Genomic DNA, 72,089 nt, shown 5'->3' with positions numbered 1-72,089 from the left:
GGCCTATAAATTTTTCCTTATTGGTCCATTTTATAATTGTGGAGCGTTATATTAGTTTGATAACCTTTTATCAATGTAAGTTGCTAAGAATTATATTATTGCATTATGTAGTTTTTAAAAATTATTATCAATTGAGGCATATGTATGAATTAATTAATTTTTTATCACTTGTAATTCTTTAGACGCGAATTTTTTTTTATATCAGCAATCGAAAATATTTTATAATGTAATAAATAGATTTTGTATTAAAAAATTTTATTTTTAGAAATGTCTTGTGTTGTTTTAATTATTTATATGCCAGTTTATTTTGTATGCATAATATAATAAATGAGAAAATTAAAATTCAGAAAAATTGTTCAGAGTTAATAAATTTTAAAAAAGTATAATATATTAATATAAAACCTGGCCGAAGGAAAGCGCGTCGAAGGCCGCAAATTGGGGAGCATGGGAGGCGAAGCCCCCCATAAATTTTTTTTTATTTGAGCCCCCTGAGATTGAGTCTAGCGACACCCCTTGCTTTAATCCGGTGTTACTGGAGTTTTGCCAAAATCATCTAACATCTGTTCTTAAAAGTGTTAATTTTGGCAATACTAATGTAAAAAATAAAAATAGTTAAATTAAATCAAAATTCCATTATTACAAAATAGTTTTGGATCATTTTTATATATTATTACTAACTCAAAATGTATTTATTCAACAAATAATCCAATTATAATATCATTATTCAAGAAAGTTTTGGGTCATTCTTATATCTATATCTGTATTATAATTTTCCGATGTCCTCACTACGTCATCGCTACGTCATGTCATCGCTACGTCATGTCATCGGTACGTATTATTTTTATTTTTTATTGATTTTATTTTTTTTATAGAAAATATTTTTAGACATGAAGCCCAATAAAATACAACTCAAAATAAAGTTAGCCTTATATATATATTTATATTTTATACTCTTTTATATTATAGAATACATCTATTTTAGCTTCTGATAATGTCCCAACTATTTCTAGGGAGTTGAACCTAATATTGACTCCTCTTCCATTGCATTTATATTCTTTATATTATTCTTTGTTTTTATTTTAGATAACAAGCCCTGTCTTACCCATATTTAATGATTGTACAGGTGGTATATTGACTCCTCATCAAGTTCAATGCATTTATTTTTTTTATTTATTCTTTTGTTTCTATTTTAGATAACAAACCATGTCCTAACCTCAGTTAATGATTGTACAGGTGGTGATTCCGTCATTAATAAAAGAAAAAGATGGCAGATCAATCAAAAAAAGAAACACACTAGGGATAGCGAGGACCTACAAAATAGAACATTCTCTTATTTATCTAGTATAATTTTTCTCAAAATTATATTGGGATTTTTTAATGTTAAATGTTAGTCTTATGTTATTATTTTTATAAAGTTATATATTTTACCTTTAGAATAATTGGTAAATTAGAGATTTCCTCTTCATTAATTATAAATTTTGGGCTTGGTTTCAAATATTATGGAAGGTGGGTTAGAGAAATTCTTTTTAAATATTAAGATCTTGGATGCTTTTTTCTTGAACCTATATTGGGATTTTTTAATGTTAAATGTTAGTCTTGGATGCTTGGATATTTTTTCCATGTTAAATGTTAGTCTTATGTTATTCTTTTTATAAAGTAATATATTTTACCTGTTGACTAATTGGTAAATCAGATATTTCCTCTTCATTAATTATAAATTTAATATCTCTGGGCTTGATTATAAAATTATTAGGGAAGGTGGGCTTGAGAAAATCTTTTTAAATATTAAGATCTTGGATGCTTGGATATTTTATCCAGTTTAACCTATATTGGGATTTATATTATTAAATGTTCGTCTTGGATGCTTGGATATTTTTTCCAGATATTGTAGGGTAGAACCTATATAAGATTTTTTAATGTTATATGTTAGTCTTATGTTATAAATTTAATATCTCAGGGCTTGATTTCAAAATTATTAGGGAAGGTGGGCTTGAGAAAATCTTTTTAAATATTAATATCTTGGATGCTTGGATATTTTATCCAGATATTGTAGGCTTGAACCTATATTGGGATTTTTTAATGTTAAGGTTAGTCTTGGATGCTTGGATATTTTTTTCAGATATTGTAGGCTTGAACCTATATTGGGATTTTTTAATGTTAAATGTTAGTCTTATTTAATATCTCTGGGATAGGTTTCAAAATTATTAGGGAAGGTGGGTTAGAGAAATTCTTTTTAAATATTAAGATCTTGGATGCTTTTTTCTTGAACTTATATTGGGATTTTTTAATGTTAAATGTTAGTCTTGGATGCTTGGATATTTTTTCCATGTTAAATGTTAGTCTTATGCTATTCTTTTTATAAAGTTTTGCGTTCTTCTTTTACCAGTAGCCCAGGGCCTCAGCTTTATCAGGACGCAATGGGTGTTGTACACTGCTTTGGTAATCCGTCATTATTCATTACTTTCACCTACAACCCTAAATGGGATGATATTATACATTAATTTTTCCTTCTGCAGACGACTGAAAGGATTTGCTCTTAATTTTACCAGACACACAGAGTAATAATTATTCCTCATCATTTTTTTTAAAAATTACCTAAATTTATATGGCAAGAAAAACAAATTTCTTAAAAAATATATAAATAAATTGCATATAAGTTTCATTAGTATTGAATGGCATTTTTGTAATTGAAATAAATAGCATTTTTTTTGTACTTAACAAAAGATATAGATAGCCCTTATCAAATTTTTTGATAAAAGGAGTTAACCCACTAATTGGTTCCGAGATTTCCCCTTCATGTGTTGATAAATTATTTAGAAATTTAACTATCTCCGGGTTTGGGAAATAGTTTTGAAACTTAATATGGGATGGACTGGGCTTGAAAAATATTCCTCAAGATTAATATTTGCTTGCACCTGACTTATACACATTATTATGGGCCGGGCTAGGATAAAATTTAAAATTATTATGGGTTGAGCTAGGCTTGAGAAATATTTTTATAAATTATAAGGTCTTGAACGCGTGGAAATTTTTTCCAAATATTATGAGCTTGGACCTGGCTTGAAATTTTTTAATGTTAAATGTTAGGCTTATGTAACCAGTAATATATTTACAAAGAATTTTGGTATTGGGTACAAGCTCATTTAAATATATTTTAACTCAAATAATAGTTTCCACTCTTAGTCCTAATGGGTTGGACTCAATGACATTGCTTGGACTTGACATAAATGGGGAGGGGGGGGTTTAAAAATTATATAAATTGGATATGATTTTTAAATAAAAGGTAACATCTTTCTTAAAAAAACGAATAAAATTCTCATTCTCCGTCATTTTTGACGGGCTATCTACTAGTATGTAATTATTAACTCAAGATGAATTTATTAAGAATAAGAAAATATCCACTTATAACATCATTAACCAAGAAAATCTAATATTAGAATAATCTTGAAACAATGAAACCTATGAAATTATATCAAAATCTGAATCTATCATTATATAAATATTTAGTAAGAAAAATGAAATTTACTTAGTAATTAAAATGAAATTTATTAATACTGCGTGTTAGAGGACTGCACGGGCTGTCCGTAGCCCGACCCGAGCCTCGGGTTCGGGTTGGGTTGTAAGAGCTGTCCGACCCGACCCGAAAAATAAATTATAATATTAATATCCTAAATTGTCATTATAATTCGTAATATTAATTATAAATCATATCATTTTTTATTTATCACATTTTATCCTTAAAATGTCAATCATAAAAACATGTCATGTCATTATCAATTATTATTTAATAATTTTATACATTATCAACTATATTTGACATAAATGATGCTTTTATTGTATTTTTATATAATCGCTATAATTTTTAAATTCGTTTGTATATTAATCTTTTTATAATATTTTTTACAAATTAAATAAAATACAACTTAATATATAACTTAAATAGATTATGGCTGTCAAATAAACTTTTATTTAAGGTGGCGATGAATAAATACACATAAATTTTTTTTGGTTATTATAACATTTAAACTCAAATTGCAAAATTTTATTCGGGCTCGGGTCGGGCTCGGGTTGCGAAAAAATTACTTTGTAGTCCTCTACTGCGTGTATAATTTATGAGGAGCAATAACTAAATTTATTATCATACTATTAATGCTAAGGCTTGATATGGGCTAGGGTTAGTGTTTGCATATAGTCGTTTATATATCAATGGAAGATAATCTTATAGAAATTTAATATCTTACAATAATTTTCTCGTATCTAGCTTCCAAACATCTATGAGATATAATTTTATGATTTGAACTAGTCGTTTATATTCTCTTCTTCAAGAATTATTGATTTGGTAAGGGCTACAATTTTTTTCTTATTAGTCAATTCTATAAAACATTACCTAAAATAGTAACAAATATATATTAGTTTAATGTCCTTTTGTAAATGTAGATAGCTAAGAATTAATTGTTCAGAAATAACAAATTTTAATTAAAAAAGTATAATAGATTAAAAACCTGGCCGAAGGCCGTGCAGCGGGCCGACGCCCCTATAAAAAATTTAGCTGAGCCCCTTGTGATTGTAAAGGCTAATCACACCTGGAGGGGTGTTAAAATTTGATATGTTAAATGGATACCATCCATTATCTAGCTCATTATGATGTTTTAAATCAGAGAAACTATCAGAATTTGTATTATTCCTGCATAATTTTGATAACAATAGAATTTAACTATAACTAAAAAATATGATAGAAATATTTATGCGTTAATTTTTAAGATAAAATAGATTTTATAAAAGAGTAATTTGGATTTGTAACATAAATTCATATTGCAAATTTTTTTTATTTTTTTTAAACTATAAATACATATTTATGAAAAAAGTTTAATGGACTAATTTAGGCAGTAGACAAAATTATCGTGACTATTTTATAGTCATTTTTTGATAATCTGAATACATAAATATATACAAGCTGAAAGATATTATAATAATTAAATATATTAAATAGCTCCATAAAACCATTAATAAGCTTAGAGTAAGAAACAATATAGAATTTTTAAACTTATTTATAGATTGGTTTACCAAGCTAATTGTGAAATGTATTAATCAATTAATAAATATTGGCGAAAAAGAATATTATGCTTTTATTTTTGTTTAGGTGTATGCTATTTTTCTTTATTGGTTTTTTGCAAATAATTTTATTCATAATTTCGTCTATTTATTGAAGTAATAACCTCAACTAAGAAGTACTACAGAATAATATATATTAAATAACTAATGCCTTCATTTAATATTTAAACATGAAGTTTGTCAAAAAAAAATTTATCCTTAAATTCAGCTACTATACAAATTGAAAAGAAGCATAAACGAAGTAATTAAAAATGTCATAAAATTTATCATAAGCCCTTCCAATCATTCGGTCAACTTCACGAAATTCTTAAATTGACAGAGAAATTTTATATGTAGACTAATATTATTACTTGAATCGATGTCGCTATGTGTATTATATACACCAAACGTGAGAATACGATAAAATTTAAATTATTAAATGGAGTTAAGGTTTATCTATTTAAGAGATATTATTATTCTGACTTGCATTTTGAATGTTATGTTATGTATTATGAATAAATCGAAAGAATCAATATAACAATTTATTAAATTGATAACCAATTTCGTACATTTAAAATAATGTTAATAAATTATTTTTTTTAAGTTAAATCCTATAAAAATATATTCTAGCTACATATAGGCTAAGGAAACCCTATTATTATATATATAAGTTTATTATAATATTATAAGCCATGGTTATTTCATTAATATTATGTATTAAAAATATTCTCAATATAAATCTCGCTATGAGATTAATGAAAGCAGGTAAATTCTAAGCCCAATGTGAAAATTAAAAATAATTATAAAAATAATTAAAATGGTGTTTAAATACTAATTTGGTAATCCGGAAGTTTACAAATAATGTTATAAATTATACAAAGTCTGAGACAGTCCCAATACAACCGCCCTGAGTTTAATTGAATTAGATGCTGAGCTCTAGCTTGGAAAATTTTTTTATTTACATTTTTAATTTAATTTAAAATATGGAAAGAATTCATAACTCAGATATAATTTTATCAACGTTTAAGTTTTTTTTTTTTTTTTTTTTACCTTTAAAGGATTTTATTAAATTTTTACGTGATAAGCATTTTTACGTATGTTTCACAATATATATATAAAAAACACTATAATATATACTTTTAAAAAAAAAGAACGGAGATGGTGTGACACAGGGAAACAAAAATGAAAAAGGGACGTAAGCGTTATCTATGATAGCTCTTTGGCTAGAAGGCTATCGTTGAAACTGATATAATTAGCTTTGTGAATCGCTATGGATAATCGTTGACGAAGAAAAAAACCCTCTCGAGGTTCTTCTGAGAGTTTGCTGATTTGTGATCCTAATTTTTTGAAAAATGCTAAGGCGAGTTTGCCGAAGGTGCCAAGAGTGGTTGATATGATTGGGATGAAGCAATGATCGTTTATTATTTCTGTGTATTTAGAAATTTTAAGTTGTTCCTTCTGGTCAAGGATGTTGATGGCGTGGTTGGATGGGGCTAAGGGGTCAATACAGGAATAGTCCCATATCAAAAGTTGGCCTCTCCTCCATGGGATTTGAGAGATCCCATCAGGACGTTTACCGTCAGATCTAAAAAGACCCTGTGGTTCTAACGTGGAAGGAATTTAGGCGGATTTCAGAGCATGTTGGATGATTGTATTACATTGCTTGTGTCTGATGAATCGTCCATTGCAGGAGCGACAATGTAAACTATGTCTACCCTTCGAGTCAACTGGCGAGTTGCACCCTGAGCAGATGTGGGGGTGAGTGATGGAACAATTTAGACGAATGCCGATGGCATGGGTAAATTCATTGTTGGATAGTTGAAGCTAAAGATTGGTAGATGGGATGGCCTCAAGAAACTCATGTCCCGTACCATTGAGCAAGGAAGAGAATAGGGTGCGGTCGGTAGATTGCATGCTAGATAAGAGAGTTTCAACGCAGCGAGCAACCACTGGTGCATCCCAGTCTTTCTGTTTATGGGTTGTGGGGGGATGAGAATCAGCATTGATCCTTGTTTTCCAAATATCCATAGCCACGATTAAGGAAAGGTCTTCTTTAGAATTATGGGCGGTGGTTATTGGCTTTGTCAAGAGACTACTCGATATGAAAGTAGTTGTTGCTAAGTCAATTGGAGATCTGATGTCGAGACCACCAAATTTGGTTGGAAGAGTTGCTTGGGCCCAAGCAATTTCGTTGAATCTGATATTTACTATTTTTTCGGTTAAGTCCTTTATTCCTTTTCGTAAGTTTGGAGAGGAATAGGATATTTAAAAATTGGTGTTGACCGAAGTGCGTAAAGAATCCTTGGTATAAAAAAGAAATTTTTTAGCAAAAAAAAGGACTTGTGTGATGGAAGAAGTGTAAAGATGTCCTCCAGTTTAAGGAGTATGTCAAGTGAGGAATGAAGAAAGGTGCTTATTGCCTCGTGTCCTCCAACAGGCGATCCTAGATGTGTTAATTCAACGCTTGATGTGAATTTGAAATCGTGAGTGTTGGGAGCATTAGAATTTAAAAGTGAGAATTCAGATTTGCTCTGGTTAAGCGAAAGTCCAATGGCTGTGCCCATTTCTTTAATTATGGTGACTGCTTTGGCAATTTCACTACTGGGACCACTCAAGATTTCATCATCAATATACCAAGCGTGGAGCGATAGAGTACATGAAGAGTTTATTGATTTTATCATGTCATTGATTCCAAGACTAAAGAGAAGGGATCCGAGAGGGTCACCTTGTTGGATACCCTCGACAGAAAGTATCTTTTCTTTGTTGAATTGTAAGATTGTTGGTGATTGGTAGCAAGAGAAAAGAAATTTGGTATAAGCTGGAAAATGGAAGCAAGTTGAATGTAGGAACGTGTTGCACGAAAGAGTGTTGTAGGCGTTAGAGAAGTCAATTTTTACTAGGGATTCGTTTTTTGGGTTATTTTCAAGGTGAATTCTTGTTAAGTGCACAGCAGCTTCACACCCACCAGGTATCCCTACACCAAGTTGATAGGGGCTTAGAATGTGTGCGGCATCGTGTTTGATTCTAGATGCGATTAATTTAGCGACCAATCTACGGTAAGTTGAATCAATGGCGATGGGCCGAATGTCCTTGTTTGGTTTTTGGAGTGCGATGAGTCTGGCACCGAATAGTAAGGGGGTAATAAAGCTGGGTACGTCTCCATTTAGGATTTTGTTGACTAAGTTTGTGATTTTAGTGAGAATTGAAACCTGTGTACAGATCACAGGAGAGGTAATGTCCTGTAAAAAAATTGGTCTAATCCCATCTAGACCATGAGCCGAATCCCGATGAAAAGATAGGATTGCTTTCCTTACTTCTTCCTGTGTGAAATCTGCTGCACAATGGGAGAAGGGTTGGGGCAATAATGTTGTTGTGGGATGCTTTGATCGAAGCTTAATTAAGGTTTCTAAATTAGATTCCGCCAGAGTGTCATTGGTTGAAATGAGTTTGAGGGCCCCATTGATATTTAGACTGTCAAATTTTCTTCGAAATCAATGAGGCTTTTTTTTGAAGTGGGGTTATTTTTTTTTTGTTTATGGGATATCTGAAGATTTGGGATTCATGAAGATGAGTGTTGATGTTTAAACAGGCATCTTTTATTTATTGAGTTAATGATTTTTGGAGTGATATGTCAGGTATTTTGAAAGTATTGTACCCAAAGTTTAAAAATTTTAACCATTCTTCTTCTTTGTTAAAATTTTGCAAAAGAGAAGATATGCAGTTGCTGAGAGATTTAGCTACTTATATTCTCGCTCCTTTGGGTATTCTCGTTATGATACTTGGTTTTGTGGAGTTAAGAAAAATATCTGAGAATGAGGCACCAATTACTTGGTTTAAGGGAGAATCTATGAGAGGGGGGGGAAGCGAGTAAGTGATCTGAGAAAGAGGCGTGTGTTTTGAATGCGGACACCTGTTAGAGATTGGTCCATGAACAAAAAATTCTCCATCATTTGTTAAATGTATTGGTTTCATGCATGATGGGCAGATTCTGCGTTCGTGGGGAATGGCCATAGGTATAAAAAATAAAAAAAATGCTGCCAATAATAAAGCAAAAGCACCTGTGAGAGGTCTGTTGATTGATGTGCAAAAATAGCGAAGGAATGATGAATATGTATGTCAGAAAAATCGAGCAACGAGCGAGAAAGATGCTCAATATGTGAGGTTTCAAATAAAAAAAGGATTAATTATTAAAATTTTTTTAAATTTTCTAGAATTTTATAATATATAACTTTTTAAAATTATAACTTTCTTCAAGATTCGTTATGCCACGCTCTCTTAAAATTTTATGTAACGAGTTGAACTAATAGGTGTTTAATACTAAAAATAATTACTACACGTTAAATATGATGATGAATGTAGTCTAGCTTGAATATTTAATATACGGGTAGGAAATAAATAATCATAAATGAACCTTTTCAGAATAACTTTACCCCAGTAATAAGAATTAAACGACTATCTGTCCATAGGAGGACGCTATTGGAATCGTCCTTGTTACAATTTTACATAAGAAATGCGGTTCTTTGTCCATAGAAGGACGCCATTTGATTCATCTTCCGAATAAGAACAAATAAATACAGTTTATTTGCCAATAGGAGGACGTAATTTGATTCGTCTTATTTACCAATCGAATAAGATTTATCATTTTTTGGAAACAGATTTATATAAACTAATAATTTCCTATATGATTTTATATTTTAATGGATAATATCACAGCATGGCGTTATCCCTCTAAAAAAACGATTTCTAATAATTTAATGAATAATATTATACCACGATTACTTTAATAATTATACTAATATATTAGCACTAAAAAGATATATTTTCCTCCGAATTTAGCAAATATTGAATAATCTCCTCTTAGAATTTATTTTATTACAAAAGAAAATTATATTTGATGATATATTAATTCCAAATTTTGGAATATTAATTGTTTAATTTTATTTTGATAATATATATATTCCCAATTTTTGTTATTTATTATTTTATATTGATATTATAATAATTCCAAATTTTGTGGTATTTACTATTAATTTTACTATTATCCACTATTTTTATATTTAGAATTTGGGATAATAATATATACATTTGGATATCAATATAATTTATTCTTCAAATAATTTTGATAAGGATATCGAGAAAATAATTATTATATTTTGAAATTATCAGATGAATTTAATTTATTCCCAATATTTTTAAATTACTTTGTAGCAGAGATAATATAGATCACCCCCAAAAAATTGATCCCAGTCATGACACCCTTTTTATGTTTATATAAAGAGGATAATAAAACCGCTTGTAGACCTTATCGAAGTGAAATATGAATTCCTCTATTTAATCTTACTTCATTAAAATATTAAAAAATACCAATTAATTTTCAATTATATTCTTTTTCTCTTCCTTATATTCTTTTAAAATAGTAAAACATTAAAATTTACGAGTGATCATTACAATTTTTAAATATAATGATAATAATTAATCAGCTCTTTCGAGATTAAACAAAATATGAATACATATAAAAAATATGTAAAAAGATTGTAAATTCAACAATAATTATGGGAAAACGACCTTAAATGTCAATTACCTAAAATTGAAGTATTACAATATATATAATAAAAAATAATAATGTTGATATGAATAATAAAATAAAGGTTTATAATCTGAATCAAAAAGATATTAAGTTAATCTTTATAAAATAAAATAAAATTTAACATAAGGTATAAGGCTAAATAGAATGTCAAATGAATATCTGAATATATTATCATATTAAAAAGATAAATAAATGTATCCTGAATTTAATTAAAATCTATTTATAAAATTTAATATTAGTCTGTTTTAACAGGAATAAACAATAAAAAAGTTTCTAAAAGAGAAAAAAAAAATCAGATAATATAATTATTTAATTTATTTAACAAAAATATAAATATATATAAAAAAAAATTATCTGTATTTTTGCCAAAAAAATGAAGAAAAATTACAATATTTTAGTTAGAGAGATATGAGTTACATATTAAAAGTTTTAACAAATTACTGAGTGAAAAATATAAAAGGATCATGTATTTTAAAAATAAGATTCATTGTATACTGGTCAAATCTGATAATATCGTATAATTTGCTATATATATATTTTCCTCAAGATAAATGTATATTTAAAATAAATAATTTATATTATTTAGAGTGAAATATATGTTGAGCAACCTATCAGATATTAAGAAATTATTCTAAATTACGTTACCCGTTTAATTATTCATATTTTTAAATTCCTAATTAATGTAGACGAGTTAAAATATTTCATTTGGCATTATTTGGACACTTTAAGCATAAGTCCCTTCTTTTAGAGGAATGATAATTTTATTGTAGTAAAAATATTTTGACTTCCGGCAAATGTTTATGGATCGTTTAAAACGATATACTACAATTTACTAAACATTTTATTAGTTAAATTTTTAAAATTAACTACTCTCCTTGTACAGAAATAGCTAAAATATTCCATTTTTATTCAAATTCTAATATAATAGACATAAGTATTTTTTTTATATATGATATTGTATTTATAAATTAGATTTAATTAATTTAATAGACAGGAACAAATCCCATAGACAGGAACAAAATATTCACAATAAATGCAGAATTTTGGAGAGGCAGCATAGAAATTGTTAAATAATAGGGATTATACCTTTCGGTCAAAATTTATATCAACATTTTTTTATATATCATTTTAATGTGACATTTTTTTAAATTTAATTTGTATTTAAATTAAATCGGTGAAAATTTTATATTAACATTTTTTTTTATATTATTTTAATGTTACATTTTTTTAAAATTTGTATTTGACATAATTGGTAATTTTTTTATTGTTAAAAAAAAGATATAAAAATAAAAATGGTTTTTAGTTAATAAAAAATAAAAATGTAATTTATATAAAAATAAATATATACATCATGACATTATTACTTAATGAAAGATTCTATACAATTCTTACATGGTGGCCAAGACGAGTCTCGAACTGACGACCTTCGCGTTATTAGCACGACGACTCATTAAAGAATGAAAATTCAATGGCATTCAGCGCATTATTGAGAAAGTGAGAGTTGCTTCGAATTCCAAAGATGTCAGGAAAGCGGTCAGGAGCGTTATGACTATAGAAGATATTTACAATCTAGGTCTAGAGGAAGACACCACTGAGCCAAGTGACATCAAGGGCTTGATGAAATTGTTTCACTTGGATGAATCACTTGAAGTTAATCACATGAGCAGAGTCAAAAATAATTACGTAATAACAAAATCCATTCAGGACTCTCATGCACATGGTAAATCTCTTATCAAGCAACCCCAGTTCATCAACGACAATCAATGCAAATGATAAAACCAACTTAATAAACAATAAACTTATTTTATATATATTTTTAATGATTCTATTATAAATATGTCATAATTATATTCTTAAGGTTTAAATAATTTTTATATTTTTAAAAGATATGGTAGGAATTGTTAGTTGAGTAATAGTTTGTTGAGAAATATTTGTTAGGTTAATTTATTCCAATGTTTAAAATATAACAATTGAATGACTATATAATCTTAAACTATATTTTTCATATTACAAGAAGATAATGAATATAAGTTGAGAAATATATGTTCAGTTTATTTGAAACAATGATTTAAATAAAAAAATATTTAAATAAAAAAATATTTAAATAAAAAAATATTTAAATAAAAAAATATTTAAATAAAAAAATATTTAAATAAAAAAATATTTAAATAAAAAAATATTTAAATAAAAAAATATTTAAATAAATTAAATTTAATATACTTTATTTTTTATATTATCAAAAGATAGTGTAGGGATTACAACTTGATAAATATTTTTTAGGCATATTTATATCAATGATTTAAATATAAAAACATTTAAATGACAAATTAATAATTATAATTCATATTATAAAAAGATAATGAAGGAATTGCTAGTTGAGATAAATTTACTTTTTATTTAAAAAAACATTCAAATATCTTAAATTTAATTCTTAATGCAATTAATTTTTCATAATAGGAAAAGATTATGTAGGAATTTCAAGTTGAGAAATATTATCTAGGTTTAGTTGAACATTCAAGTAAATTAAATTTAACTCTCAATGATGAATAAGTTTTTCTATTATGAAAGGATAATATAGGAATTTTAAATCGATAAATATTTTTTTGTTTATAAACAACTTATATTTAAATTTAAATATAAGGATTGTAAGTTAGAAAATATTTTACATGTTTATATAAACAAAAACATACAAATGATAGAAATTTAGTTCATATTATAATGGGAATTGTAAGTTCAGAAATATTTAAATAATTTTAATTTAATCCTTTATATTATAATCTTCCATACTCATTGCATTATGAAAAGGTAATGTAGGATTTATAATTCCATTGAACAAATGTTTGATAGTATAGTTAGATATGAAAATTTAATATTTTATTTAAATTTATTTATCATTCTTTTTTGTTAAAATATAATAGGTAATTTATAATATAAGCAATTTTTATTTGTTCCATCATTTTTATTATTTTATTAATTTAAAATATATTAAAATATATGATCAATAATTTTACAAGCCAATATTGATTCATTTGCATTAATATAATATTGCCTAATTTATTATAACGCGAACGTTAAATAAAATCACATTAACTTACCGAAGATCGGACGCTTTCAAATCAGATGTTTTGACGTAAACATATGTTAAAATCGGCGTCTCCAGCTGAGTGGTAAAAAAATAATGAAACTTTGATTAAGAATTCACAATTCAGCAATGAACAGTCAAGCGATGGAATTAAGTAGCAGTTTAATCATTCCCCCTCATAGGAATCTTTATCCTAAACCTTATGATAGTATGAATTTACTTTACATTATTATGCTATTACATGGTATTGGAATGCTTATTCCATGGAATGTGTTCATCAACGCAAATTCGGTAAATAAATATTTGGGAAATATCACTCTTTTTAGTATTTTGTAGATTATAAATTAAACCCAAATGTAACAGGCACTCATGAATACAAGGAAAATTTTATTAGTTATTTAGGAGTAATATCTCAATTACCAAATGTTATTTTAATGGCATTAAATTTGTTTGTTCAATTTGGATCCTCTACAAAGAATATAAACCCTAAAGCTTACCAAACTCAACCCAGAATACCCATTTCAATCATTATTAATGTTATGATGTGCATAGTCACAGTTATATTAGCCATTTTGGACACATCAACTTGGCCAAAAGCTTTTTTCATATTAACCATGATAACAGCTGCTATCACAAATAGTGCTGCAGGCATATATCAAAGTTCAATTTTTGGTTTAGCAGGGAGTTTACCAATGAAATATACAAATGGTGTAATTATAGGAAATAATGTTTGTGGAACCCTATTTGCTGTAGTATATATACTAGCAATATATGCATCTCCAAATCTAAGATTATCAGCTATATGGTACTTTATATCAGCTCAATTTGTACTTCTGGCTTGCTTTGATTCTTATTTTGCTCTACCTCTTTTAGTAAATTATATATAAATACATTTTTATTACTTTAACAGGTAGTATAATTTGTTTTTTTACAAGATGTTTTTTCATTTCATCATAGGTATAGTGGCTTCCCTCCACTTTTTTGGTAATTGGTTTCCTTCCTTTTATAAATATTATTTTAAGCTGATAAAAAAAAATCCCCTATACTTATCACACCCCCTCCCCATAATGTCACTACAATAATAATTCAAAGGAAAGAGTAAAGCTTAAATATTTTATATTATAATGACAATAGCTTTTAGAATTTAAAAATATTTATCTTAAAAAGTGGAAAAAAAATCATAATTATTTTAAAAAAATCTACCTGGCCAAAGGCCTGCAATAAGTGAACCTAAAGCCCCTACAAAAAAAAAATTCAAATCAAAACTAACCCCCCTACCCTTGACAATATGTCTTCACACCCAACACCTTATAATTTCAAAGAAACTTTCCATCATCTAATCTCACTAGGGTTAGAGTCCTGACTATTATATTTTATCAACAATTTCATTTAAGTTACAAGTTTATTACAATTTTTAAAATTAACTTTTTTCACATGAATATTATAATTTGTTTACTTAATATATTTATTCTATAAAATTATTAATTTTATTGGTACTTTTTAAATAAACTATTAAAAATAAATCCTAATTAAAGATGTTTAATTATTTTTACTATAAAATATTTAAAACTTATTAAATATCAACTTTTTAGGGTTGTTAAAAATAACTAATTATTCCCCCTACCTATCTTCTGCCACTGTTAAATTACTATTTAAAATATAAAGATATAAAATATAGTGTGGTTGAATTTGTAAAATTTGGGTTAAACCAATTCATTTTTTTTGAATTTTTATTTGCCAATTTGAATCTAGAAAATAAATCTGATTTTGAATTGATTTATAATTTTATATCTTATTTATTTTGCACAGGCATAAGTGACAAACCTAGCTCACTTTATAATCAAAGTTTTTTCTATTTAATAATGTAAATCGCTTCTTTTATAGTGCCACTGGAAATTTATATAATTTTAATAAACGTTGATTAAAAAAAAATGGGATTTAAACTCCTCTTCTTATATCGATAGGACTAAAAAACTATGGGAAAAATTACTTTGACTAAACTCTTAAGGTCAACAAATAATGTCGGAATCTAAAAACATTTTCAGCTGACATTATTCAATAAAAAATTAAGAAAAAATAATAAATTATTTAAAAAATAAAATTACTAATAATATTTATTGAAATTGACTCAGTATTAAGTTTATGCCTATATGCGAATATCAGAGACCTGCAGAGGTATAATTTGCATGGCCCGACACAGATTTAAAAAAAACCCATTGGCTTGACTCGGATTTCATGTTTTCAAGCCTGGCCCGATTTTTCTAAAAAAAAATTTTTTGGCAGTCTGGATTTTTAAAAATATATTAAATTAATTTTTTATTTTTATAGTTAATAATGGTGATTTAAATTATTCGGTTTTAAAATATATGACTTGGCCCAGGTATTTTTTTAAAAAATTTTTAAGCTCGACCTTAAAAATTTTTTTTTAGGCCTGGTCTAGATATTTATAAAAAAATCAAAACAGCTTGGCCTTGTACCCGGGCTGGACCGGCCTGGAGGTTCCTGACTCATATAATATGGCATGTACCTAATGAAAGCTGATTATATTGATGACTGTTAAATACTACTATTTCTCATATACAGTGGTGTAGCCGAAATCTATCCATGGGGAGGGGGGGGGTCAGGCCGACTTCCGGGCAGCTCCCCCTTATAGAAAATTATATCTATTTTTCTATGATCATTATAATATCCGTTAAAATTAGCTGAACAATTGGAAGCACTAATTCTAAAATATGCCATTGTTTTGTGCATTATTATGTTTGACATTAACCAGTATAGTTGCCAATATAAAGAAAAAAATTATTAGTAACGAAATTTTAGCCAACCCTACTATTAGAACGGTGATGAATGCATTTATTCTGGAAATTTTATCAATGGCTTGTGCTTAATTGAAAATTAATTTACTCCGTTTGGTTAGTAAGAAAAAATAAAAATTGGCATCATGCTAGAATGGGAATAAAAAAAAGTTTATATCTAGCATGAGCCATTTAATTCTTGACTAGTATTATTCCTTAATCAAATATCAGAACCACAAAAAGAAACAAGTTATAAACATAATAAAAACTATTACATCATGCTTTAAGTGTGAAGTGAGGCAAGTTTCTGAAAACACTAATTCTAAAACTTATACCAAACCATTAAGTAGGACTTTATTTGTACATTTTATTGTTATATTTTGTTTGTTAGAGGAGGGGGAAAAATTATTGGTAAAAAATTGTCATAATTAGCACCATGCCAGAACGGAGTTATATAGAAGTTATAACTTACTAGTTTACATTAATAATTAGTTCCTTACATATTTATTATTTGATCAATATCGCCATAAAATAGTAATCGAATTACTACTCAAATACAAACTATGATATCAAGTCTTAAGGGTAAAGGCAGCCAAAAATCTGGAAGCATTATATCTGATATTTATGTCAATAATTAGTGCATATTTGATAATTTTTTTAATTCAATGTGTTTGGAGATAGTATAAAGAAAAACATTATTGGCAAAATAAATAAAAATGCCAAGATTGACATTATGCTGGTAGGATAATTATTAAAACAATGAACAATATCATGCCGGTTGATACTTATTTAATTAAATGATTTTCCTTTATTTAAAAATGGATTTAAAATTATAAAAATAAATTTTAAAAAATATATAATTACTTCAATAATACAAATTATATTTTAAATTTGTAAATATATGTTAACATTTATGGGAACTTTGGGGTTGAAACTGTAATTGTTGAGATGATCGATTCATATTTGTCGAATTATTTTATTTAGTGTTCGAGATATATTTAGAATATTTATAACCTTTATTTTACTTGAAGTTTTTAAATTTATTATTTTTTATGTAACATTAAACGATTTTAATGTTAGTTATATTGTATAGAATCTATTAATAACTTTTACTTGAATGATTTTTTTATTATATATTTAGTAATAAGTAAACTCAATAAAAATTTGCAAAGTTCTGTCGAAATAAGAATGTAACATTTATATGATATATATATATATATACTTAATGAATTTTCAAAATAGAATAAATAAAATTTTATCATACAAAATCGGCTTGTATATCATAAGTGACGGAACGAGGAGGGTCGTTGAGTGTTTGGAACAAGGAAGTCGCAAATGGTGCCTCCGCTAACAAGTTATCAGAAAAGGGAGAAAGTTGACGGATTTAATGCGATGAATCCACAAATGGAAAGAGATAGGGGTGAACGTGGCTCGATATCTTCGAGTTTGCATTTAAGTAATGCTTGTAAGAATTATGATCAAAACGGAGATTACGGACCTCTTCAGTAAGAGATTTGTCCGAAGTTTCAAATGATTTTAATGAATCGGGGAATTTGAAAATTGAGGTGAAGAGAATAAAGAATTTTAGGAATGTAGTAAAAGTTTTTGAGAAGAAAAAAAGCTTAACAAGAAAGGAGATGCTTGGAGATGTGTTTAAAATGAAGTAAACTAGATAATAGGTTAATGAAGAAATGATTGATGAACTCCAAACAACCAACTGGAGAGTCGAAATGAGTGAGGGACGAGAGTTCGGTTGTGTGGAAGTTATGGGTGATTGGAACGAAACAATTAAATGTGCAGATCTCGGTTTTCTGCTCATAGTCCAATTATTTTGGAGTATGTTTGGATGCAGTGGCCCCTACACTTTCTGAGCGAATGAAGCAGAATACTTCCTGAAAAGTACCCCCTTGAAAAGTACCCCCCCCCCCTCGAAAAAATTATAATTATTTTATGACACCCATAAATTTCAAAAATATTTTTTTTATAAATTTTTAATATATATAAATAAAATGCAAAAAATATATACTTTATAAATATTATTTTTAAATTAGTAATTTAGATAAATTAGGGAAAGAGAAAGCGAAAGAATTTATAATTTCATCAATATTTAATTGTTTAAATAAATTTTTTTCCATTGATAATATGGTTAAATTATTGAGAAATTAATGTTTTAATTAATTTTTTTACTCATGACTCTTTCGGCAGTACATGAGGTTGTAGGAATGGTTAATAAATTTAAATTAGGGAAAGCAGAAAAATTTTAAAGTAGACGACAATGTAAAATAAATGAATAGTTTTTCCAATCTGAATCGTAAGTCCCTGATTTATCATCATCATCAGAAGAAGCTAAATAATGTATTGGTAAAAATATTTTAATTAAATAAATTTACAATTATCAGAATCTGACAAATCTTTAGATTCTTGAACCTCTAGGTTATGAGTAATAATTACATTCCCTATTTTGGCCATCTTATAAATATTTCTAAACTTCAACATTTCTTCGAAAATTTGACTTGAATTTAAATTGTAAAATTCAGAGATATCCTCGATATCTTCGATTTTTCTGCCACATTATTTGGCGTAAAAAATGATGTTTGATGTAAAAACTATCATCATTAAATCTTTCGTTAAACTCCATAATAATTAAATCGAGTGCAGCATAAAACACACCTATTTTAAAGCTAAAAAAAATTTCTATATTTGATGATGAAAGTATATATACCTTCTCTGCTTTTTGGATTGTAATGTTTGAAGTTTAGAACTTTTAAAATCAAAAGGTAGATTTCTCTTCTTCATAAAATCTTGTGCCTTTGAAAAAACATCCAAAAATTCAGTGTTATTATCTATTAGATTAAAAAATAATTAAGACAATAATTTATATTATACTTCTCAAATTAATCAAGCAATCTTTTGCCAATTGAATTTGATTTATTGCAAACCCTATATCCTTCGAAATGGTTTGCAATTCTGTACAAGCCAAACTTGTTATCAACAATATTTTATCCAAAACACAAAGTGATAAGATAAAATCAAAATTTTCTATTCTAAAGACTATAGCACTATCCATAGTGGAAGTGGCAGGATCTTCAGAATCCTTTAAATTTGTTAAGGCTGCCCTCAAGGCATCATAAAGTAGAAAAAAATTTACAATAGCTTTATATGACGATAGCCAGCTTCTAAATAAAAAAACATTTTAAATATAAATAAATAAGGTACTATTACCGAGTGGTATTCTTGATGCGTAGAAATCGTTGCGATTTTTTCAGATCATTACACTGAAATTTTTTGAGTGCCTCATATCTTTTTACACCATTAAAATAGATATAAATCTCATCTAGTATTCCTAGAACATTTGAAGTTCTTTAATTGATTGGCATAATTGAACAATGATTAAATTTAATCAATGACAATAACACCAAATAAAAGCTGCCTTTGGCGCCTCTGCTCTAATCAAGGCCTGCACACCATTGATTCTTCCACTCATGTTTGAGGCGCCATCATAACTTTGCCCAACTAGGAATTCAAGGGGTAAATTCATCGAGCCAAGTTTGGACATTATATTATGCTTAATATCGAGACCTGTGGTATTTCCCGTACAATATTGTCAATCAGTCTTTCAACAGCTTCGGCGTCTCACTATTTTCAACATATCTTAGTCAACGCTATTGCTTCTGATTTCGAAACATCATATGTGCCATCAACTATGATTGAAAAGCACCTGTTAAATTCAATCTCATTTTGAATTTTTTTATAACCATATTTTTCATGGTTTAATGAGAATATTTATGTTCTATGTTAATAGATTTGCATATGATTTCGTTTTTAATCCCTTATTGTTTTTCTCCCAGTACAGGTTCAGAATCTGCAATGAGTTTAATAAGGCCCGTCATATTGCCTTCTTGTAGCCTGTTCCCCAGAAGGCTTGGTTACGAGATATTAAATAACCTAGACATCTTATTAATATTCTTATGATAGAACGGTTATTATTTACACATTCTTTCTGGGGTATTATAAATTGTAATATCGAATTTTTGTTGTGAAAGCTTTATAATCGGCCATCATATTTGTCTGTGTTCATGGACAATAATATCACTATTAAATTTTATGATCATTAAAAGAGTCAGATATTATATTTTTTTCTAACACATTTTATTATTTTTGGTTAATATTTTTAGGCATATTTTGAAATTGGAAAAATAATTTATGGCAAGAAATCTCGGATAACAACCTAATTTACTAAACATCGATCTAAAATTTCCGTCAATACATATTAAATTAATAAATAAGTGGGGGGGGGGGTCTTATTATTACATACATAAACCAGAAATCAATTGGTTATGGATGGATGTAGCAAAACAATAAAAAAAAAATTTTTAAATATTAAAATAAAATTTTTTTTAAAAAAAGTAATTTTAAAATTTTAAAAAAAAAAGTACCCCCACTCAAATTTACTGAAGCAGTTGCTTCGGACCCCCCCCCCCCCCTCCCCCCGTTGTAGGGGCCACTGTTTGGATGATGGTCAATGTCTATACCGAAAAAATAAATAATATAAAATTTTCAAATTTAAAGTCATATCAATCAAAAATAAAAATAAATAAATATTATATATTCAACTGCTATATACAATCATAATTAGTTACAAAAAAATTGGATTTAAAAAAAATGACGAAAGTACATAGGTGGAGTATATTTTACTACATAGGTGGCGTATATTTTACTCAAAGCTCAATAAATTGCGACTATCTGAAAAACTATCAAATCAATAATCATGAAATTTCCTTCTTGCAAAATGTTAAACTACTGTAAAAATTAGGTCAGAATATCTTCTAAATTTTGTATTATAAAAGTCGTGGGGTCGTATTAACCCATCTTTGTAGTAAAGGGTTAATTAACGATTCCTTTTCACAGAGAAAAACTTCTGAACCTAAGGATTTTTTTTTGGGGGAGTTGAACCTGGAATTGAATCCCGCTATGGCAGAAATCAGAACATGTAAATTTCTTTATAAAAAGAGCGATTCGCAACATTACATTTGTATAAATATATAAATAACGCATAAATTAAATTATCGATATTTTATGAGGAATTAAAATATAATGTCAATTTTCATTAATATATTAAAAATAGGATTTAGATTTTAAAAAACATGTGATATTTAAGTTTATTTTAAAAAAAAATCAAAATATTAAAAAAAAAACTTAACAAAGATCCTCATTGCCGGAAAACAGGAACAAACTAAATATTTTTAATTTTCCATTTAAAATATTTGCTCGTGACAATATTAAGGAACAAGTTTTAGTGGTCTAATCGTATTTCCAATTTCTTGCGATCGTGACAATTGAATAATTAGAGGAAAATTAAAGATTAAATTTTGGCTTATTGGAAGAGAAAAGAAAACAATATTTTCTTATGGCAAAATTAATATTAAATAATGTTTTATCAGCTGTATGTATAATGTATATTATGCCTATTCAAAAACAAATCGAATAGTGCATTAGGATTCGTTTAAAGAATCGAATATTTGTATTCGATTCGAATAACTGGAAATATTCGAATCCTCTTAAATAATAAATCATATTAAAAAAAAATATTTATTTCTATATCATAATTAGCAGATATTGATTTAAAATATTCTACTTAAAGCCTGTAATCTAATATTGTGGTTATTATTTCATCATCGTCAGTTAAATTATAATGACCCAATAATTTATCATTATGTTGTTTTAAACCCATTGCTAAAGGATTTATGGAAATCAGGTTTTCCTTTTTTTAGGTGCTCAAGATTAGAATATAATAAGGAATAACCAAATTATACGTGGGATAATTCTCCCTTATTTGTAGTTTTATGTAAGAGCAATAGGATAGCTTTAATTTATATAAGATTCTCTCTAGTTTTGTTAAACGGCTCGATTTTTAAAAACGGAGCCAAAAGTATTCAGCAAACCTGGAAATTTTGCTCATAGATGGCAGAAAGGTTTGGACATCTATTAACAAAATTTTGAGGCTGGCATCATATTTTTTGGTAAAAATATTGGGCTAGTCGTTTTTATAAATCGAGCCGTTTAATAACACTAATCTTCTCATTCTTCCTACATGTTAACAAAATATTTTATTATTCCATAATTATAAAATTTTGATTACCTCTGATATTTGTTTTTCTTAAATAATTTGAATATGTTATTATTTCTTTTACTAATTTAATAGGCTTTAACAATAAGCCTCTTTCAATTATTATACGTAGGTGCTATTCCACCTTATTTCACAATCTAATTTTAGTTTTGTTAATATATCACGTTTAAATTAATTTTTTACCGTAAAGTAACCTTTTACTTTGTCGATTTAACTTTTTTTTATTTAAAATTATTTAATACTTAATTTTATGTCTTAGGGATACATTATTATCATTCGATTTAGTGTTTTTAAAAACGGCTAGCTCAATATTTTATCTAGAATAATATTACGCAAATCGGGCAGATTTTGCTCATAGATGACACAAAGGTCTAGACATCAATTAGCGAAATTTTAAGGCTTAGGCAATATTTTTCTGGCTAAAATATTGAATTAGGCGTTTTTAAAAATCGGCTTAACTAATATTTGATTGCTTTTTATATCCCGAAGATTTAATTTAATTTAATAATGATTCTAACGGCATTATATATAGTGGGGATAACAACGATAAAAAAGGAAGAAACAAAATGTAATATTTTGATATAAAATGATGTACGATATATTTCTTGTGATAATAAAAAAATTCTAATATCGCTTATTACATCAAGTTTCAAAACATTTAGTGGAGGGTTTAGAGAACCACATATATTTTAAAATGAATTTAGCGTCTTGGGAAAATAATGAATCATTCTGATAACGTTTGATTCAGTTTAAAAATAGAAGTAGTCTTGTTAAACGGCTCGTTTTGAGCCGTTTAACAACACTAAATAGAAGGATCCAAAATTTTTAGAATTTCTTTGGAAATTAAATTTATTTCATTGGCAAATAATCGGGTGTACCCTATTTTTATTAATAGATATTTTAAGGTAAATTTCAATAAAGGTTTTTGTTGTAGTTTTGTATTATTTTGTACATATATATTATAAAATGTCAATCAAAAAGAATATATTTTATTTAGTCATTTTATCGAGAATTGATATTCAAACACTTGGTATTTTTTTGTTTACTTTTTTACTTTTGACTTTTGATAAATATATTTTAGGAGATGAATTTTTATGGTTTTATAAAAAATACAAAAAAAACTTTTATGAGATGAAAATTATTTAATTTGATGTTTGACTTTGAAAGACTATTGGAAATTTTGTGATTTGAATAGAAATAAAGAAATATAAATTATATAAAGAAATATAAAAGTTTTATCATTAGTTGCATTATGCAATATTATTGCAAAATTTTTATTCTCTAAATTTAAATTTTTAATCAATTTTAAATTTTTAATTATCTTAATAAATGCTAAATATATTTTCTCCTGAAAGTAATTTAAAATTTTCATCAATAAAAAAGCTGTTAGCCCTAAAAAAGGAAGCTTTGTTAGGCTGGTTTGAAAAATTTTTGAATTTTATTGCAAATTTATTATACGGAATAATAGGGTGATTCTCTATAAATAACATTAGTAAGTTATCTTTAAAATTAAATTTTTTAGATAATGAAATTGATGATTTAGGCCTTAAAGAAATGTCAATTCTATTACAAATCATTTTACTGAGATGTGAACGGGACCTAATGTAATGATTAATAAAAGGGGATGTTGTTTTGCCTTTACATTTTATAATGCTCTTGCATTGATTGCAAGCAGCCTTTTCACTATCTGATTTGATTTGATATATTGATCTCATATAATGGCTCTTTTTTGCGAAGAAATTTTGTCAACTTCAATATCAAGCATAATTATTTCATCAGAAATATTCTCCCCTATCATAATTAATCTGCCAAGAAATCTATTATAGTTTTATACCTTTGCCTTTGATTTGTATAATTTTTTATTCAAAAAAATTTACTTGTCATGAGATTCAAAAAAAATACCGGTAAATAAAAAGTTTAAATATTCCTTCAATTTCCACTTCAGAGATTTTTAAATCTATGCTAGTCTTTCTTATAATTACATCACCTGTCAGATTAGCAGGTTATAATAGAGATGACTTAGATTTAAAAACAATTTATTAAATATTCCGAATAATTTGAATTATTCATTTTTACTGTAAAGAAGGTAATATTATAATTGAAAGATATATTTGTTATTTTCATTTTTTTCTTGAAAATAATTGTTAACATTTGTAATAAATATTCATTATTTCAATTCATAAGTATTTTTTAAGCGTGGTATTTTAACAAAATGATTCCCGAAAATCGATATATTTTTATTTAGCAATCTAAATAGATTTCTAATTTTTTAAAATGAGAAATTTCAATTTTATGGAAAAAAATTTGGTATAAAAATTTAAAGCAAATATTAACGCGATCCTACTGATTGCAGGGGTGAGGGAATGACATATTTAGGTTAGAATTCTGGTTTTGTCTATTTTATTGAACCCTGTCACCCATATTCATGGCTGGGATAGTTTAATATTTTTAGGGTTTATGCTAGAGGTCGGCGCAGCCGAATCTCGTAAAGCCCCCATAAATAATTTATGTCTTTCCTCATAAAAAAATAATCAAAATCTTTTCCAATCCACTAACCGAATCGGGCCTCGCCAACTTTTAGTATAATTCCATCAAGGTGTCCACTAAAATAAAATATCTTTTATTTCTCGCTATATTTTTATATTTTTTTTGATAATCTTACACTCTCTCATTTTGTATTCAATTTAAAACAAAACAAAAAAAATCTCATCAATAATATAAGAAATTTTATAGATACCATCTACGTACTTTGGTAAAGTCCGAGCAAACTGATGGAGATGTACAGGATACCAGCAGAAAATACAAATTGAACGATTATTATTCGGTATTCACAAAGGTTTGATTTATATATTATTATAATAGTATTATTAATAATTTTTTTCATGTAACGATTTATAGTTGTATCTTTTTTAAATATCTTTTTCTAAAAAGAACGTTATTACAGAGGGTGACAGTTACTAAGGGTCAAACGGGCCTTATATCAAAAAATATTTCCATAAAAAGTGATCGTCTGAATTTAGATTGAATTTAGAAACCACGGTATCTAGTTCTTTTGTCGACCAAATCTGTCCTGCCCAAACTCTTTTTTTAGGATTGTGAAAACCACCTTAATTGGCCTAGTAACGACGGCGAATAGAACGATTTATAATATAAATGTTATAATAGTAAACCCGTTTATAATGATTTTTTTCTGGGACCACAGATTAAAGATTATTAAAAACAGAGGAAACATTGTTAAAAAATAGAAATATATTGGATCTAGATTCTCCACCGGTATAGATAATAATTTAAATCAGCTGAAGAGAAGAGAAGAGCCCATCCGGTCATAAGTTTTTGACATAAATCATTTTTGACTATTGCTCTTTTTAACCCAAACTTTTTGAGAATATAGATTCATGAGAATTATTTTACATTTAAATGATTATAAAATAATATTGTTCGCTTTAATAATAAAACATTCTAAAGTTTTTTTCAAACCTCTAAGACATCCCCCATTTATCTATAAACACATTTTCCTAGTGCACTAAAAAAATATTTCAACTGGTGAGCTGGAAGGTAGTGTTATATTAGGATATATATAATATTATATCTTTGATTTTTTTTTGCTCTCTTTATTAATATTTGGAAACCTTATTTATCCTCGCAAAAAATATTTCCTAAAAATAAAACAGATATGGATACAATGTTTTGGAGTATTTTTTTGCGTCTTTGTCACCTTCACCATATATCCGACCCTTCTAGTAAAGATTGAAAAAAAAGACCCAAATTTTTTCATATCAGGTTTATCAAGTTTTTGTTCTCTCTTAATTATTATAAAATGAAGACATATCGAGGTCAAGATTTTAGAACGCGTTCTTTTTATTATTATAATTTTTTTTTATAATACTATTAGTTCTTCTTGGAATTAAATAATTTGAATTAATTGCATATTTATAAAAATTTTGTGATTTAATCTTATTTGATCATCTTGTGGTGTAGTCACACCAATCTTTTTTTATTTAAAAAATTAGGTCTTTTGTCAAATTAAAATTTCCAGTTTTGATAATTTTTGAATGAGCTTTTGAAATACCTTTTAAATTTCAAAAAAAATATCCGATTTTTTAACCTACATCTTGTGTTTAAATTGAGTGGCTTCCTATTTCATGGCACGATAACTTAGTAATTAAGATCTATGATATTGAAGAATTTTTCTTTTAAAAAACTACCGAATTAATTCCTAATTATATATAAATATCAAAATTAAATATTTAGCTGTTTATCACTCTTCTCTCTACCTCATTTAAAACATTTGACTGTTTGAAAATGTAAAATATTTTTAATGAAGTTGACAATTTGATATTTAAAAAAAACGCAAGGTAAATTAGGATCAAGTAAGGTACAATAGCCATTAATTTTATTTTAATTCCTAGGTCTCCTTAAATATTTATAAGATTTTTTAAAGCGATATCCTTCAATATCTTCACATAACATTTTTTCCCCTTCAAAAATTCCAATGTATTCACAATTAAACTGAATATTACAAATTAGAGACCTACGCGAACCTACCAGATCCGAGTTTAACAGAATTTTCTTTGTACTATTTGGACGGATTTTGATTAAAAAATTTTTAAGGTCGAATTAAGTCAAATATTAAAAACAATTTAAATTATTTTATTTTTTAAATGCGTTTAAAATGTCTTCTTTTTTGTTTTAGTGTGCGAGGGGTGGGGATTAAAAACCCAAAATATGTTCCTCTAGGATTTAAACATACAATTTTTCGTTATCGATTTTAATATTTTATTTTTTCGAAAGCGATTTAGGACCATATTTTAAGGCAGATCATACCGACATATGTTTTATAAACTTATCTCGGGCTGGACCGAACCCGAAAAGATAACTTAGGGGCCGGGTTCTATTTAAAATAATTATCTGTGACGTATTAAAATACAAACCCTTATTAGAAGATAGATATAAAATAACGTCATATATTTTATTATATATCATGATAAATTAGTGAAGGCAATGCTTTTAAATTTATTTCATTTTTTTGAGCCGCATATTTTCATTTTATGAAATTATCATCCCTATCTCTTTATCTTATCTCTCTCTCTCTGAAATAAAGAATGAATATTTTAAACAATAATAATTGATGCAGATTTATGTTTTTTTGTTGAGAAAGATAGATTACATTTTTGCTATTTTATAATGTGATTTATATTTTTTTAATTATTACAAGATTATTATTTTTATCATTTTTATTTATGTAAAAACAAAAAATGTTATTCAGATAAATACTTTCAGGCTATTATCATCTTCCTCAATTACAACTTTTTTTCGTTGGTGGGTAACTTGGTAACCGAAAAATTTAAAAAAGTATGATATATTTTGTTTCAAAATTTGCCAAAGATGACCTTTTTTTTTGTTTTAGTGTATTTAACGATGACTAAAGATAAACGGGGAAACGATCGATAGAACAAATTAAAATTTCCTCATTCCAGACTGCACCTTAAAAAAAAATAGGTCCGACTCAGATGTATTATTTATGCCTATCAAAAATAAATTATTAGCTAATTTGGGCTCTTAAAATAGGTAAATTCTAATCATCTATAGGTTTTGATCCTATTGGTCGTTAGCTTATACGAATAATATAACTAATAGTCTAAAGTTATAATAAGGCTGAAATTTTTAGATTCAAATTTCTCTTTTCTAACAACGCCATTTCTTGATAAAGAATTTTCTGGATTTAAGTGTATGCCATTTTTTGAAATTAGATTTTAGGAATTTTGAAATTGAATAATGGAATTTTATTATTGGGAAAAAAGTTCTGCTTTGGTCAGCTAAATTGGTCATCTTAAAGTTCACTAATGCCAAATTATATCATCTACTATATATCGTCAGCTAAGTTTTATGGTGTTCTATGTCCACTTTATTTTGCTAAATGCTTAATTTTTGATAAATAAATTCTTCAAATACTGTTATTCTTATTAGTGATCTGCATCGGCCTAATTTTTCAAGCCGGCTCGGCCCGGCCCGAAATTTTTTTATAAAGTTTTGCCAGGCCGGCCCGAATCCGAAATTTTTAAAAAAATTTTGCCGGCCCGAATTTATTTAAAAAAAATTTTTTTTATATTATTACTTTTAATAAACGATTGTTATATGGCGTCTACTTTCTATAAATAAAATCACATATTTTTATTTTACATAAAAAATTTAACATAAAATTGATAAATTTATATATATTTTAAAAAATTTCTAAGACCCGAATCGGTGTTCGGGCCCGGGCCAAGCCCACTTTTGCAGATCTCTAATTCTTATATATTCACAATAAAAATGTAAAATATATTTGAGAAATGAGAATAATCCTTTTATTTGCATTATTACATTATCTCCCATTTAAAAATTTAGAAAATATATTTTTTTTAAATGCTATCCTAAAAAATTTTTAAAAATGGATATAGAACATTACTCATCCGTCATTTATGATAATGTCTAAAATAATTTTTTTATTAGATATAACTATTCAAAAAGTTCTGTAAAATTTAGCTTTTTTTTGCATAACCTCGTATTTTATGTATTTATACTGCAAGGTAGGCCTATTCAGATGCTAATTGAATAATGAATTATTGATATTTTATTCTTTTAAACGATTCGAATAATTTACTCCTCGTAATTATACCTATCAAATAGGAATTGTAAATTCTATTATTGTATGCATACGAATATTAAATTTCTCGATTTGTTTAAAACGTTTTTTAATAGTCTTTTTTTAAGGTATAGTGAGTTTATATTGAATTATTTTTTAAAATATAAATATATATTTTTGTTAAGAGGCAAAATGTGCATTTTAAACTTATAATTTCTGGCACATAAATACATTATTAATTATACCAATATAATATCTTTATATTAATTTTGGCAAAATTTCATGATTATTGTTTGTTTTTTGAAATAGATTAGTTTTAAAATATGGAATGTAATATTTTATGTCGCTTTATATTTTTTGCCTTTCAAAGATTCTTTAAATCTTAATAGCATCGGTGGGGCTATGCAAACCCAGTCATTTAGAAGACGTTATTACTCAAAATTCATTATATTTTTATCTGGATCTTTTTTTAGCTTAATATTTTTAGGTTTTATGTGCAAAATTAATTTTGATTATGTTAGGTAATTCATGTGGGGTCCGCATAAACCCTATCTGGTCATTTGTGTAATTTTTAACATCTATTAGGATTGATATAACTAAGCTTAAATAAATACTTTTTTATGCATTATTTTTATTTATTAAAAATAATAATATACTAATATTTATACCTTAGATAAACATTTATCAATTATATATATATATCTTTTAATATCATATTGTACATAAAATAAGCTTTTACTTTTTTCACTCTCTTGGTGAAAGCTATCATAGAATTTTAAAATAACGATAAAATCAAAATAACATTTAAAAAGTTTATTTAAGATATTTTTAAAATATAAAAGGTACAAATAAATTTAATTCTAAGATATAGCGTATCTAAATTGAGGTCCGTTGGAACCCCGCCTATTCTTTCGTGGTATTTTTTTTCACCTGTGTTATGAAGGGTTAAATTTTACAATTATAAGGTTAACTTTAATAAATTTAAAATATCAAATAATATAAATTTGAATGAGATATAACAGTTTTATTATTGAGAGATGGCTGTACACCTTACCTTTCTTTATAATGCTATTATTTTGTGATTATTGTCTAATATCAAATGTGTAAATGATTTAGATAGTAATTGCAAATGGGATATAAAATTAAATTTATCAATTATATAATTTAATTTATTAATTGTAAGTTGTGACTCAGAATGTATTAATACAAACGTCTATACTTTGAATAATTTATCAAAAAGGGCCATCATACCAAATCAAACCGACCAAAAAAACATAATTTTTAATACTTCACCAGTCCCCCCTTTTTTCTAGGCTATTAAATTTATGTTGCTTACACAATTTTTATCTCAAACCTTATTAAAATTTATCCAAAGAAAAATCCGATCTCTACTTGAGCTCTATTGTGGCATGAATTTTCAAATGATGAAAGCCAATAATAATTATGATAATTTTGGTTAATCAACAACCCAATATAACAAATATTATTCATCATATTTTATAAGTTGTGCCTTTTCTTTTTTCCTGCAATAATGGCTCATGCTGGACATCAAGGAGTTAAGAGAATGAAATATCGGGGTGGCTGAGAATGAATAAAGAGATTAAAAATATCAGCAGGACTTGTATAATGTCCAATTTTTGGGTTTCAATCCCCAAAAATACAAGCAAAGTGCTACCGACAGCGAATCAGCCTGGGAACGCATACATATTGATTTCATTCCGAAAACATGATATATATACTCGTGGTTGGTGGTGGAGTATGAAGAGATAAAGAGGTTTTAGAATCTACAATAAAAAGGATTACAGCAATATCCGGAAGTTAGTTGTTTGTACTTATAATTCGAAGATGTCTCGGATGCTTCGTAAATTCCTCTGTGGATCATATCCTAAACCTTCTACATACGCTAACCACTATTATCGAAAACACATGTAGTTATTTTATGTTTATCATTTTTTGGTAATACTTAATTTTTAACTATCATAATATGATATATGGTTTTACTTTATGATTCGTAAAAGCTCATCTTTAATTCTTTTTAATATTCATATTGGTAATAGTAATCTTTGTTTTAATTTTTTTTTGAATCGGACCCATTTTTACTCCTTATGACCCTGCATTCACAATTAGCGTGAATTCGCGGCGAAGTATTTATGAATGAGGGGGTGAAGTTTTTAAATTTATTCTGGGCTAAATATTGCCAATTTTTTTTAAAATTATAATACAAGTTATTATTTGTATGAAAAGCGATTCTCATAAAAAAGGTAATTTTTCATATTTGCACTACCTGATATTTTCAAAAATAAAACAGCTATGAGATCAAATTTTGCTCGAATATACTAATCTTAGTCTACAAAATTTCAAAAAAATCGAAAGGGATTGGTCGAATCGTGATCGATTTGCTACTATGAAATGCTCCAAAATCGTTTTTTAATCAATAATTTTTATTCAAAAACAAAAACTCAAGCCTGGTCCCAAATCGGTCTGGTTGCCCATCCTCATGCGAGTTTTTTTTATTCCTTTGTTTTTATTTTGCAATTACCACCCTGACATTCGGAAAGTGCCGGTTTTGATCAAATATGACTTTGTTTACGCTATGCTCTCAATTTTGTTAGCGGCTTCGCATGGTTATTTCCTTTCCCTGACGATGATGTACGCCCCGAGGTAAAGCAGCTATTATAATTATTTTAATCACAATTTGAATATTTGATACCAATAGGTGACTAAAATTTTCCCTTTTCCCCTAGCATAGCCTTGTTAAAGAGGTGGTTGTTATTACAAACGGTAGTTTTTAAAATAAGTTTAATGGTGAAAAGAGCCACACATACAAGACTGGATGAATAAATGCCTACACAAAGCCGGATAGGGATGTTGGGAAGGATTGGCGACGGTCAAGGTGTATTTGGAACAAGGGGGCCCGTTTTCATTATAGATATAGGCATTATCAAGACCCTAAAATCTAAATAAAATTCGGTGGCTAATTTGTATTTTAACTTAAAAGAATGCTTTAATTTACTATAGAATAAAAATAATAGGAGAGAAATCCATGGTATAGTTCGTCCCCTTGTTATAAGTAAAAGGTAATAACCGAAAATGATTATGTTAAGAACCAAAGGAGAATCGATCCCTGACTCGTGGACTCTGGTTGATCCTAGTATCAGGAAGGTCTTAAAATAAATTCTACTAAGCGCTCAAATTTTAATTGAAAAAGTGTATAATAAATTTTAGCAATTTTAAATTAAGTTTTTATAAATTGAATTGTATAAAAAGAATTGTCTTTATATAATAAATTTTTTTTACATAAAATGGTTAGTTAATGTAATTTATATTATTTCAAAGCCTTAAATGGTGTTTTGCCTTTTCATATTAATTATCATAAAAAGGTTATAATAAATTGCGATATAAAATTTATCGAGAATAATTAATTATTTGGACGTAAAATAAAAAAACTAGTAATGAAGATACAAAAAATGGCATAAAGAATTTATCTTCGCTTGAGAATTAGGCTATTTCTTATCCACTTTTCAAAATGGACCTTTTTTTAAACATAAATCATTTTTTTTATTATACTATTCTTATATAATAAAAAAATCCAAAATTTATCTCCTGTAAAATTACAAAAAGTGGAGATTGAGTAATCTAATTCTCAGAAGATTTTTTGAGAGTTCGAACATAAAGAAATAATAACAAAAATTTGATAATTTGCATTAAAAAAGAAATTCTTAATAAAGGAAAAGTGCTAGTAATTTAGAATAAAACCAAAATTATAAAAAAAAGATAATATAATTTGATGAAGATCCAATAAAAAAAAGAAGTGAGTTAGTCACGTGGCTGGAAAATAAGAACCTCGAGGTTATCTTATAGCAAATTCCTCTCTTAAAATCCAAACGTTGATAATTTTATCAATAAATTTTTTACAAAAAAACCTCCTAATATGCTCCTCTTTACATTTAAGCATTCTAAATATATTCTGAAATCATGATATATTATATTATGATTTGCAAAAAATGAAAAAGTCCTATCAAAAAAAGGAAACTGCTAAAGACTTACGCCTCATTTATAGTAAACGCTATTTGTTTAAGCGGTGCGGTATTTAATGCTGCGTTATTTACAAAATAAGTATAATTTAAATATAGAGCGAAACGATGAAAACGCTATGATAAAACATATTTTGCGACCTATATTAAAAAATTATTATCGCTGTGAAGAATCAGCTGTGATTTTGATAGAGTTAAAACCGGACCGCTTGAAGAAATCGCGTTCAGAATAAACGAGGCCTTAGATCAAAAAAGGAAAATTGTTTGTATAAAAAAAATTTTACAACTTTTTGCAACCTCTTCCATTTTAATTTATTTTTTTCTTTTTTCATCTAAATTTTTTTTTGTCTTTATTATTATTCTTTTTTTCCTTATATTTATTTTATTTTTCTTTGGCAATGAAATATTTTTTTATTCATGTTTTGCATGTCAAATTATTTTATTGCGAATACGATATAAGAAAGTTTGGAATAGAGATTAATGATCTGCATCTAGCCTAATTTTTTAAGCCCTTCCCGAGATTTTTTTAAAAATATTTGACTGCCTGGCCCGACCCCAAACGAATTTTTTTATTTTCCCCATAAAGCCAACTTCGAAATAAAAATTATTTGCCCGCCCGGCCCGAATTCATTTAAATATAGAAAAATATAAAAAAATATTCTGCAAATAAAAAATATTAGCGCCTTGTTTCTTCCAAGAATGTTAAGATATATCAATTTATATGACAAAATGTAATATCATATTTAAAAATCTAGACTCGGCAAGGCCAGGGCTGTGATTTGCAGATCTCTGATGTAGATCTCCATATTTTATTTTTGACATTATATTTGTTTTCTCTTTATGCTCCTATAAAATTAATCATTTCCTCTTCATTATTAAAACTTTGAAATTATGATAAAAAGATTTTATCCAAAAAATACATTTTCTTTCGAATCTATATACAGCATTAAACGCATCTTGTTTGATTCCTTTAATTTCTCAAATATGATGAAATGCTAATTCTACAATTGTAATGATATAAAGATAAAAATAATTGAAGAAAAATGACATTTGAAAATTAAGAAATTATTTTAAGAAGGAATAATAAAACTTTAGAAGAAATAAGATTGAAAAAATATGACAAATATAGATTAAAAATATTAGAAAATTAAACAGAATTGCAAAAAATTATAAAAAATAAGAAATAAAATTATCTAAATAATTAAAAATGACCTTTTAGGATTATTGATTGCAATAAAAAAATAATTATATATTTTATTTTAAAAATATACAAAAAATATTTTCCATTTTTAAATCGAAATTTTTCTTTTTTGATTGAGATTTCCTTTTCTTGTGGGACTTTTCTCATTTTATTTAACTTTTTCAAATTTGATATCATTTTTAATGTAATAAAATAATATCATTATAAACAGTTTTTCGTTAATTTCTATTTTATTTTTTAAAAACAGTACATTAATTTGAACATAGAGGGACCATTCTACTATATTTACTTTTTATTTTTATAAACATTTTTATTTGTTAAATAGTTTAGTCGAACCACGTATGGCGCAATTGGCGGGAATGATGGCTACTCTCTTTATGATTATAGGCCTATTATGCGGGTTAAATTTTGCGTTGCTCGTTTCGAAATTATTTTAAGAAAGTGAATATAGAAAATAAATAATATGTCATGTATATTGAATTTAAGAACTATAAATTTTATGAATGAAAATGATTAATAACGGGAATAAATTCAATCAATTATACTTAGCAGTCATATTCAAAAATGATCCCGGAAATATTTTTTTTAATAGCATATTTATATTATATTACACTCTCAGTCAATTCATTCATTCTCTTGAGAAGTCAAAATCTTAAGATTAATATGTGATTGATTTGTATAAATTGTTATTTTATACGCTTTAAGTATTATTTTATATTAATATAGATTGTTTTTTGGATATATTATATCTATAAAAAAGTAACAAATAAAGTGATAAATTTTTATGTTAAATTGTTTAATTTAGTTGTATTTTATCCTTTGGAAGATTTGATTTTCTTCTGTTAATAAATAAATTAAATATAACCTCTCAATACATTCATCTAAAATAAATTTTATATTTTAACTATTTTATTCCAAAAATGTATTATTTAAAAAATACACATTTATACAAATAAAAACATCGCAATTTTTAATTATCAATATAATTTGATTGTACCTTATTATAATATAGTTTCAGGAATGTTTGAGAAATTTTATCATATTATTTTACAATATAGTCAGTTCTTCTGCATTATTTATGATTATTTATTTTTTTTTGAAATCAAATTTATATAAAATTGAGTATTTTTTTTCCACAAAATTATATGACCAATTTTTTTTTAAAAATAGTAATTAATTATGTCCAATTTGTTTAAAATATATATAAAGTTCTATAAAATAATGTATTAGAAATTATTTTTCTACAAAGTTTTATAATGATTTTTCTAGTCTAATAATATTCTTATGTTTTTTCCTTATAATTACTTGTTTTAGTTATTATAAATATTTTATGAGAACTGTATAGTTCAAATCCTGATTTGTAGGCCGGGACTGGCAACTTTTACAAAATATTTTTAGGCTAAGCTTAACTTTTTATAAATTTTTTGGGTGATTCAAAGTTCATTATAAAAATCAAGCCCGATCTTAATGTCTCTAATCTATTAGACCTTAAATACGAATATATATTTAAATATTTTACGATAGATACGGAAATACTCATTAATAGTATGCTATCTATAAACCATTTCAGATTGATTTATAGAATAATTTCCCTAACCTTACTAGAAGAAAAATTCCGGCTAATAAAAATGGGGAGAAAGGGGGGATAAATGGTTAATTTTTTATTTTAATGATTAAATAACTATGTTTAATAAAAGTTTCTTAGAGAAATAAACTATATATGGTAAATTCCATGTCAAATCAACTAAAAAAAATGATTTTTAACCCTACCTCCAACAGTGCTTATTCACTAAGATATGTGGATTAAATCAAGGGAAAATGCTATTTTTTACAAAATGCATCTCATTTATTTTTAAATATTTCGAAAAATAATTATGTTAGAGCAATAATTTATATGTTATATAGCTTAATAATAGCTCTTTAATATGACACATAACTAAATTTAATAGTAATTCGATCAATATCTAAGACCGTATATATATATTGAATTCCATATCAAATCAACCAAGGTTTCAACCCGACCCCTTTCAATTTTTCTTAAATTTTGTATGCTGGTAGTATATACTATAACTAAGAAAAAAATGAAATTTTATCCAACACTGTTTACCCCCTAAGATAGGCCATTTAATTTAAAGCGCGGAAAAATGGTACATTTTTGACAAAATGCACCTCATTAATTTTCAAATATTTCGAGAAATAATTAAGTTATAAAAATAATTTAAATTTTATTTTGTAGCTTAATAAAAGTTCTTTAAAATGACATAAAAATAAGTATGATAGACGTTGATTAATATCGAAAACCGGAAGTGTAAAACCGGAAATGGCCATAGAAAAAGGTATTTTTTTTTCAAAATTTGTTTTCTGTAGATAGATATCACACTGCTTTATATTTGTACAAAATCCTAGACTGGGATGAACATGGGTTTAGGAGTTATCACTCTTTATATTGCTAAAATTGAACAATATTTTAATTTAATGAATAGTTATGAAATAATGTTAATTTAAAAATTATGTCTAAATGACAGGCCCTTACTTTTTTTTATCTTTATCAAAATTTTTGAGAAGTGGCTGGAATAATGAGCTTTGTTTAACACTTTAGTTAAATTTTGTCTCGAAGTTACTTGACAAAATAATTCTAAACATATTTATATTTATTTGCCTCAAATTGTATTACATATAATACAATCAAAAATTTATAATTAAAATATGTCATATATTATAATCATCCAAGGAATTTTAATAAATGATGAATTTGTTTTCGTCTAGGGGAATAAAAGCTTGGACTTTGTGTTCCAGAAATTCTCTTTGCTCTCAAAAATCTGTTTTTATAATTTCTATGTTTATATATTCATTATTGCTCACAAATATATAATTTACCCCATAGATATTATTTCTTGCATAGTTAAATAAATCTATTGTTGTCAATATATGATATTCATAGGACGTTGCAAGCTTGCTCGAGCTGCTAACCGTTTAGTAACGGCCCCCAAAATGTCGCATGGACTTTTACCTTGTGCGGTTTCAAAAAATGTCACTCAGCCTTTACCCCAAAATCATTATGATTGTAGAGATTAATGAAATCTTTTATTTTTGTATTGGTTACTGCTCCATCAGAAAAATTAAATTTTAGCCACTATTAAATCTTTCCTTCAAGAATACGATCAATTTTTTAAAATAAATAAAATGCACCTACGTTGTGCTTTAATCTGATATAACCACTAAATTTACATGTTTTATTATGTTGTTCTCACGGTAATAAATTATAAAAGTTGATAGTGACTTGATTATTGGTCTGATTAAATCCTTGTGCATGCTTCTGCACTACAAATGCATAGTTTTCTGAAAAGTCTGCAATAACTAAGAATTCGCCAACATTTAAATTGAATTTTAAAAAGTTTCGAATTAATGATTATCGTGAAGCTATAAACAAATGAGGAATTAAATTGTTTAATTATTCAATTAAATAATGTACAAATTCGTCAGTAATTTTGTCAGTGTTTCGAGGGTAGTTCGATCAATTGCTATCCATTGTTTGAATGTTTCATGATCTATAGAATTCTCGTCAAATAATATATTAAGCCTTTCTTTTAATTTTGAATATATGGGGAAAAATTTATTGTTGAATATCAATTTTGGTAGATTATTTTATGCTAAATAAAAATATTTAAAATAATTTTGTCAAGTAATTTTAATTTCGAGATAAAATTTAACTAAAGTTTTAAACAGCTCATTATCCCAGCCACCTCTCAATTTTTTTTTATAAAGATAAAAAAATGTAAGAGCCTATCATTTAGACATAATTTTTAAATTAACATTATTTCATAACTATTCATTAAATTAAAATATGATGATATTAATGTTAAATTTGTTCAATTTTAGCCATAACTCCTAAACACATGTTCATCCCAGTCTAGTTGTACAAATATAAAGCAATGTGATATCTATCTACAGAAAAAAAAATTTTTAAAAAAAAAATCTTTTTTTTCTATGACCATTTCCGGTTTTCAATCCGGTTTGATATTAATCAAATGTCTATCATATTTATTTTTATGTCATTTTAAAGAACTTTTATTAAGCTACAAAATAAAATTTAAATTATTTTTCTAACATAATTATTTCTCGAGATATTTGAAAATAAATGAGGTGCAATTTGTCAAAAATGTACCATTTTTCCGCGCTTTAAACGGCCAATCTTAGCGGGTAAACAGTGTTGGAAGGTAAAATTTTATTTTTTTCTTAGTTATAGTATATACTACTACAAAATTTAAGAAAACTTGAAGGGGGTCGGGTTGAAAATCGACTTTTTTTTGTTGATTTGATATGGAATTCACCATATATAAAACAGGAAATAACCATAGAAAAAAGGTATTTTTTTTTATAGAGAGATATCAGACTGCTTTATATTTATACGAAATCCTAGAGTAAGATGAACAGGTGTTTAGAAATTATACCCTTCATATGGCTAAAATTTATCAAATTTAACCTACATTCATCATATTTAAATTAAGAATACTTTTGTAATGATTTTTATTCAAAAATTATATATAAATGATAGGCCCTTACTTTTTATCTTTGAAAATTTTTTTTTAATTTTAGCACAAAATAATCTACTTAAATTAAAATTTCATTTAATCGCGAAAATCTTTATATTGTAGTTTTCGTATATCACCAATAATGTGTGTATTAGTCATAATTGAATAAAAATTAATGGATATTTAGGTTTTGACTAGCCATGTTTGTGTATAAATAAAAATGAAAAATATTACAAATTATTTTTACAACAGAATGGTTATGCACATTTATAAACAAACCAAGTTAATATTAAATAGTTCATACTTTATTTTGCAAAATCAAATCTTTGTATGGGTTTTGAATGGTTAATAGATTTACAAGACCACAACGGTTTAGATATGGGAAATATTTTGCATTCTAGATATTCCGCCTTTTGGTAAATTATTTTTAAGGAAATCAAAATTTTCCGTGGTATATGAATCCTGCCTTGATTATTTCTGTAATTCTTAATTAAGCGAAATGCAGAGGGAATAGTTCATAACTTACTGGATCTTCTTAAATTACTAAGTTTTCTAGAAAATATTTTGCAAAAAATTGGTGCGATGGCGCCATGTCATGACTGCGAAAAAATCTCGTATGGTATAGCAAAACGCCTCTGCGCACTAATTATACTCTGGCATTTTTTAAATATTCGTTTAAAATTAGCAGTATTCGATGCAATAAAAAGTGTTATAGGCGTCACTCGAAGACCTTTATTGACACAATATATAGCCAGTATACAAAGGCGTTTGATCGAATACCGAGGTAAAATAATATTATTTAAACCTGGAGATTTGCTCATTGGTTGCAGATCGCTTTGGACGTATATTTGCAAAATCCCCAGGTTATATAATATTATTTAAACTGAAATCTTAAACCGGGCGCTTTTAAAAATAAACCAAAATCGGGCTGACCGTTTAACGAGAACATGATTTAATTTTCAAGCGGCCATTTTTAAAGGAGGGAGAAGATTATAAAAATATCTCTATAAGCTAAATAAAAACATGGCCTTCTGATATCAACACAAATAAACTCATTACTGCCTTAATAGACAATATGCAAAATAGATTAATGGATGCTAATTCCAATAATTTTTTAATAGATACTATATAAAATTATACAGTTTTAACAAACTTATCTGATATGAAATATTTAGAAAAAGATAACTGCTAGCAGTACCTCTCATTAGTTCTGGGTAAGGTGGAAAAGAAATTAAACGAATTTGTTTCCGATTGAAGCTCGATCTCGCAATAAAGGGGATAAGGGATTATATTATGAAACTAATTAGAGTAATAAAGGTCCCTTAATTTGGAAGAGTTTCAAAATGATATTAACAAAATTCCTTGTAGTACTACTAAATATGAATCAGGCTCTCATATTATTAATACCATTAAAGGATTTGCTTGAGTCTTATGATAAAACATATTTTATTTTCAATGATGAGGGTACGGGCATTCTCTCGTAGTAAAATTATGCTCCTTATATCATATTGGCTGCACAGGCCTACAAACGATAATCAATCAAGGAAGCTTTTTAAAGTAATAGCTCGCATTACAAATTTTAGAGCTCCAACACTATTTATTTGTTATTTCGCCACATTATATATTATATAAAAAAAATAATTTTGTTGATAAAAACTTCTAGTTTTTATTTGAGCAATAATTATAATTATAAAATAAATATCTCTAATATATATTATAAATCACCATTAAATTTGCAGTTTAATTAGATATTTATTGTTAAATATGACCAAATTAAGATTAAAATTGAATATTATTTTTTTTTAGTTTAAAAGGTCAGTGTAATAAAAGATAAAAAAAATCGGTAACGCAAAATGAAATTGTAAAGGACATATGTACTTTGTTAACATGTAAATTCGCTATTATAAAAAATGTATATAATGACAAGAATTTTGCACATAGATATATATAATAAAATTAGATTTTAAAATCAAAGAAGAGATCTCCCGTTGCCTTCCATTAAATTAAAATTTATCTAAAAAGATTTTAATTTTTTAAAAAAAACATACATCATTTTGGTGCAATAAGAATTTATGCTTGCATAGATAGCATTAAACATGAATGATTTTTTTATGTGTTTTATTAAAATTTTATATAGCGTTGTAATTTTATTTCTATGTACAAAAAAATTTGTGCTTTTGAGTAGCTTCTGTAAGAGGTCTGCAATGGGTGGGTTTTTAGCCAAAATGTCCGCCACTCCAGTTGAAAATTATTTAACCCGCCCACCTGCTCACTTATGTTTTTTAAAAATAATTTACCCTCCCGACTGCCCATTTATCTTAATTTTGTTTAACCTGCCCATCCTCCCAATATTTAAGAATTATATCAATGGCTGGTTTGTCTCCTTATTTTAATGTATTTATAATTATTAAACATATATAATATGCAACTTTATGAAATAAAACTATCATTTTATAATAAATTGAATGACTGCTCATCGCCTGAAAAATATTAAAAATTTACCCACCCATGCCTGCCCATTACTTTAAATTTTTTAACCCGCCCGCCACCCGCCCAATGTTGAAAATATTTTAATAACCCCGACCATGCCCATTCAAAGAATGGGCGGGGGTAAACGGGTAGCCGAAAACATACAGGCCTATAGCTTCAGTGGCCTAGTATGTTTAGAAAATATCACGGGAGATAATATTTAGTAGATCAGACTCGACCACGTGATTGCTTTAATATGTACAAATTAAATAAATGGTAAAGGTTTAGTAAATATGAAAATTAAAGTGCAAAATTCAAGTAAATATTCAATTAAATCGAACGCTTATCTCTGTTGGTTTTTAGGAAGATAATTTTATATTTAAAAAAGATTATCTTGAAAATAATTTAATTGCTATAGACTAATTATATAATATTTTAATTAGTATTATTTTCACACTTCAAAAATTATACTTTTAGAGGAACGATAAATATTTTTTATTTTGCACAGTTTTTTTCAAAATATTTAGTCTCCTTTTTCTATACGAAAATGGAAAAAAATAATGAAACTCTGATTGAAAATTCACAATTCGGCAATGGACACTCAAACGAAGAAACTAAGTATCAGTTTGATCATCCCCTATCGGAGGAACCTAAAGACAGGTTTAGTTAAAATATTTAACATTAGCCTAAACTTTATGATAGGATGAATTTAAATTACATTATTATGATGATACATGGTATCGGAATACTTATCCCTTGGAATGTGTTCATCAATGCAAATTCGGTAAATAAATATTTGGAAAATATCATTTTTTTTAGTATTTTGTAGATTACAAATTAAACCCAAATGTAACTGGCACCCATGAATACAAGGAAAATTTTATTAGTTATCTAGGAATAATATCACAATTGCCAAATGTTATCTTAATGGCATTGAATTTATTCGTTCAATTTGGATCCTCTACAAAGGATAAAAACCCTAAAGCTTACCAAACTCAACCAAGAATACCTATTGCAATCATTATTAATGTAATTATGTGTATATTCACAGTTATATTAGCCATTTTGGACACATCAACTTGGCCAAAAGTTTTTTTCATATTAACAATGATAACTGTTGTTATTATGAATAGTGCTACAGGCATATATCAAAGTTCAATTTTTGGTTTAGCAGGGAGTCTTCCAATGAAATACACAAATGGTGTAATTATAGGAAATAATGTATGTGGAACTCTGGTTGCTTTAGTATATATTCTAGTGATATATGCATCTCCCAGTCCAAGATTATCAGCCATATGGTACTTTATATCAGCTCAATTGATACTTCTGGTGTGTTTTGATTCTTATTTTGCTCTACCTCTTTTGGTAAATTACGTATAGATATATATATATCTTATTTAATTTAACATATTTTATGACTTTAATAGGTAGTATAATTTCGTTTTTTACAAAATGATATTTCAATTCAGTATAAATTTAGTGGCACCTCTTCTCTTTTTTTTGGAAATTTTCTTCCTTGATAAAACAATTTCTCCTACACTTATCACACCCCCTCTTCCCATATGTTATTACAAAAATTTAAAACAGGTAAATGTTAATAATTTTATAATATAATAAATTAAATAGTTTCTAAAATTAAAAAATCTTTATCTTTAAAAATGGAAAAAAGCCAAAATTATTCTTAAAGAATGTAACCTGGCCAAAGGCCTGCAATAAGTGGACTTAAAACCCAGAAATGAAAAAGAAAATTCAAATCAAAATTATTTCCTACCCCTAATATCTCTTCACAACTACTACCCCCCCCCCCCATCCCTTCTGATTTCAAAGACAATTTTGCATCATCTAACCTCAACAGGATTACAGTCCTGACTCTACCATACATTTTATCAACTTTATATAGATTTCATTTAAGTTACATGTTTATTACAATTTTTAAAATAAACTTTTTTTACATGAAAATTATATTTTGTTTATTTAGTATATTTATTTTATTGTTTTTAAATAAATATTAAAAATCATTCTGAACTTAGCAATGCCCACCCTAGCTCACTTCATTTTTTCAATTTAATGTAAATTTCTGTTTTTATGATGCTGCTGGAAAAGCTATATTATTTTAATATAAGTAGATTTAAAAAAAATGGGATTAAAACTCCTCTTATATCTAAAGGATTAAAAAGTTGTGGGAAAAATTACTAAGGTTGCCTCTTAAGATCAAGAAATTATAATATCTAAAGCTTGTAAAAACAATTTCAGTTGAAATTATTCAATAAAAATTTAAGTATAAATATATATTATAAATTATTTAAAAAATGAAATTTAGCAATTTTGTTTATTGAAATTTGGCTCAGTATTTAGTTTACCTATTTGTTCATATAATATGGCATGAAACTTAAGTATCTGATTAAAGTGGAATAATGATGACTCTATTAAATTTTACTATTTCTCATATACAGTGCTGTAGCCAAAATTTCTCCATGGGGGGCGTTTGGTTGTCAGGCCCCCTATAGAAAATTATATATTTATTTTTCCATGACCCTTACATCATCTCCATTGAAATTAGCTGAACAATTAAAAACACTAATTTTAATGTCAATGTTTTGTCCATTATTAGTGTCTGACTTTAACCAGTATAGTGGCCAATAAAGGAAAAATAAATTATTAGTAACGAAATTTTGGCCAACCCTACTTATTGAAAGCATTTATACTGAAAATTTTAACACACAGTTGGGTATTTACTAGTGTTGTTAAACGGCTTGAGCCGGTTTTTTAAAAAGGCTAACAATATTTTAACCAGTAAAATATTGCCTAAGCCTCGAGATTTCGATTATATATGCCTAGACCTATGTTCCTTCTATGAGCAAAATCTTCAGGCTTGCGTATTCTGGATGAAATATTGAGTTAGCCGTTTTTAAAGATCGGCTCAACGAGCCGTTTAAGCTAACTATTAGACAGCTAAAAAATAGGCTAAACATAGTATTTAGCCGAAACTAATATTTTTACCTTTGGTTTTTAAAAAATATAGCAGCTCAAATTTTAAAGAAACTAATATAAATTCGACCCATGCCTGTAGAAAAAGTTAAATTAGCCAACATTCAGTCATTACCTAACTATAACGATTAGTGATTATTTGTAAATTAATTTAATCCGTTTGGTCAGTTGAAAGAAAGAAAAATTTGCATCCTGCTAGAATGGAAAATATAAAAAATAAGTATATATATCTATCTAACATGAGCTAATATGTAATTCATGACTACTTATATTTCTCAATCAAATATGAGAACCACAAAAAGAAGCTGAGTTATAAGCAAAATAAAGACTATGACATCATGCTTTATATATGAATTGAGCGAGCTTTTAAAAACAATAATTCTAAAACTTATACCACAAACCATTAAGTAGGACTTTATTAGTACATTTTATTGTTTTACTCTGCTTGTTAGAGGTTTAAAGGAGAAAGGAATTTTTGGTAAAAAAATTTTCAAAATTAGCATCATGCCAGAACGGAGCTATAACTGGCTTACATTAATATTTTGTGCCTTACTTATAATCCTTTGATTGATTTCGTCAGCCACAAAAGAGTAATCAAATTATGTACCAAATACAAACTATGATATCAAACCTTAAGAATAGTCAGCCAAAGATCTGGAAGCATTATATATGTATGTCCATGTGCTTATTTCATAATTTTTTAATGCTTCAATGCTTTTGGTAGATAATTTAAAGAAAAACATTATTGACAAAATAAAAAAAAAACATTATTGACAAAATAAATAAAAAATGACAAGATTATCATAGTTGATATCACCAAATAAAGCCATTTTATTTAAAAATGGATTTAAAATTATAAAATAAAAAGTATAAAAAATATCTAATTTATTAATAACCTATAATAAAAATAATTACATGTAAAATTAAATACCTTTTAATAATAAACCTTCTTTTCAATTTCATCATGTAAACTATAAATTTAAATAAAAGGTAAACATATAAAATTAAAAATTATAAAAATTATAAAAAATTAAAAAATACAATACATAAAAATATAATATGATATCTCAAAAATGTAAAAAAATTCATCAAATTTATCATTCTTGATCTTTCTATTTATATTAAATTTAAAGAAATAAAATTTACATATTTTATTTTAGTATCATAATATAAAGTATGCAAATCATAATTCAACAAAAACTCTATTTTAAAAATGAGATAAATAACATTCACTTACAATAAATATCTAAAAATAAATTATTTCGAGGTTAATGGAAGGAGGAGGTTCAACCCCAAACCCTCACCCCCTTTACGCCACTGGACATATATGTTGAGATATTATTATGTAAATGGGTATATTATTGTTTACATTTATTTTAAATAATTAAAACATTATTCGATTATGTAGTAAAAAAATAAAAAGGTACACAAGGAACATTTTTAATAATTAAGAATGATTTCAAATATTCGAGAATTCCAAATATTCGAGAATAATTTCGAATATTTATGAATAATTTCCAATATTTACGAATTTTGACTGTTTACGAATATCTACAAATTATTTCAAATAATACCTAATAATTTTATAAAACGAATAATTCAATCGCAGATATTATATTTTTCGTATTCGTAAAATTCTAGTCGAATATCGAATAATTCTTTTTAGGTATTCTATAATCCGGAGTAAAAAAAAGCATAAAACTCAATTTGCTAGACCTCTATTTTATGTATATTAAGTACACTTTAAATTTAGATAACATAGATATCATTTTCTTTTATATACAAAATATTGAAAATGTCAACTAAAACTAGCAATTTTAATGTATAGTTAAAAATCGAATCATATTTATGAAAATTTTAGTTGATCCGTTACCTTCTTCAAAATGTCAATATCGGCACATATCTGATACCGATTATCTTGATATCGGCCTTCATATATCCAATCACATGATTAATGGCGTCACTTATTTTAAACTTGAGGGGGGGGGACTTCTTTAATAAATATCTAAAATTAGCAAAAGGAAACTTTATTTAAAATAAGTGAAGAAATAAGAAATTCATACCATAAGTATTGGGATGGTGGATAAGGTTTAAGGATAGGCCTTCAGAAAATGATTAAATTTTCATTTGTTAACAAATAATTTGACGATATGCCGAATTAAGCATTGTCGAAAACTTCGATTTAGGCGCTTTTAAAAAACTATTAAATCAAAATATTACCTAAACCTCGAAATATGGCCCAGAGAGGGCTAACCCTTTTTGTCACCTAAACTCGAAACCTCGAGACTTATTTTTTTGGCTAAAATCTTGATTTAACTTTTAAAAATGTATCTAACCTAATTATAGTTAATAAAAATATTTAATTGACATCGCTTGTCATTGATTTGTTATCAGCTTTGTAAAATTTACTTTTAAAAGTAATCATACTTGTTTTAAATGAATTTTTTATAATCAACGAGTCCTTTTCATAGAGAAAAACTTCTGACCCAAAACAATTATTTTTTTTTGAAAGTTGAACCTGAAATTGAATCATGTTATGGCAAAAGCTAGCCTAGAAGTCGGGAAGAGTAAATTTCTAAGCACATCCTAAAAATATTTTATATACTTAGAACTCTACTAACTTTTAAATAATAAGAGCGACATTACATTTGTACAAATTTATAAATAACTCATTTAAAATTAAAATTATCGATCTTTTATGAGGAAATTAATAATGTCAATTTCCCATTAATATCTTAAATTGGATCTAGATTTTTAAAATAACATATGTGTTATTTAGGTTTATTTTAAAAAAAAATCAAAATATTTAAAAAAAAAACTTAACAAAGATCCTCATTGCCGGAAAGCAGGAACAAACTAAAATATTTTTAATTTTCCAGCTATTATTATTTTTTAAAATATAGCGCGTGACAATATTAAGGAACAAGTTTTAGTGGTCTAGTCGTATTTTTTTTTGTTTCTTCTAATTTCTTTGCAATCGTGACAATTGAAAAAATTAGAGGAAAATTAAATTAAATTTTGGCCTACTGGAAGAGAAAAGAAAACATTATTTTTATAAGGCAAAAATTAATAACCATAAGTATTGGGAAGGTGGATAAGGTTTAAGGATAGGCCTTCAGAAAATGAATATATGACAAATTTTAGATTTTATTAAAAACAATTTATTAAATAATCCGAATTATTCCTTTTATTCGATTCGAATCAAATAAATGATTCATGTTCGGATAAAAAAATTTATATTCGTATTCAAATCGAATATTCATATCTTTTTTGAATATATGCCTTGGCATTTTAATTTTACAATTTATATAAAAAATTCCTGTAAAAAATGTAAATAATCATTATTTTAATATTTATTTAAAAAAGGGTTTTATGAGGTTCTATCATTTGAGAAATTTATTGTTTGATTGTCACTGTAGAAATTAAAAATAATTTAATATGATTAAAAAGATATTACAATACAACATTGCTGTAAACATTTCTAAAAAAATCGAACGCGTTCAACGTTCATTGACAAAAATCTAACGCGTTCAAGTTCATGTTCAAAAAAAGGAACGCATAAACCCGTTCAAAATTTTATGATAAATTTTTTTTAAATTTAATTTAATAAAACTTATATTCTTTAATATAATATATTTTAGCCATGTTAAAAAATAATATAGTTTTATTTTGATAATATAATTATAAATAAAATATAGAAAATAAAAAGATATTTTTATTTATAAAAAATTTTTCTTATTAAATTTTAATAACAATTGTTTTCAAAATATTTATCTGATAGACAGGAACACTTGGCAGTTAATACGGCATTAGCTATACTAAAAACGCGCTCAACAGGGGCAGATGAGGGGATTGCGGTATTATACTTAATAAACAGCTCTTTTAACGTGGAGAATTAATTAAAAACATATTGTTTTGTTATTTGCAAAAAATTGAGATAAGTTATCCTCCTCCAATCCATTTTGTATTCTCGACAAAAAAAGGATATCTCCAAATTAACAGTTCTCTAGGGTTTTCAAAGCATTTTTTTCAATAACGTTATAAGTTTATTTTTAATAGGTTCTTTCTGTGGAAGTTTTATCCATGGCCATTGAAGTCTGAATGCTGGATGTATAATTGCAGAAATAACATATTGATCCTTATATATATGTTCAAATCTTTAAAAAAATAAAATATATAATTAATTGAGAGTGATAGGCCACTAATTTTTTTAATTTTAAAATAACTATCGTTATTGTTGGGGTCAAATATCCCAAATGCATTATTTCTTCAAATTTAATGATTTAACTTAGTTATATCATATAAAATCAAATAATTAATATTAAAATCAAATGTCGTTTTAAATTCTTGAAGATTTTGACAATATAATACTTTTTGGCCGCATTTTACACTTGGTAAGCATTGGATTAGTTCCTTCAATATAGGATGTTAATGTAAAACATTTATCATATTTGGCCATAGTAATGATAATTCTTCTGATATTGGATTTTCAGAATCAGATGATGAGGATTAAATAATAATATCCATGCGTATGCTAATCTATTAAATTAAAATATAAACAATAATATTCAAATTAATAAACTATGTGTTAAAAAAGTTGAAATGAAGGAAATACACAGCCGATTAAAAAATATAAATAATGGGGGTTTTCTTAAAAAGATAGTGGTTACAAGATCTACTATATGATTTGAAGCATTTATAATATAATTTATACTGTTTCCTGTCCTTTTGACAATTTATAAAAGCACTTTTTTAAAAAAATTCGGAAATATTAAATTTTTCAAATAAATAAAAATAAAAATATTTTTAAAATTAAACGAACGTTAAATTCGAACGCGTTCATCATAAAAAAGGAACGCGTTCACGTTCAAAGTTGGTCAAAAATAGGAACGCCATTCATCATTTTTTTCAAAAAAACGAACTTCATTCACGAACGCGTTCACAACACTACAATACAATGATAATTATTTTCACGGATTTCAATTGTAAAATTAAAATTCGATTTTTTTAGCTGTTATCTTTTAACATTATGCACTAGAAGACTTAGGTACATTAGCCTTAAAAACATCGTTCATCACTTTCCGGTGTTTTATTGTGAAGGATTCCCGACATTTAAACGAATGTTTTATTAATACATATCCCATAACCTAATTTTTTTCATTGATTTATGCCTTGATCGATAAAAAAGGATCATTGACACCTTTACGCTAATCCCTATTTCCATTAAAAATATTTGATCGACAAAAAAAACACAATCAAACCGACTCAATTAGTCCACAATTCTCTTTATTTTATTATATGAACGTTATGAAAAATATATTATATATTTTTTATACCTTTGCTCATCAATTTTTAACTCATTTATCGACTTCCGTTAATTAGTAACTTTATTATAATTGAAAGGTATATTTGTTATTTTAAACATAATTGTTATCATATTTTAGGTTGTAATCAATCTTCATTATTTCGAATCACGAGTATTATATAAGCGCGCGTAGCGTTGTTAAAAAGTCCGATTTAGGTCGATTTTTAAAAATGGCCCGATTAAGATTTTGGCTAGAATAAAAATTATGTAGGCCTCTAGATTTGGTAAATAGAGGTCTAAACCTTTCTGTCATCTATGATCAAAATCTCTAGGCTCACAAAATATTATTTGACTATAATTGGGCTTTTTTTAAAAATCGACCCAGGGCTTTTAACAACAACAAAATAAATGTGCCTATTTTATCAAAATTCTCAAAAACTGAATTATCATCGATATGTCAGAATTTTGTCGAAAAGCTTTAACTTAATTTTGAATAATCAATTCTTTCTTTAAACATTTTAAAAAAATATATAGTTAGAATTTAACAAAATCATTTTTAATAGCTGCGCCCATGTCCTGGCTCCTCTTTATTTCTGTTTAGCCTTGGCTGGGTATTCCATCGACCAAACCTATGAATTACACAATTTTTCTATGAACTTTTGAATAAATTTAAAATGACTTATTCTTTTTAGACTGTTTGAGGATGCTATCTTACCTGGCTAAACAAACGAGTTTAAAAATAAACTAACCAGGGCACAGCCCGAGTCTTCTTTTTTTGATGTTAATATTATTTTCATAAGATGTTGTTCCAAAGAAACAAAAATGTCATTTAGATACTAACTATAATCTAATATTTTTTTTTTATTATTAATTTATGGGGTGCTTCCAAAGTCAAATAAAGTAATCTGATAATATCTCTGATATCTCAATCTCAAAAAAGAAGATTAATGGGGATCCCTGATGCTTAATTTCGTAAAAATTATTATGCATATCTAAATAGGCTTCTAATATTTTAAAGAGGTTTTCAGATTAGAATAATTTCAATTTTATTTATGTCTCTTTTTAATTATTTATTCAATTCAGTTTTTCATTTAAAGTAAGCTATAAATGCTTGCCAGCTCTCGCCCATGATAACCATCGTCAAAAATATATGCTATAAAAATTTGAGGTAAATATTAACCCGATCCTTTTGATTGTCAATAAGAACTCATTTATAATAGTGTTGGATTTATTGAACCCTATCGCCCTTATTCATGGCTGGGATAGTTTAATATTATTAGGGTTTATACTGGAGCTCGCCTCAGCCGATTCTCAGAAGCCACCCCCCCCCCCCCCCAAACCTCCCCCTAATATTAATAATTTAAGCCTTTCCTTCATAAAAAAATTATAACGAGTCGGAGCCAAAACTTTTTCCCAAAAGTTTCCACTAGCCTAATCGGGTTTCGCCACCTTTTAGTATTATGCTATTCAGGTGTCCACTTGAATGAAATTTCTTTTATCACTAGCCATAATATTTTTTCGTTTGATAATCTTACACTCTCATTTTTTATTTAATTTTACAAAAAAATCTTATCGTTAATATAAGAGATTTTATAGGTACCATCTACGTACTCCGATAAAGTCACAGCAAACTGATGTAGTTACACAGGATAGCGGCAGAAAATACAAATTGAACGATTATTATTCTGTATTCACAAAGGTTAGATTTATATATTATTATAATAGGATAATTATTAATTTTTTTTTCGTTTTAACTTTTATTTTAAGAAATTTTTTTCGAGCAACAATTTATAATAATTTTTTAAAATATTTTCCTGAAAGGAACGTTATTACAGAGGGCGACAAATAGTAAGGGTCAAACGGACCTGATATTCAAAAATATTTTTATAAAAAGTTGTCGTCTGCACTTAGATTGAGCTTAAAAACCACCGTGTCTAATTCTTTTGTCAGTCAAATCGGGCCTGCCCCCTTTTTAGGATTGTGAAGCGGTCACCCGTCTTAGACTAGTGACGACGGCGAAGAGAACTATAAATGTTACAGTAGTAAACCCTTTTATAATGATATCAGCTGTAGGACATAAATCATTTTTGAATATTGCTCTTTATAACACTTTTTTGAGAATAAAGGTTCATAAGGGAATTATTTTATGATGAGTTTATAATTAAATGATTATAAAATAATATTGTTAGCTTTTTAATAATAAAATTCTCGAGTTTTTTTTATCACTAAGCCATTCCCCATTTATCCGTAAACACATTTTTCTAATTCGCTAAAACAATATTTCAACCGGTGAGCTGGAAGGTAATGTTAGGTTGACGATACATCTATTTTAAAAGCTAATTATTTATCCTCATGGAAAATATTTCCCTAAAAATTAAACAGATATGGGTGCAATGTTTTGGAGTATTTTTTAGCTTCTTTGTCACCTTAACCATATTCCCTGCCATTCTAGTCAAGATTGAAAAAAGGGACCCAAATTTTTTCATATCAGGTTTATCAAGTTTTTTTTCTTATCTTAATTATTATAAAATGGCCACCTGTCAAATTCTGCGAATTATTATTTTTGGCGGAGCGCGTTCTTTTTATTTTTATAAAAAAACTAATAATGTTATTAGTTCTTCTTTGTATTTAATAACTTTTTATGAATCAATTGCATATTTATAAAAATTTTGAAAATAATGGCATGCTCTATTATTTGTTCATTTTATGGTGTAGTCACACCAGTCTTTTTCTTTTTTAAAAAAGTAGGTTTTTTTCAAATTAAAATTTCCTATTGGTTTTGATAATTTTTGAATTGAAATAACTTATAAATTTCAAAAAATATAGGCCTGTTAACATACTTCTTGTGTATAAATTGATTGCCGCTTCATTTACAAACATTTCGAAAATTAAATTTTATAAATAAATTTTAAAAAAACATTCGTTCTTGTGGATGAATCATGTTGCTCAATCCTTTTTCACTGGCTCAATAACTTATTAATTAAGTTCTATGATATTGAAGATTTTTTCTTCTAAAAACCGGAATTAATGCATAATTATATATAAATATTTAGCTGTGTACCACTCTTCTCTCTGCTATATTTTATTTTATTTTATTATATTTAATATCATAATAAATTAGTGAAGGCCAATGTTTTTAAATTTATTTCTTTTTTTAAACCTCATATTTCCATATTTATTTAATGAAATTATTATCATCCCTATCTGTCTATCTTATCTAACTTTCAATCTGAAATAAAGAATGAATATTTTAAACAATAATAATTGATGCAGATTATTTTATTTGAGAAAGATACATTACATTTTTGCTATACTATAATGTGATTTATATTTTTTAATTATTACGAGATTATTATTTTTTTTATCATTTTTAATTTATGCAAGGAAAAACATTTTTTAAAAATAAAAATGAAATTCAGATAAATACTTTCAGGCCATTATCACCTTCCTCAATTTCAACTTTTTCTCATTGGTAGGTAACTTGATAACCGAAAAATTTAAAAAGGTATAACATTTTTATTAAAATTTGCAGATGATGATCTTTTTTTGTTATAGTGAATTTGACGATGATTAAAAAAGTGGGGAAAAAATCTATTAGGGCAAATGAAATTTTCTTATTAGGCCGCACCTTAAAAATAATAGTCTTATTTGTGTCCATCAAAAATAAATTTTTTTGGGCTCCTAAACTAGGCAAATGCCAATCATCTTATTTTTTTGAATTCCTCTTTATCTTCGATAAATGAATTCTTTAGTACTATTCTTATATATCCACAATAAAAATGTTAAAATATAATTGAGAATAATCCTTTATTTGAATTATTACATTATGATATCCCGTTTAAGAATTCCGGAAATATATATTTTTTAAAATGCTATTCTGAACAATTTTTTAAAAAATGAATATGGAAAACTATAATACTCAACCGAATGATTTTTTTTATTAGATGTAAACTCCGAAAGGTTCTATAAAATTTATCTATGCATCTCGAGTATTTTTAAATGGTTATCACAAAATAAAATAATTTCCTATAGATATTTTGAGTTTAATATGTAAGTTTTTTTTCTTTCATAGCTTCCTATTTTATGCATAACTATATTTCTGCAGGGTAGGCTTATTCAAATACGAAACGTATAATGGATTATTCATATTCGATACTTTTAAACGATTCAAATAATTTGCTATTCGTAATTATACCGCTAAAATAGGAATTGTAAATTCTTATATTTATATGAATACGAATATTAAATTATTCGATTTGTTTAAAACTATTTGTTTTTGAGCCTATTTAACTTCTTGTCTCATCTCTACTCGTCTCTTTTATTTTATTCTCTTCTCTATATCATGCATTTATATCGAATTATTTTTAAGATGTAATTTTTTTTATTAAGAGATAAAAGCGCGCGTTTTAAGCTTATAAATTTTTAGCACATAAAGATATTATTTATACTAATATTTAAATATTGATTTTGTTTTTAGATTTAGCTGAATATGAAATGTAAAATTTTATGATGTATTTTTTGACACTTCAAAAAATTATTTAAATTTTACAATTATAAAGGTTACTTCGATAGATATTTAAAATCACAAATAATATAAATTTGAATGAGATATAACAGTTTTATAATTGGGAGCTAGCGGTACTTCACCATACTCTCGAGGGTGTGTTATTATTTTGAGAAAATAATTATAAATATTGTTTAAAAACTAAAATACCAAATATGTAAATGATTTAGTTAGTAAATTGCAAATGGGGCGTGAAATTATTTTATAATTTAATTTATTAATTATAAATTGTGGCTCTGAATGTTAAATGCAAACCTGATTCTTTGAATAATTTGTCAAAAAGAGTTGTCATACCATGTCAAATCGATCAAAAAAAACATGATTTTCGAAGGATCTTTTTTTATTTTTTTAAATTTAATATTCAAACCGAGACTTTTTAGAAAATTTTTAGCCTTCCTAGCTGTTATATTTGAAGATCGCAGGAGATAGAGCATGAAAAATCTCCCCTTTTTATGCATGTCGATCATATTAAAGAATATTTTTAAATTTTTTTGGGCGTTTTTAATCCAGGACAATAAAAACCTCACGATTTTTGTGAAAAACAACGGACACTATTACTGCTCATTCCTCGCCATTGTTGCAGCTAGAACTGCACGAGGCAGGGAGATGAATATAATTGTTATTCTATTTTGGACACTGGTTAACTCAGAGACTATTGTAACGTCGAACAGAGATGTAAGGTAAGATCTTCAACAGTAAAATATAGCAAAAGTGTGGTTGTCGAAATAGAATTGTGAGCCATAGTTGTCATGGTCGCTTTTACTATGATATACATTAAGTCGTGAATTAAGGATCCGCATCGGGCCTAATTATTCGCCTGGCTCTAATTTGTTTAAATATTGAAATTCCTTTTTTTTTTTCAATATAGTTTTAATTTTTCAAGAAACATTTGATCATTTTACAATTAGATAGAAAAAATATTGGCCCATTTTTTCTGACAAAATAAAATATATCAATTTTTATTTGAGCCTGACCCTGCCCGATTTTTTTTAAAGAAGCTTCGGCCCGGACCTTTTTTTTGTAGATTTCTATCGTGAATACGATTAGAATTTGCAACAATAACTTGAGGTTAGTCTAGGTTGTACGTATAATTCGAAGATATCTCTGATGCTTCCTCTAATTCCTGTGTGGATCATAACCTACACCTCCATAAACTAACCTCAGACTGTTATTGAAGACACATGTAAAATAATCAAAAATTTAAAGTATAAAAATATTTTTCTCTTTTTTTTAAAACTACTTTTAGTGATTTTACTTTATGATATCTCAAAAGCTTGTTTTTTAAATTTTTTTTTAAAACCGGACCCTTTTTTCTGTATGACCCTGCATTCACAGTTAGCGTGAATTCGATAATAAAATCATGAACGAGGGGGTGAGATTTTTAAATATAATTCTGAATATTGCCAATTTTTTTTATTGTAATACAAGTTATTATTTGTATGAAAAGCGTTACGATACTCATAAAAAGGTAATTTTTCATATTTGTACCCCTGACATTTCCAAAAATATAACAGCTAGGAAACTCAAAATTTGCTCGAAAGTAAGGTTGAACTAATCTTAGTAACAAAATTTCATAAAAATCGAAAGGGATTGGTCCAATTGTGATCTATTTGCCTTAAAATGCCCCCAAATCGTTTTTTAATCTATTATTTTTATTCAAAAACAAAATCTCAAGCCTGGTCCCAAATGGGTCTGGTTGCCCATCCTCCTGCGTGTATTCTTTATTCCCTTGTTTTTATTTTGCAATTACCGGCCTGACATTCGAAAAGTGCCTGTTTTGATCAAAAATGACTTTGTTTACGCTATACTCTTAATTTTGTTATCAGTTACGAATGGTTATTTCAGTTCCTTGACGATGATGTATGCCCCGAGGTAAAGTAGCTATGTTTTAAATATTTTAATTACAATTTGAACTGAGACATATAGGTGGTGACCCAAGTTCTATTTTCCCCCCAGCCCAGCCTTGTTAAAAAGACGTTCGTTATTAAAGACCGTTTTTTTAAAAATTAGTTTAGGAGTGAAAGGAAAGGGTCATACATACAAGGTTCGATGAATAAGTGTCTACACGTCAAATCTAACACGATAGGGATGACGGGAGGGATCCGCGACGGTCTTTATTACAAAGTGTATTTGGGACAAGTGGACACTCTTTTTCATTATGGATTTAATCATTTTCACAGGCCCTAAAAAGAAAATTCGGTTAATAATTTGTATTTTGACTTAAAAATATGCTTTAATATATAAAATTAAAAATAATTGTTAGGAGGGAAATTTATGATGTTCCTCTTCTTGTGATATAATAAAGTAAAAGGGAATAACCTGAAATGACTATAGAGATCAAAAGGGAGTAGATCACTCGTTCATTATTATTGATCCTAATATCAGAAAGGCTTAAATAAATCCTACTAAGAACAAAAATTTATATTATTAGCAATTTTAAAGGAAAGAGTCTGATTATATAAATATAGAGGCGAGACGAAGAAAACGCTATGACAAAATTTGAAAAACTTATGTTTCGACCTATATTACAATTATTATTATTACTGTTAAGGATCAGTGTTATTTCTATAGCGTTAAATAACTGCATCGCTTGAACAAATCTCATTTTTAAAATAGGAAAATTGTTTGTATATTTTAAAAAATTAGTTATTTTTCTTCTTATTTCTTTTCAAATTTTTGGCTACCTCTCTTGTCATTTTTAGTCTATTTTTGTCAACTTTCAAGTCTATAATTATTTATAACCCACTATTTTTTCCTTTTTTATAACAATTTTTTTTATTATTTCTTTTCTCCTCATATTTATTTTTCTTTTGGCTATTATATCTTTTTTTTATTAATCATTAATATTGCTTTCGTCTATATTTTAGAATATAGATATTCATATTTTTAAAATTATTTTTGGCAATATCTTCGGTTATTCTTCTCTTTCCTTGTTCTATTAAATTTATCAAATCCTCTTCATTATTAAAACTTTGAAATTATAAAAAACACATTCTTTAAATCTACACAGCCTTAAAACCTTACAATATGTCTTCGCATCTCGATTCCTTTAATTGCACTAACATAATGAAATGCAATTCAATTCTACAATTGTTATGAAATAAGATGACATTGAAAATGAAGAAATTATTTTAAAAAGGAATAATATAACATGAAAAGAAATATCATTGAAAAAATATGACAAATAGAGATTAAAATATAAATTAAAGCAGAGATCGCAAAAAGTCAGAAAAAAAATAAGAGATAAAATTTTAAAAAACAATTATATATTTTTTTAAATAGCTGGGCCGGTTTTCTTTTTTTGATTTTAAACTTTTATTTAAAAAAAACTACTTTAATTCTAATACCCCTATAAAGGGATCCTAATTACTCATCAGGTCACCACTATATGGAGATTCCACTGTATTTACTTTTAATCCTTATAAACATTTTTATTTATGAAATAGCTTAGTCGAATCCCGTATGGCGCCATTGGCGGGAATGATGGCCGCGCTATTTTTGATTCTAGGCATATTTTGCGGGTTAAATTTCGCGTTGCTCATTTCGAAAATATTTTAAAAAAAATTGATAAAATATATCAAGTATATTGAATCGAAAAACTGTAAATTTATGAATGAAAATGAATAATATGAACGGAAATAAAGCCAATCAATCAGACTTAGCATTCTTATTCAAAAATGATCCTTAAAATATTTTTTTTATAGATCATATATAATAAGCCAATTCAATTTTATATTTTATCTATATTCACCGCATTTTTTAATTATTTAGTATAAAGTTTGATGTTTGATTGTGCCTAATTATAATATATATATAGAGAATGTTTGAGAGATTTTATCAAATCTATATTATTTTACAATATGATAAGTCCTTTCGTACAATATTAATGATTTTTATTTTTTTGGAATGCCAAATATATATAATTGGGTATTTTTTTTCACAAAATTATATAAATCATCACTTTTATATATCAATTTTTTTTTAATTTTAATAATGTCCAATTTTTTTAAAATATATTTAAAGTTCATAAAATAATGTATTATAAATTATTTTTCTACAAATTTTTATAATGATTTTTGTTTCTCTGATTGAAATTTATATTGTTAGAATAGTCTAATAAAATTTTAATGTTTTTTCCTTATAATAACTTGTTTTAATTATTATAAATATTTTTAAAATATTTTATTATTCATTATGGAGATCTGTATAGTTCAAATCCTGACATATGATCCGTGGCTGGACTTTTAAAAAATGTTTTTACGGGCTAACATTAACTGTAAATATTTTGCAGAACTTGAAGATCTTTATAAAAATTAACGAGCCCCATCTTTATTGTCTTTAATCAATTATTCCTTAAATATGATGAATATTTATATATTTTTTTATTAGTAGGGAAGTATTCATTGATAGTAGACCATTTATTAACCATTACAGATTTGTTTACCCAATAGTTTACGAACCTAGTCAGAAGAACAATATTTCGGGTCGTCAAATAAAAATGGGGAGAAAGGGTCGATAAATAGTTATTTTCTTATATTTTAGTGGTTAAATAATTATGTTTAATAAAAAGCATTATAAGAGAGTTGAACTATATATGGTGAATTCCATGTTAAATCAACTATTAAAGACGATTTTCAACCCTAACCCCCTCAATTTTTTTTTTAAAATTTTGTATATTGAAAAAAAAATCAAATAATACCTCCAAGCAGTGCTTACTCACTATGATATGTAGGTTGGGAAAAATGGTATTTTTTACAAAATGCACCTCATTTATTTTCAAATATCTCGGGAAATAATTATGTTAGAGCAATTATTTATATTTTATTATATTGCATAATAATATCTCATTAATTTGACACATAAATAGATATGACAGAGATCCTATTGATATCTTAGACCAGATATATAAAATTGAATAAGGTATTTTTTTTCTCTTGATAGATATCTGACTGCTTTATATTTGTCTAAACCTAGACGAAGACGAACATGTGTAGGAGTTATTACACTTTATATAGCGAAAATTGATGAAATTTAACATAAATATCATATTTAAATTTAATGAATTATGTAATCATTTTTATTTAAAAATATGTCTAAATGATAGTTTTATTTTTTTTTTAAATGTTGTGGTGGGTGGGATAATGTGCTTTATTTACACTTTGGTTAAATTTTATTTCGTTTTTACTTGACAAAATAATCTACCAAAATTAAATTTCAACAAATATCATTTATAATTGCTTAATTTATCTTTATATAGTAATTTTCATACATGATCAATAATGTGTAGTTCTTGTATTGGACACAATTAAATTAAAAAATGGAAATTATAACATTCTGATTTATTATTTCATTTTATATAATAAATTTTGAATATAACACAAAATTAAATTAACTTTTATCGCCAATATGAAAGAATTATTTATAATTAATTAATTTCTACAAAACATGTAAATTTTGTGGGTATATCAGATTGTTTAAAGCACAACACATTTATTTCAAACAAAATTGATCTTATTCATGAAAGCAAGATTGGCAGAGTGACCAAAATTTATTATTCTTTTGATGGAAAAGTTACCCTATTAATCTTTACAATCATGAAAATGATTTTTGAATAAAGGCAGAGTGGCATGAAGTCAAAATTTATTCAAATTCTTCGGGTGATTTAATATATTTTAATTATAATTTGTAATTGTATTATATGTTATAGAAATTATTGGGCCAAATAAAGTTAAAAAATATGTTTAGAATTATTTTGCAACGTAATTTCGGGAATCAAATGTTAAATCTATCATTTAAAATAATTTTTAAATAAAAATCATTGCATGTACTCATTAAATTTTAATATGAAATTTATGCTAAATTTGATCAATTTAGCCATATAAAGGGTCATACCTCCTAGAGCTATTACCCTTTTTTTCTATGAAAATTTCCGACTTTACTAGTCATTGTTATTAATCATATTTATTGATATGTCATATTAAAGAGAAATTATTAAACTATATAATAAAAGTTAAATTATGCTCTAACATAATTATTTCTCAAGATATTTGAAGGTACATTTTATTAAAAATCTACCATTTTCCCCTGCTTTTAACTCCCATACTTAGCGGGTAGGCAATGTTTGGAGGTAAAGTTTTATTTTTTTATTAGTTATAAGCGTATACATGACAGGATTCACGATGCAAATTCCCCTCAAAAACCTATGCCTACCCACCTACAAAATTTTGCCACCTTCGGCGACGATGTTTTCACATTATGAATTACACTTACTCCCTTCATAAATTTATAAAGAATAAAATTATTTTAGCTCTACTACCAACTAACAAAATATTGTGAATATAAAAAAGTGGCTATTTTTAAGTTATGAATTCAATTAAAACCCCCCTCATAGGATATTATTTGGCATTATGAGTTTGCTGAGAATGTCTAATCCCTTTAAATGTTATTTAAAAGGATAGCAGAAAGTTATATTTGAATGTCTATGATTGTTTGCAATATATAGATTTGGTCCATGATCACCAATATCATTGTATTATAATGGTCTATAATAAAAGTATTAATTTTTACAGGAATATATTTTGTAAAATTTCATCTAAAAATTAAATTTATACCCCCTTAAAGGCGCCTAGTTGTTACCCTCCCCACTTCAAGAAAAATTGGATGCAAACTGTTCTTAGCCCCCCCCCTCCTTCATGCAGACGCTGAGTGTATATTATCAAATTATGGATAATATAGGGAAAATTTCCCTAACTTAGAAATTTATCCTATAGTTTCTACGTTTTTTTTGATCAAATAATTAGGGGGAAATTTCCCCTATAGTTTTCCAGATTTTTATATGCTTTTTTAATCAAGTAATCAGGATTTTTATCATTTTTTAAAAAATGTTTTTTCTTGGTTTATATATCATAACTATATTTTGTTTTTGTATGTACAATGATTTTCGATAATATAATAATAGTGCTCTTCTAATAGTTCATTGGAAGAAAATTTTTTTGTTGACTTAAATATATATAATTTAATTACTATAAGGAAAAGGAGTAGGATTAAAGGCTAAAGAGATATAGGGTAGATCAACTTTTTTTCTAATTCAACTAATATTAATTTTTATTTCTGAAAAAATAATTTAATAAAATATGTTAAATTTACGATTTCCCATATTACAACTTGTATTTGGAAATTACCAATAAACTAGGCATGTTCGGAAGTGATGCTCTCAATTTCATTAAAACCATAGGAAAAAAAAATGAGACAGATCTCAGGGGACCCCAATGAAGGATTTTATCTGAAATCTGCCGGTCTTTTTTAAGCATTCACTCTTCTCTAGGGTGATATGTACCTCTTTTTTAAATAATTTTTTTTTCTCTTAGTTCTCTTTTATGTTAATAGATTATACATATATATATTTTTTTTAAATTATTTTTAATATATGCTTATTTGTTTTTAAATATATATTTTTAATTATTGAGTTTATATATCCTATTTTAAATTTAATAAAATTGAATTTCTTAAAAAAAGAAGATAACTTTAAAAATAGAATTTTAAATGCTCTCAAGATATTTACTGAAAATTTGTTAAACAATGAATATAAAAGGATTAACTATATAATAACCGAAAGATAATTTAACCCTTATTAAAGTGGAATATTTTATAAATTTTATTATAGCAATCCCAAGTCCCATTTTTTATAAATTAATTAGAACAGGGGCCAATATACATATGGGAAATATATATCTAGTGAATTTATAAAACTAATTGAAAAAATAGGAACACATAATTAAAATCATAATAAAGATGCGAATAAAGAAAGCCTGGACACTTGTGAGAAATAAATAACCAATTATCAAATGCAATTGGACTGCATCTCATAGACTTAATCTCCTTTTAAAGGAAATAGCAAATATAATGTTATCTCGAGAAAATTACTACATATTTTTAATTTATCATTGATTCTAGGATTTGCACAAATATAAGGACGTATAATGTCTAAAAAAATAGAAAGAAAAATGCAATTTTCTTTTTCTAACTATTTCCTAATATTATTATCTATTAAATAAATTTTATATTATATCGTTATTAGAAGGCTATTTAATAAATTATGTTTTTAGCCTAATTATTTTTTGAGATATTTAAAATTAAATAATGTATTTTCAAATTTACCCTATTTAAAGATGCCATATCTCAGGACAGGGGCGTCGCTAGCCTCTACAATTTCAGGGGGCTCAACTAAAAAAAATTTTATGCGGGCTATGCCCCCCCCCATATCCCCTATTTTCCCGCTTTATATTATACATTTTTTAAATTTGTTAACTCCGAACAATTATTCTTAATTCCAAATTTAGTCTTTTATTATATTATGCATACAAAATAAACTAATATATAAATAATTAAAACAATTCAAGGCATATCTAAAAATAGTATTTTTTATTACAAAATCTATTACATTATAAAATATTTTCGATTGCTGATTTAAAAAAATTTGAGTCTAAAGAATTACAAGTGATAAAAAAGGTTAATTTATTCATATATGCCTCGATGATAATAGTTTTTAAAAACCACATAAAGTAATAATATAATTCTTAGCAACTTACATTGATAAAAGGTTTAAACTAATATAACTTCTGTTACCATTTTAAACAATGTTTTATAGAATGAACTAATAGGTAAAATTTATAGGCCTAAGCCAAATCAACAATTCTTGAAGAAGAGGGTACAAATGACCAATCAATATCATATAACAATATGGTGGCTAGAGCTTCCTCTTAAACGACATGATGAAAGCTAGATAAGTAATCAAGAAAATTTTTGTGAGATATTCAATTTCTAAAAGATTATTTTCCATTTTTAATGATATATAAATGATTACACAGTTGACCATTATTGCTTATCTAAAATATGAATCTAGGAAAATAATTCCCCGGAAAAAAAATCCCGGAAAATAAATTCCCTGGAAAAAAATTCCCCGGAAGATTAAATTCCTCGGAAAATAATTCTCAAGTAAATAATTCTCCGGAAAAAAAATCCCCAGAACTTGGAATATAATTCCCCGGAAAAAAAATCCCATAGAAAATAATTCCCCAGAAAAAAATTCCCCATTTTTTTAATCCTATAAAATATTAATTTATTTTTATAAAATTAACAATATAGGAAAAAAAATCCCTAAAATATTTATTGTCGTCAAAAATTCCTGTAAAATTTTTCCAAACAAAAATTTTCAAAATAAAATAGTACTTGTGATTAATATTAAACCTAACAAAAACTTAAATTATTAATTAATACTAATAAATATAATGTATAATGTTATGGACTTATCCCGAAAGCAGGTTTAGAGAAAATTAAACAAAGCAATATTTATAAAATAAATGAATTGGATACCTAGTCTCTCTGATATTATGCAAAATATTATGGCCAGCTCAGATTTTTTAGTTTGGCCCGGATTTATAAATACAAAAATTACCTAGTCTCTGTAATATTAAGCTAAATATTATTATAAGTTAAGTAATGATAATGGCCAGCTCTGATTTTTTATTTTGGCCCAGCATAAATTCATATTATTTTTTGACCCGGATCTGCTCTGCAGGTCCGTGAAGTTGGCGGAACGATGTGAGGATCAATTAACAAAACTTATGCCAATATTATAGAGTCTTAATTGATCTTCAAACCAAACATCAGCGAAATCAATGGTTAATGAGTTATAAGCAAAATAAGGAAAGTGTTCAAATTTTGAAAGCTGGCGGAACGATTTGAGGATCAATTACAGAAACCTATACCACTGTGTAGACCGTTAATTGATCCAAATTGATCTTCTATTCGGAAAGTAGCGGAATGAACCCTTCATGAGTTATGGGCAAAATAAGAAAGTAATAAAAAAGGAATATACTTTTATAAGAGTAATATAATAGGCTTTCGAGCTTTATCATTGGTCTTTTAAATCGATAAAATTTAATAGGACAGTGCATATATAATTTCAGTGGTATAATTTGACCTTGAAACATTTAGTAAGCTCATAAAAAATTTTACAATCATTAAAATAGCAAAAATAATTGAATGTCTATCGCTGCACTAGATTTTGTTTTAGTGCACCGTAATTTATTTTTATTAATTTTGTTATTAACTTTTACTTTTAATTTCGGCTATTAAACTTCTTAAGTACTTGTTATCAACGGAGCACTAAAATGATATAAGTTTCATATCCATAATTTGTTAGGTCAGAATTTGACCTTGAAATATTTATTGTTGATAACTCACTTTCCTTTAATTTTTTTGTCATTCCATTTGAAGAATTCGGAGGATCAATTAAGACACTAAATATTAGCTTTAACTAAAAAATGATTGCTTGAATTTAAAATTTTGGCAAAATGCCAAAACCTTTCTATTTTGCCTATAACTCACGAACGGTTTATTCCGCCGGTATGCGGTTCAAAGATTCTGGAGGATCAATTTACGCTCTACACTTTGGCATAATTTTCGGTAATTGATCCTCAATTTTTAAAAAAAATTCCGTTAACTTTACGTTTTTAAAACCGTTATAACTCGGTTACGGTTAATGATACGGATATGCGGTTTGCAGATTATTAATGTACACATCGAATACTACGTAATTGCTAAGTTTTCGATTATTCTCTTTTATTTTCGATTTTGGCAAAGTGCCAACACTTTTTTATTTTGCTTATAACTCACGAACGGCTGATTCCGCTGCTTTTGGGATAGAAGATCAATTAGGATCAATTAATAGGCTACACAATGGTATACGATAATTGATCAAGTCGTTCCGTCAGCTTAAATAATTTCGTCAACTACACGTTTTTAAAACTAATATAACTCGGTTATGATTAGTTATACGGATACGCGATTTGCAGATTATTAATATAATTTTGAATACTACATAACTGCTAAGTTTCAGATCATAATCATTTTTATTTTCGGTTTTGGCAAAGTGCCAATACCTTTTTATTTTGCCCATAACTCACGAACGGTTTATTCCGCTGGTATGCGGTTTAAAGATTCTGGAGGATCAATAAACGCTCTACACTTTTATAATATAAGCTATTAAAATATATAATTATAAATTCTGTGGCGAAATAGTAAATTTGCAATTCAATCTGATCCCCTCTATTTTATAAAAATTATTTTACTGAAGTATTTACCTACTTTAAGAATTTAACTGACTGAATACAAAATCAATATAAAACTTGCAAAGTTATATTTTTTACTGCCTTATTTTAATTAAATACTGCCAAAAGTAATGAAAAATGCTGACCATTTTAATCAAAATACACCCAGATGTGATTCTCAGCAGTGAGTATTATATTTTTCGAATCTAACAATTATTATTTTGCTTATGAATTTTTTTTTAAATTTACGGAAAAGAAATAATTATAATTTTATTAAATGATATATGGAATAAATATTAAAAATTATAATATTTATAAAAATAAACAAATATTATTTAGAATAAATAGTATATTTTTGAGATAGTCTTTGAATTAAATAAGCTTCTGTAATCAGTGATTAGGATCAATACTTTTTTTGAAAATTTTTAATCAGATACAATGTTTAAAATCAATAGTATTAAACATAAAAAATTTCCATTATGTTATTTTTGTCCGGAATTCAAACTGATATAAACGAACGGAACAGAATAGTGTCATAATATTCATTTTAATGTTATATATATTTTAACCTTAGTGGCGTATTAGAAATAACCCCCCCCCCCACTCCTCTTCATTGTAAATATAATGTGGTTTAATTACCTGTTTTCATAAAATCTATTCAAGTCTAGATGAAAAGTGGATTATGGAAATAACCTTTCTCTCTCTAGGGAAAAATTTACTTTCACATTTTTCTTTTCAATTTTAAATTGTAAAACCTCTTTCATATTTTTCATATATTTCTATAAAAATCTATCGTCACAAATCTATATTTTTTATGCTATCTACTAAATTATAAAATATAAAAGCTACCAACCGATTTATCAATTCTTATTTAAAGATTGCCCTTTTGGAATTAAATAAGAAATACTCTCAACGTTCAGAAAATACTAATATAATTTTTTAGAAATATTTTCGTTATTTTAGCGGCGGGATTATTTTTTGATAATTTAAAAAAAATTATTCGGGTAATTTTTTCCGGAGATTAATATTCCCCTATATTTAATTTAATATCTAAAAAATGGGGAATTTATTTCCGGGGAAATATTTTCCGGAGAATTATTTTCTATGGGAATTTTTTTTCCAGTTCCGGGTTATTATTTTCCCTAGATTTTTTTTCCGGGGAATTATCTTCCAGGGGATATTTTTTCTGGGAAATTATTTTCCAGGAGATTTTTTTCCGGGGATTTTTTTCCCGGTTTTTTTTCCGAGGAATTATTTTCCGCTTACCCTAAAATATGCTAGCAATATAGTAATAATCTTAAATTACATAGCCATACAATAAATAGATGCTGGTTAATTTGCAGTCATAGCCATGACACCCACGATGATTACTTATATCAGAATTTATTATGTAAGATAAATTGTAAAGCAAAAATACTAAAAATAATTAAAAAAAATTATGCAAATATGAAGCCTTGAGTTATTTACAAGGCAAGGATGCCATTGCTATAATAAAATGAAACATTTTCTAAATAAAAATAAGGACCGACCAAAATTATATGATAAAACAATTAAGATTTTATATATTATCGCACCACCTTTAGTTGGTATATTATATATTAAAATATTAGTAGTTTGTATGATATCAAAAATATACTTGTATTAAAAATTTAACTCAAAACTGTTTTTGGAAAAAGAAAAAAATAGCTTTCCTAAAAACACGTAAAAAAAGAGAAGATATCTAATTTATTACATAAATTCTAGGATGAATAATAAAATGTTTAATTTAAAATTATTTTTGCAAATTGTTACAATATTTATTATCAAAAGCATTTATTAGTAAAATTTATTTAAATATTAACTGTAATATATTATATAACTCTTAAATACGTCTATAAAAGTGGCATTTTATCTAATATTTTATAACCAACTGTATAAATAGAGGATAATAAACTATATGTCTATCAGTGGCGTCGCTAGGGAGCGCAGGGGCTCGAGCCCCCTGAAAAATTTGAATAGCCCCCTGAAGCAAAAATTTTTTTTTAATGGCTCCTTAATATCCCTTTGAACTAAAAATAAATTTTTTTTATTGCCCATTGAATGATTTCTTTTATAATTCTATTGAGTAATATATAGATTTAATTTTATAATTTAAAAATTAATAAGTCTATTATTCTTAAATGAATACTATTTCAATTATTAGATTAGATTATTACTTATAAATTATATTCTCATTATGTCAGCTTACAATCAAATTCTGTGTCGAAAATAGAATATTAATATCACACTAAATATTAATTTAGCATTAACAGTTGAAGCTTTATTGACTTTTATTATTTAAATTTATATAACCCTAATTAAATAAAGATTAATTGAAAATTAACAAATTTAATATTGTAATTAGCCGAATTCAAATTACTAATTAACTATATTATTGATATTTAAATTTAATTACCATGCCTCTTCTTAAAATTATTTTCAAGGTCCAAATCCAGTATAAGAGATTTATTTATAACAAGTAAGTAAACATATAGTTTATAATCCTCTATTAGATATAATTGGTTATAAAAGATTAGGTTAAATACCACTTTTACAGACGTATTTGACAATTATATATATTACAGTTTATTAATAAATTTTATTAATAAATGCTTTTGATAATAAATATTTTAATTTTTTTTTCAAATATTTAACGCCAACTATTTATTGGAAATATATTTAAAAATTAACATATTATTTATCCCAGAATGGATGTAATAAATTAGATAATTTTTCTTCTCTTTTTTACGTGTTTTCAGGAAAGCTATTTTATTCTTATTTAAAAACAGTTTTAAGTTAAATTTTTAATACGAATATATTTTTAATATTATATCAAACTACTATTATTTTAAGATATAATATACCAACTAGAGATGGTACGACAATAATATATAAAATCTTAATTGCTTTCATGTATCACTCTGGTTCTTATTTTGTAGTGTTCTTATTTTGTAGTTACAAAATGTTTCATTTCTAATATGGCATTTTGCCGTGTAAATAACTCAAGCTTCAATATATTTGCATAATTTCTTCTAAAGGTTTTTAGTGTTTTTGTTTTATCAATTTATCTAACAGAAAAAATTCTGATATGGGTTAGCATTGTGAGTGTCATGCCTAGGACTGCAAATTAACCAGCATTTATTATTTTTGTGGCTATGTAATTTAAAATTATTACTACGCTGAGAGCATATGATCGCATATTTTAGATAAGCAATAATGGTCAACTGTGTAGTCGTTTATATATCATTAAAATGGAAGATAATCTTATAGAAATTTAATATCATACAACAATTTTCTCGATTACTTATCTAGCGTCCATCATGTCATCTAATAGAAAGTTCTAACCACCATATAGTTTTATGATTTGGATTGGTCGTCTATATTCTCTTCTTCAAGAATTGTTGATTTGGTAAGGTTTATAAATTTTTTCTTATTAGTCTATTCTATAAAACATTGTCTAAAATGGTAGTAGAGAGTTATGTTAGTTTCATGACCTTTTGTCAATATAAGTTGCTAATATTACATTATGTAGTTTTCAAAAACCATTATCAATTGAGGCATATATATATGAATTTTAACCTTTTTTATCATTTATAATTCTTTAGGCATATATATATGAATTTTAACCTTTTTTATCATTTATAATTCTTTAGGCGCAAAATTTTTTTATATCAACAATCGGAAATATTTTATATTGTAATAAATAGATTTTGTATTAAATATTATTATTTTTAGAAATGTCTTGTATTATTTTAATGATTTATATGCTAGTTTATTTTGATGCAAAATATAATAAATGACATTCAGAATAATTATTTAGAGTTAGTTAATTTTAAAAATATAATATATTAATATAAAACCCAGGGCGAAGCCCTCCAATTTTTTTTTAGTTGAGCCCTCTGAGATTGTTACGGCTAGCGACGCCCCTGCTGCTGAGAACATATGCATATTTTATAAGCAATAATGGTCAACTGTGTAGTTATTTATATATCATTAAGAATATCTATTAGAAATTTAATACCTTACAATTTTTTTCTCAATTACATATCTAGCTTCCATCATGTCATTTAAGAGGAAGCTCTAACCACCATATAGTTTTATGATTTGGATTGGTCGTTTATATTCTCTTCTCCAAGAATTGTTGATTTGGTTGGGCCTCTAAATTTTTCCTTATTAGTCCATTCTATAAAACATTGTTTAAAAATGGTAAAAGTGTTATATTAGTTTCTTCACTTTTCGTCAATGTAAGTTGCTAATTTTATAATATGTATTTTTTAAAAACCATTATCAATTGAGGCATATGCATGAATTAATTAACCTTTTTATCACTTGTAATTCTTTAGATGCAAAATTTATATCAACAATCGAAAATATTTTATACTGTAATAAATAGATTTTTTATTGAAAAAATAATATTTTTAGAAATGTCTTATATTGTTTTAATTATTTAATGCTAGTTTATGTTGTAGGCATAATATAATAAAGACAAAATATGAAATTCAAAATTATTATTCTATTATATAATAATATGAAACCCGGCCAAAGGCCCGCAAATGGGGATATGGAAAGCGAAGCCCCCCAGAATTTTTTTTAGTTGAGCCACCTGAGATTGTAAAGGCTAGCGACGCCCCTGATGTCTATTTACTTACTTTCTTTTTATAAAGAAATCTCTTATACATTAGGATTAGACCTTGAAAATATTTTTAGGAATAGGATGAAAATTTCAATTAAAAATAAATATACAGTTGATTAATCTCTTTAAACTCTGCTAATTACAATATTAAATTTGTTAGTTTTCAAGATATAGTGAAAATATAATATATGTGTATTAATCTAATCTTTAAAATAATATTCATTTAACAAAAATTTAGACAGTCTTAATAATTTTAAAATAATAAAATTAAATCTATTCATTACTTAATAGAATTATAAAAGACGATCAGGGGTAAATCAAAAAAATTTATTTTCAGTTCAAGAGGTTAAGATTCCATTTAAATAAATTTTTTGAAGGGGGCTATTCAAATTTTTCACGCGGCTCGGGCGCCTGCTCTCCCTCCCCTAGTAACGCCACTTTCTCAGGAAGTACTCTGAGTTGTTAATTAAAATTTTATATTTTTACTATCATGAAAATTTTAAAAAAATCGAAGAGATTAGGGATGAATCTTCAGTTGATTTGTGGTAGAATACAACATATAGGACTAGGCGCAAAACATATATTACTTATTAATACATCTTGGTCGTTGTTTAGCAAGTAGGGAACTTAGTATACACCAATCATAGCATAAAAAAATAGTCAAGCGGTTACGATAGGAACACAATTAATACAAAGCACGAAACCTAACGGTAAAAGGTTAATAGAAATCTGCGAGCTTTTCATTGGAAATACTTTCTTCAATCATCCAACTCATCACATTATGACTTACAAGAGTCCTTCCTTTGGCATTACCTCACAGATAGATTTTTTTGTAATTTCCACTAAGATTTTCAAGTGGGTGAGAGACATCAGGGTAATCAGTAAACTAAACCTTGCACTTTTTACGGATCATTATCCACTGGGTTGTGAACTCAAAATTAACAACAGTATCTTCCCAAACCACACTAGACAGAACAGTCTCACCACTGTAAAATACATAGCTAGAAAAGACTTGGCACAACTAAATGACTTAGAGGTGAAAGAAGAGTTCGTCTCTAAATTAACATCATGGAGAAACACAGTAAATGGCATGATAAACCCAAATCTGACCTGGAAGGACATTAAGCTGAATTTATTAGGTAGTATAACATCATGCTTAAGACCACGACCAAGCGCAGAGAGTGGCTCACCCCTTCAACAATACAAATAATTAAGAATCTTACAACAAATATATCCCACCATCAATTTGCAAGACATCATAGGAGGTACATTACTCACCGCATAAGGGCTGACAAAAGACTGTTTATTGCTAACTTATCGAATTCTATCCAATTCAATTTTGATAATAATAATATTTATAAGGCCTTCCAATCTCTAAAACTACTCACCACCTTTAAAACCAATCCTTTATCAAGACTACAATTAAATAACAACAAGATTATAACTGACCCTAAGGAACAATTAGACTTATGGATAGACCACTACATGAACCTCTGCAAACGAGATGGCCTAGACCTAGATGTGACTACCCCTTCCAATCACCCAGTCAGAATCTGAACAAGTCCGATATAGTCGGTGCCATCAAACGTCTAAAAATGCATAAAGCTGCTGGAGCTGATGGAATTTTTGCAGAACTCTGGAAGATAGAGGTAGACCTAAGGGCCAGCTTACTACTTCCCCTCTTTAGGGAGATTTGGAATACGGGCAAGTTTCCCGACGAATGGATGACATCAATTATACTAAACTTCCCTAAAAATAAGTCCCCAAACTGCCTTAAAGATTACAGTGCACTGATTCCAGTCACACTAAAAATGTTCACATACATCATATCAGTCAGGATTAAACCAATCATTAACAGGTTACTTTCTAATCCTATCACATCATACAGGAAGGGCAGAAATACTACGGAGTTGACTATGGCACTTAAGGT

General features: G+C 26.5%; 2 protein-coding genes across 4 annotated transcripts; both read left to right on the top strand.

The window, feature by feature from the left end:
• The first annotated feature begins 13,762 nt into the window (after positions 1-13,762).
• LOC135926019 (equilibrative nucleoside transporter 3-like) lies at positions 13,763-35,840 on the top strand. Of its 3 annotated transcripts, XM_065461663.1 has the most exons (8): positions 13,763-13,845; positions 13,888-14,051; positions 14,087-14,632; positions 25,405-25,518; positions 26,354-26,462; positions 27,949-28,034; positions 31,769-31,965; positions 34,865-35,840. In XM_065461663.1, the coding sequence occupies exons 2-8, from the start codon at positions 13,890-13,892 to the stop codon at positions 34,974-34,976; spliced, it is 1,326 nt and encodes a 441-aa protein (XP_065317735.1). In that variant the 5' UTR covers positions 13,763-13,845; positions 13,888-13,889; the 3' UTR covers positions 34,977-35,840. The 3 variants fall into 3 exon arrangements, with proteins under 3 accessions (XP_065317735.1, XP_065317734.1, XP_065317736.1); XM_065461662.1 differs by having other exon boundaries at positions 13,783-14,051; XM_065461664.1 differs by lacking the exon at positions 13,763-13,845 and having other exon boundaries at positions 13,886-14,051; positions 14,097-14,632.
• Positions 35,841-42,028: 6,188 nt separating this feature from the next.
• LOC135926018 (equilibrative nucleoside transporter 3-like) lies at positions 42,029-58,481 on the top strand. The gene is made up of 8 exons (XM_065461661.1): positions 42,029-42,200; positions 42,243-42,324; positions 42,360-42,905; positions 51,419-51,532; positions 52,216-52,324; positions 53,253-53,338; positions 56,073-56,269; positions 57,844-58,481. The coding sequence occupies exons 1-8, from the start codon at positions 42,088-42,090 to the stop codon at positions 57,953-57,955; spliced, it is 1,359 nt and encodes a 452-aa protein (XP_065317733.1). The 5' UTR covers positions 42,029-42,087; the 3' UTR covers positions 57,956-58,481.
• Positions 58,482-72,089: the final 13,608 nt, after the last annotated feature.

The sequence above is a fragment of the Gordionus sp. m RMFG-2023 genome, chromosome 3, assembly GCF_954871325.1.
Source record: "Gordionus sp. m RMFG-2023 chromosome 3, tfGorSpeb1-WG-v2, whole genome shotgun sequence".
Lineage (NCBI taxonomy): Eukaryota > Metazoa > Nematomorpha > Gordioida > Chordodea > Parachordodidae > Gordionus > Gordionus sp. m RMFG-2023.
Note: the sequence above shows the minus strand (reverse complement) of the source record. Positions and strands in the feature narration are given on the sequence as shown.

Bases quoted from the DNA above. Each gene is read 5' to 3' on its own strand.
- LOC135926019 (XM_065461663.1), top strand. From the start codon at position 13,890: ATGAACAGTCAAGCGATGGAATTAAGTAGCAGTTTAATCATTCCCCCT. The intron at 14,052-14,086 runs GTAAATAAATAT...CACTCTTTTTAG, and splicing joins TGTTCATCAACGCAAATTCG to TATTTTGTAGATTATAAATT. The intron at 31,966-34,864 runs GTAAAGCAGCTA...TTTGTTAAATAG, and splicing joins ACGATGATGTACGCCCCGAG to TTTAGTCGAACCACGTATGG.
- LOC135926018 (XM_065461661.1), top strand. From the start codon at position 42,088: ATGGAAAAAAATAATGAAACTCTGATTGAAAATTCACAATTCGGCAAT. The intron at 42,201-42,242 runs GTTTAGTTAAAA...ACTTTATGATAG, and splicing joins TCGGAGGAACCTAAAGACAG to GATGAATTTAAATTACATTA. The intron at 56,270-57,843 runs GTAAAGTAGCTA...TTTATGAAATAG, and splicing joins ACGATGATGTATGCCCCGAG to CTTAGTCGAATCCCGTATGG.